This window comes from Pteropus medius, unplaced genomic scaffold, assembly GCF_902729225.1.
Source record: "Pteropus medius unplaced genomic scaffold, Ma_sr-lr_union100, whole genome shotgun sequence".
Lineage (NCBI taxonomy): Eukaryota > Metazoa > Chordata > Mammalia > Chiroptera > Pteropodidae > Pteropus > Pteropus medius.
This window is the reverse complement of record NW_024340701.1, coordinates 6,052,508-6,121,670: the sequence shown is the minus strand read 5'-3', so window position 1 is coordinate 6,121,670 and position 69,163 is coordinate 6,052,508. Positions and strand designations below refer to the sequence as shown.

The 69,163-nt window shown below is 37.7% G+C and overlaps 1 protein-coding gene, 2 long non-coding RNA genes, 1 other non-coding gene and 1 pseudogene across 10 annotated transcripts in view; all 5 read left to right on the top strand.

Annotated features, from left to right (window-relative positions):
* Positions 1 to 10,828: 10,828 nt before the first annotated feature.
* On the top strand, positions 10,829 to 31,945 carry LOC120620933 (uncharacterized). Of its 5 annotated transcripts, none has more exons than XR_005658035.1 (6): positions 10,829 to 11,190; positions 13,406 to 13,613; positions 14,169 to 14,280; positions 15,089 to 15,232; positions 19,380 to 19,459; positions 22,911 to 23,844. It is a non-coding gene; the product is annotated as an uncharacterized LOC120620933 (long non-coding RNA). The 5 variants fall into 5 exon arrangements; XR_005658038.1 differs by lacking the exons at positions 10,829 to 11,190; positions 22,911 to 23,844 and adding exons at positions 12,967 to 13,117; positions 31,870 to 31,945; XR_005658040.1 differs by lacking the exon at positions 10,829 to 11,190 and adding an exon at positions 12,967 to 13,117 and having other exon boundaries at positions 23,056 to 23,844.
* LOC120623002 (uncharacterized) lies at positions 27,447 to 27,565 on the top strand (annotated as a pseudogene).
* A 551-nt stretch (positions 31,946 to 32,496) lies between the features above and the next one.
* On the top strand, positions 32,497 to 32,601 carry LOC120581453 (U6 spliceosomal RNA). Its single transcript, XR_005647269.1, has one exon. It is a non-coding gene; the product is annotated as a U6 spliceosomal RNA (small nuclear RNA).
* Positions 32,602 to 47,436: 14,835 nt separating this feature from the next.
* The window catches only part of EPS15 (epidermal growth factor receptor pathway substrate 15), a 110,109-nt gene continuing 88,382 nt past the window's right edge, over positions 47,437 to 69,163 (top strand). For all 3 annotated transcript variants that reach the window (XM_039885818.1, XM_039885808.1, XM_039885827.1), the window contains exon 1: positions 47,437 to 47,649. In XM_039885818.1, the coding sequence (XP_039741752.1) occupies positions 47,452 to 47,649 (198 nt within the window). In that variant the 5' untranslated portion in view covers positions 47,437 to 47,451. The remainder of the gene's footprint in view (positions 47,650 to 69,163) is intronic.
* Positions 49,109 to 66,474, top strand: LOC120620877 (uncharacterized). The gene is made up of 2 exons (XR_005658019.1): positions 49,109 to 49,217; positions 57,926 to 66,474. It is a non-coding gene; the product is annotated as an uncharacterized LOC120620877 (long non-coding RNA).

Below are 69,163 nucleotides of genomic sequence, written 5' to 3'. Positions count from 1 at the left end.
GTGAATGTTAATTCTGTCAGCTCTCAGACTTGACCATGAAAACTTGGCTGCAGAGACATTCTGAAACAAAGGGCCTCTGTGCCCAGTTGGCTCAGACCCACTGAGGACAGCCCAGCAGGGCTGAGGAACAGCCTGCTGTTCAGGCCGCAGACTGATAAGTGATTGGGACCGTCTGTAGATCATGGATACTCGAACATGCTGAGCCTGGGGAATAATCACCCTGGGCAGATGCCCAAACCAAAGAGGCCCAATCCAGCTGGGCTTTCCAGGTCTCAAGTACAAACTGATGGCAAGAATCTCTCCAGAGGCTGCAGGGAAGTGGAGGCAAGAGCAGCGGCCGTTGTTAACATACAGGGGGAAAAAATGGCTGGAGGGAAATGTATCAAAATGTTGATAATGGTCCTCTCTGGGAAGTAGATTGTGGGTGTTTTCACTGCTTATTTACTTCCTCTGGGATTTCTACATTTTCTATAATAAATGATTTTACTTTTAAAAATCAAGAAACATAAAATAAGAAAAGCAGACACTATTTGCCAATCTCATTAGACTACGCTCCTTGGAGCTGTAGATATTTAAATTAATGACTTGTGGTCTCTTCAAATTCTAGCATATAGGCTCTTATTAGTGCCCACTTTTTAAACAAATGTGGCCATCTGCTTCCTTGGGTATAAATGATTAGACATGACAACCTACAAAATGAATGGAGGACCCACTAGAGGGAAGACTCACCCATTCAATGGCAATAACAATAATTATTTTTATCATCTTAATTAATTTGGTCCTCATGCCAGTCTATCATTCAACAAACATTGAGCACCAATTATGTGTACAATGTTTCTTTAAAGAGTTTAAATATAATCCTTATTTACAGATGAGAGCACAGAGGCAGAAAAGCGATTGGCTTGTCATATGCAGAAATAGGTGGGAAGGCTCAGAATCTTATCCAGAGCTGTTCACCACCCCACAAGGTCTTTTACCAGTTGATAAATATTTGAGTGACTACGGTCTATGTGACAGACATCAGATAGAATGACAGGCAGAAAAAAGTAAGCAGACAGGTAAACTGGCAGGCAGATAAGTAGGGATAAGATAGGTTCACTGTTCTCATGAGAGCTGGCTGGATTGCTAGAGGCAAGTCCACTGACCTCAGGGAGAAGTGAGTGCTTGCAACAGAATAAGGACAGTGAAGACAGAAAAAATGTAAAGCAAACCCACACCTCTGCTGTATATTACAGCCTAATACAGAGCTTGAGTCTTCAAGTAATTTAATTTTTGTTTAGGATTCTCTATATAAAAGGTCAGGCTATTTTATAACGTCTACAAAAATTTTCCATTGAAAATGGTAGACTAAATGTTGGCACCTGAAGAGATAAGCTTTAGTACCTAGTAAGTTCTCTTTTGCAGCATACAATCTGATGATGTCGAATAAATGCAGCAAATGTGAATTTCCATCTAAATATACAGGCATTTTCTAAAGGACCTATTCTATCTCAGGCTCAGGACTAGGTGCTGGGGAAGGCACAACTTTTACCTTCAAAGCTAAAAATATTTAGCACTCTTTATCTTTGATGTTATATATCTTTATATACATATACACATATATACAGATTCAGCTCCAAGTAGTATTAATTGAGCACTGATAACATGCCTGACACTTTGTTGCATGCTGTTTCATTTAATTCTCCATGAAACTGTAGGATTTAGATAACCCTTTTCTAAAAATGAAGAAACCAAGTCTCAGAGAGGTTACAGATACTGCTGAAGCTAGTGGCAGAAGTGAGTGTCTAGCCCAGTCTTTTGATTTGAGCTACATTATAAGGCAGACATACTGGGAGGTGCAATGTGGAGATAAATTCATTTAACAGAAGAATCATGGTTATGTGGACTCTGTTCTTCTATATCTCTACAGATTTGGATGTGATTATGTGCATTTATCAGCTAAATGTGCCAGCTCCCAAACACCTGTTCCTTTTTGTTGGATGGATCTCTGGAGACATACAATATTTGACCAATTTGAAGGGAAAGATTTAGCAGAGGGAAATAGACAGTAGCAACCAACCTTGATTAATACACTGCTCTCTTGCTCTCAGTAAGATCTCTCCTTGAAGTGGTCCCTGTCTACTCTACTTTCCTCTGCCCTGAAAAACCATACAGTACTGCTTGCATTTCCTTTGAAATACCGTGCTGTTTCATGCCTCTGGACCTTTGCATGTGCAGGTCGTTATATTTGGAACACCAGCTCCTCACCTTTTCTGCTTTTTCAACTCTTCCTTCTTTGGGCATGCCTTCTCCAAAGTCTATCCTGACTCTGTGGGCACAGTCAGTATTTTCCTGAATTTCCATGCCTTGTGCTTCCTTTTACTTCCCTTGCCCCACTATATTGTAATTGCTTACCTGTCTGTCTCTTCCACAAGATTCTGAGCTCTCTGAAGTTCGTAGGTCCCTGAGGAGACCTTGTCATATTCATATGTCTGCACCTGGTGTCTGCCACAAAGTGAATGATCAAGAAGTACTTGATAAATAAAAGTATAATGAGCCCAGAGCCAGGGTGAAGAAGAACTGGGTTCTTGTCCCAGCTCTGCAACTGACAACTGTCAGTGAGCAAATCACTTCCTTCTCTGGGCTTCACTTTCTCTATATGTAATATGAGGAGGTCAGATTAAATGACCACTAAGGGTCATTCTGGCTTGAGCCTTTTATGATGTTAAGATGTCATGATGTTAAGAGGAAAAGTATGAAACACTAAAGTGAGACTTTATTGTCCTGACAAGAAAGTCCCCTTATTTTGGGACATCTTAAATTGTGTCAGGTTTGATTTGTGTTAATACTGTTCACCCAGAAAAATAATTAGCTATAAGAAGTTCTGAGTTCTGTTCTAATCTTGCCTACTGTAAAGTTCAAGGTCAAAGTTGTAAAATCATTTCTACATGCTTATCAGGCTCAATTAACATTTGTCAAAAGTATTAATAAATTAATCCATTTGTAAGACTGAGAATCTAATGGTGTAGGCAAAAGGCATGATCATACATCTATTCAGTTATTTAACAAATGCTTTGGTTATTTACTCTGTGCTAGATACCAGAACACAGTAGTAGGTAAAATAGTTATGGGACTTACCAGTCTTGTGGGGAAGACAAAGGTTATAAATTATACACACATAACTTTATCAATTATAAACTGTAAAGTACAAACTATAAAGTACTGTGACTTACATTTGCTTCACACTTTTTGAGTTATAAAGGGCTTTTCACACACATGACCTATGGGAAGCCATATAGTATAGGGATTCAAAGTACAGATTTTGGTGTTACATAGGTCTGGGTCCAAGCCTGGCTTATCTACTTAGAAACAAACTGGACTCTTGGATAAGTTTCTGAGCTTCACTTTCCTCATCTTTTGAATGGGGAAAAAAAGACATTCATCACAGAGCTGTTAAGAGAATGTAATGAGATAATGCATGTGCCTGACATAGGGTGGCTAAACAGTAGCTATTATGATTGTACAATTTTTTGTTCTTCTTAGCATTATTATTATTATTATTATTATTATTATTATTATATATTTTTTTATTTCCCTCTTCTCCAGAGGAAAGGCAGTGTTTGAAATCAAACAGATTTGGATTCACATCTCAGGCCCACCACTTACTAGATGCAAAACAGAACTAATAATGCCTATCTCATAGCATTGTCCATGGAAGGAAATAAAGTGAGATTTTTAGGGAGCCACGTGAGAGCTTAACACATAATAATAAATGTTTCGACTTTGGCATCAGTCCTTATCCTTTGTTGGGTCAGCTATGGGCAGGGAAGCGGTATCCACTCTATTCAAACCACAGAAACTTTAGGTAGAAAAAACCTCCTGGGGCCCCTGCCTCAGGAAGGTGAGTGAGGTAGTCACTGAGACTTCCTGACCTATCTAACACTGAGATCTAGGGAGAGACAGGGGAAAACCACAGGAAGCAATCTTACCCGCTGGGCTTCATGAGTGAAGGTAGTTGAGTCATTAGATTTGAGTAACAGGAGATGACAGAGCCAGCTCAGGATGGTCTGGTTGGATGTGTGTTAATGTGGGTTTTTTTATAGGCAGTTAAGGCAATAGCCCTAGATATTGGATAGTGGAATTTGAGAAATAGACATTTAGCTGCATGGAGGAGATGAAATAAAGGCTACCTCCAGAGCCTCTTCCCTTTCAAGCTGTCAAATTGTCCTGTGACTCTGGGACCACGGTGGGCCCAGGAAGTTGGAGTCAGCAACTCTGAGGCATAAAATCAGAAAGGCACTGAACGTTTGGATGGACTGCCAGGTTCCAAACAGAATGCCTCTTTGTCTATATGCCATCTTTGCCAAAGCAAAACAAATTTATCAGCATCTCCTTGAAACTGCAAGTAAAAAGTTTGAGCAATAAAAAAAGGGTAAATGGAAATTGATTGTCCAATATCATCATTACTAATTCAAGAAGTATAAAATGCTATTGCTAATCTCTTTATTTGGTAAGCTGATTTTATTATTTTGTTATTTTGTATAAGAGCTTAGTCCCCCTAACCATATTTTTCTAGCTGCTTTTATGAGAATGCCTTATGACTTTCAATCATACATCCCCATGGTGGTTTTCAGAACTTAATTTTTATAGAGGAGGGTGCAATGGAGCATTAGTGTATTAGTGTATTACATTAATGTATTTGATAGTTAAGCCACTCCAAATGGCAGTACACAAGTGGTGAGATTCAGGCATCAGATAGGGAGGGGTATATCAGGAATATTGATGTTAGCTCCTGATATTCCCTTACTGTCCCCATAAATCTTGGTCAGCTTTAGCTGCATCTTATTGTCTCTAAGAAAACACAAATAATTCCTACATATTGCTTTTTTCTTCTTTACCCCATAGATAGATGGAAAAAACAATGGGTGGAATCTAAACATAGGCAAGATTATGGTAAATTTTGGCTCACCACAGGAAAATTTTATAGAGACAAAGAAAAAGATAAAGGTAAATACTGGAATTCAGGAATGTACTAACTGACTGGAAAAATTCTGACTTTTGTACAATTGTTTTATCCATGATCACCAATTCATCTCTATTTCTTAGAATTTTAAAAAAAAAAAGTAGTAAATGGAGAATGAACTGCATAAAAATAATAATGTCCATTTGTTGATACAGGTATTTAAAGCTAAGCCCTTAGATGCATTATCCCCATTAATCTTCTTAACAACTTCATGAGATGGGTACTGTTATGTTCTTAGTTTCGCAGAGTGGCCTCAGAAAGGCTATATACACAGCTGTCAAGAGGCATAGCTGAGATCTGATTCTAGGTTTGACTCCAGGACTACATTCATTACCATTGGACTATTTTGCTTTCCTCGACCCTAGGATTTTTTATATAACACTGCACTTGAAGCTGGAAGAAGCACTTTTATAATATCCAAATGTTGCTCTCCCCTAGAGCAGCTTGTTACAATAGAGAGTGGAGGAGACAGACCTAGGGCTAACTCCCATGACTCGCTGGCTACATCATTTGGGCAAGTCTTTTTACTTCTCTGAGCCTTGATATTAGATGGAGCTAATAATCATCACCTGCCATGCTCATTTGACAGGTCTGCTTGTATTATATTATGAAGGAAAGGGGAGCTCCGAGGACAAGGTCTACAAGTAAGGGTTTTTTTGTCAGAGGAAGCTTTTGTCCTATAAATAGAATTCATTGATTGTCCCCTGGAGTGATTTCCCATCTTCTCTCTCCTGGCTACCATTATGAATCTCATTTTCATGTTTATTAAAGGGGAGAATTACAAACGGGCTTGAGCATTTCAAATCTCATTTAAATCCACTCTGGAAATTTGTTTCCAGAGGAGAGAAAATTGGAGACTGAGTGATCCATGGGACGCGGGCTTCTTCGTGGCTCTGAAGGTAATCTGCACAGCCACCCATCTCCTCTCAGTGTGATTTCTTGGTTGTTGCTCCTTGGATCTCACTCAGGTTCATTAGGTTCCCCCTGGTTGTCTAGAAGGGCTCTTGGGAACAAATGAGGCTCAGAGAGAAGGAGGATTGTTTTGGGTTACAGAGCATCGTTAGTAGAGCAGTGATTCAAAGCTTGGCCTTCTGCCTATGCGTTCAGTGCTCTTCCCTTGTGCCCATTCCCTCTTCCATAGAAGTCTTTTCTGGCTACTCTAGCCTTGTTAGAAGTGTTTAGGGGAAGTAAGCATACACTTTAAAACACAAACAGCTCCTAACTCAGTATCAGATGTGAAAGTGCTTAGCCAGAGTCTGGTGTGCAATAAATGCTCGAGACATCTGAATCAGGACTTGTGACCCTTCTTGTGCAATTTAACACATATTTTTTGAGCATTTCTTTTAAGCCTGGCCTTGTCTTAGACACTGAAAATATAAAGATGCCCCTGCTCTCAGGAGCTTAAAACTTATTCAAAGAAACAGAAACAAACCTAGTTGCAACCTAGTGTGACTTAAGCAAGTACAGAGAGCTATGGGACCATGAAGGTAGGACCCTCACCAAGCATAAATAATGACAGCCCCTTGCATTTTATGACAGTTTACAAAGTGCTTCTCATATATCTTACCCATTTGACTTCCACAGGAAATCTGTGAGATAGAAACAATTATTCACATTTTGCTGATGAGGAAAAGGAGGCTCTGAGAGTTAGAATGACAGTCATAGTCATAACCAGATAGCTGGGCAGCAGCATGGAATAATGAAAAGACCACTGGCCTGGAAGACTTGGCTTTTACATTTGTCATCTGTGATTATATGATTTTAGATAAGTAATTTTCCCTCTCTGGAGCTTGGTTTCTTCATCTGTAAAGTAATGTAGTTAGACTAGAAAGGTCCTGAGATCCCTTACAGCTCTGATGTTCTCTGGAGGAAGAGGTAAAGGCTTATCATAGAGGCTCTGGAATTAGATAAACTGGTCGTATGATCCTGGACAAGCGAAATAGCCTCAATAACTTCATCATAGAGTGGTGATATTATTAGAGTCCATCTCATGGGGTTATTATGAGGATGAAGTGCAGCAATATGTGTAAATGAAACATATTGCTTATAAAGAGGAAATGTTCACTAAATGTTAGCAATGGTTATTATTTGTTCTAAGAGGCAGTGCTGGGCCTCTTTTTACCACAGCATTTGAGCACGGCAGAGCCTGATTCTGGCTACCTGGGGGGCCTCAGAAGAAACGGGGCCTTGTTTTGTAAAGCTGCAAACCATATTCAAGTATCTTTTGAAAATATGAGGCAGTGTGCTATAGGGGAAAGAAAGAATCAGACAAACATGGCTTAAAATCCCAGTTGCTTACTAGCTATGTGGCCCTAGGTAGGCACTTCACTTCCCCATGACTCAGACTCCTAATTTGTAAAGTGGAGATAACATCCATTTTGCAGGGTTGCTCTGAGGCTTGAATAAGATGTGTGTAAACTATCCAACACAACACTTGGCACACTGTAAGTATGTAAGAAAATACCAGAGATTGGTGAGACTAAGTGCTTTGTCTCTCTGTTTCTGATATATAAGCCTAAAGATTCTGTGCTGTCTGCTTCCAGGTCTCCGGACCAGCAATGATGCCAAATTTTATGCCCTCTCAACCAGGTTTAAGCCATTTAGCAATGAGAACGAGACCTTGGTGGTTCAGTTTTCAGTAAAGCATGAGCAAGGCATCGATTGTGGTAGTGGGTACGTGAAACTCTTTCCTGCCACCCTGAACCAGGAGGATATGCATTCGGAATCTGAGTATTACATCATGTTCAGTAAGCCTTCTGATAGCAGTCATCAGCCCTGTGAGGTCTTAATGAGAACCACTGCAGATGGCAAAAAGGCTCATGCTGACCTGGAACGGGAAATTCCTAATGCGATAGCACCATCCTCCTATGTTGTAGGGCACTTCAAAGACCTGAAAAAAAGCAGCCCTAAACCTAAACGTTAATATAAATAGACCAAAGACATAGAGAGACACATGGTATTAACAAGGTTATAGTACAGAGAGACATTCTCCTGCTTTCAGAAAAGGAGAAAGGGGTCATAAACTGTGTAGACACTTTCGAATGTATCTGTTACAACAAGGCTTTGTGCTTTGAAAGAGGTTTCTGCCCTCAGTGAGAGAAAAGCACAGGAGGGCAGGGTTCACCTTTATTGAGCACCTGGGGGTTGCATCTGTAACCTCCATATGTCACTAGGCTTCCTTGGGGGCAGTCCAACTCTTATTTAACTCTAGTTTTAATGTGGTTGCTATTAAAAACCTGACAAACAATAACTAATCCAACTCCCAAAGCACTGATGAAGAATGTGGATCTTATTGAATGTTTTTGTACAAAGTCAGAGGAAAGGGTATAGTACACGTCATACAGCAAAATTTCCTTAAAATTCTCTCTAAACATTTCTTTTCCCAGGGAGCTTCAGATCTTTCTCTTCAAACCCTTGACAAATTCCTTCTCTTCAATCTCTTTGCCCTTTGCCTGCCTGCGTCTCTACTCTTTCTTTTTTATCTTTCAATCTCTTTCATACAAGGAGGAATACAGCACTCCGGGTGTCTAAAATGTGTGTCTTTGCCCATCTTTGTTTTTTCGGAATCCATGCATCTAACAAGGAGTTTACACAGATGTACACTGTAATTGTAGTAGGGAAATTGAAGTAATTTTTAAATGTGATTTTCTTTCTTTTCATGTAAATATTATTTATTCAATGCTCAAACAACCCAACAAATTTGGGCTCTTGTCATGTCCATTTTACAGATGAAGAAACAGAGGCAAGAGATTTGCCAAAGCTAAGTAAGTGGGAAGCCAGAATTTGAACCCAGTTTTTCTGACTATAAAGCCTGTGCTTTTTCTACTCCACCCTCTCACGTTCTGTTTGGTGGGGGCACAGGCATGTGAATAGTTTTCTAAAAAGGCAGGATGAAAGACATACTTTTTAAAAAGCTTTGGCGAAATGCTATGAGATCATAAAAGATGGCATGACTCAGTCCAGTTGGGGGACTTTGAGAGGAGGTATTAATTGTTCTTTGAAGAATGAATTAGATTGTAATAAACAGAGAAGGAGATGAAGGAAACATAATGAGGGCCGAGGAAACAGTGCGTGCAAAAGCTCAGAGGCATGAAATTCAAAGGCAAGCAGGAAAATGGTGAGACCAGTATGTTTAGAGCACATCGTGTGTGTGTGTGTGTGTGTGTGTGTGTGTGTATTTAGGATAGTCAAAGAGCAATCACATGGGAAGTGAGGTTGAAAAACTAGGTTAAAACCTATTCTTAGATCGCTGTCAGGTTAAGCTCTCTAGGCTGAGAGCCACAGATCAACCGTTTCCTCTAAAGTTTTCACAAAGCGGAAAGAGCCCAGGAGTTTTTCTAGGTAAGCTTGAGTTTAAATCACAGCAATGCTCCTTATTAGCTGTTTGACCTTGGGCAAGTTGCTTATCTTTTCTGAGCCACAATTTTCCCAGTTAAAAGTGAAAAGTAGTAACACCTACTATCTTGATAAATAGTCCCTTTATTAAATTCTTCCCAAATAATCCTAAACTTGAGCATGTGATTTCCTATTGGTATCCTGATTAATACACAGACTATGTCTATCTTAGGAAAACTGCCTAACAGTAATGTAAAATAATGCACTGGGGTTTAATTTCCAGGCCCTGACATCTGTGGCTTTGGCAACAACGAAGTACAGGTCATCCTTCATTACCAAGAGAAATACCATGAGAACAACAAGACCATCAAATCCAGGGTGAGTGTGTGGGCTGGTCCTCAGCCTAGAGGGAAGAATAATCATTTAAATGTATGTTATCTCATTTAATCCTCACAAAACCCCTGTAAATTAAGCAATATCATCTCTATTTTACAGATTAGAAAATAGACCTAGAAAAATGCTGTAAGTTAGAGGAGTTCACATAGGAACAGTTGATCCAAAAGTCTAGGAAAGACATATAAGGTCCTCTCCTGAAACAACATTTGGCATGGCCCAGTTCCCACTGCTAAATATTGAAAGTGATAGGACAGGTGGGGAGTGTTCGGCTTAAAAATGGGGGTGTGGATTTATCTTAGTAACATCAGGATAGAGAGACAGGTCGGCTGGAGAATAATAGCTGGATTTCATCAGTGACTCAATAGGCATTCACCAAATGCCAACTCTGTGCTGGGCCTTGAGCTGGGAATCGAGTGAGCTACACATGGTCCCTGACTTCACAGAACTCACAGTCCAGTGAAGGTAAGAGCCAAGCCAAGGAGAGTGACCTCTTATGATCAGGGTCTGTAGGAACACAGAGGAGGCCCCGTCCACAATCCAGAGACTTAGAAAATGCTTCCTAGAGATGTCTTTCTTGTGCTGAGGTTTGAAAGATGAACATGAATTAGTTTTGTGAAGGAGCGTGACAATTTTAGGTAGGATTGAATTCCTGGAAGAGGTAATCACATGAGAAAAGTCAAGAAGACTTGAGAAAGGGTGGCATTGCAAGGAGTTTGGTATAAGCAGAGTGCCGGGGAGAGGTAGGAACTAAGTCTAGAGAAGCCTATAGGGCCTGGGTCATTGGAGGTCTTGTGCGCAGGAGCAAGGCCTTCCCTATTAGGACTGCACAGGGGCTGTATATAGCTCCTCTTCTCTCCTCTTTCTGTAGAGTCTCTCTAAGATCTTCCTCTAGGCTAGGCCTTATGCTAGAAGCTGCAGACACAACAGATGAATCAGATATGGCCATTGAGAAGCTCACAATCTAGTGGAACAGAGAAAAAATAGCCAAGATCAGAGAATGACCAGAGCTATGATGTAGAGAAGGATGGGAACTAGAGGAGACCAAAGGAGTGTGAACTTAGGAGTATGAGACCCAGAGTCTCTATTGGGTTAACCAGAGAAATAGGATGAGGGATGTGGTGAAGTGTGTCTGTGATTATGTAAGGGGCAGCATTCAGGAACTGAGAGTCTGTTTTAGGCAGTGCATTTAATGCTTAATATCTAAAGATTTCCAACATGGAACTCAAATATTCTCCATTCCCTTTCTAGATCAATAAAGACACTCACCTATATACTCTGATCATTCACCCCAATGCTACTTGTGAGGTCAAAATTGACAACAAGCTAGTAGCAGCTGGGGATCTCGAAGATGATTGGAACTTCTTGCCTTTCAGGAAGATAAAAACTCCCATGCCCAGAAACCAAGCAAATGGGATGAATGTGGGCAAAGAGAGGATCCTGAAGATACAAAACCTGAGGTCAGAGGGTGTTTGGCTGGGAAGCAGGTGTGGGGATGGGAGAAGGAGGCTGGGAACAATGGAGTAGAGACTGGGGGTATCAATCGCTCAAAGAGGTGTCCAGCTAAATACTGGTACCCAAAGAGGCACAGAGAGAAGAGGGAAGCAACTCAAATTTGCTGAGGATCTATTGATTCTTCTGGCAGCCTCTATGAGCAGTGTGTGATGATCTCTATTTTATGGATAAGGAAAGACGCTTAGAAAACAAAGCGACTTGCCCAAGCATACATGCATCAGAACCAAGATTTGAGCCTGGATCTCTTTTTGACAACAAAGTATTGCTAGAGTGTATGGATTATATTCATTGATTCATTATCATTTACTGGAAAGCTGTACTGGGTATAGCTATGAGTAGGATAATCCAGTGACTGAGAATCCTCCTGGGATTCAGAATCTAGTGGGGGATGCAGACAAGTACATTAAGTGAAGTTCACACTGTGTAATTTGTGCTGGGAGCACAAAAGAGGCTCCTAACCCAGCCTGAGCTAGGGTGCAAACAGTGGTCTGAGAAGGATGGAGGCAATCCTTAAGTGATTGGGTTAACCTTGGGGTTGGAAACAGACTCTGGAGTCAGACAGATACGAGTTTGAATCTGAGCTCCACCATTTATTAAATGTGAGACCTGAACCTACTAAAAGACCTTGGGCAAGGAACATAACTCCTATGAAAGTCAATTTCACAAACAGGGATTATTATAGTACCTATGCAAAGGCTGCTGTGAAGATTAAATGAGCTATTTATACATAATATATTTCCTGGTATACAGTGAGTCCTTAATACATAGCATTTCAATGTTAATAATGTACTGAATTTCAAACAGTGAATTCATTAGAGCAAAAGAAGTGGGAAATTAGGATGGAGGGAGACATTATAGACTCAGAGAATAACAGGAACAAAGGCTCTACAGTTAGGTGGAAAGTAACATGGTTGTGTGAAGAACTGGAATCAGCGGTTTAGTATTTTGGGAGCATAAAGTTCAAGTAAGGAGTAGTGAGAGATGAGGTTGCAATGTCTATTGTCTAGGTCAAGAGTCCCAACCCCCAGGCCACTGACTAGTACCGGGTCAGTGGCCTGTTAGGAACTGGGCCGCACAGCGGGAGGCGAGTGAATGAAGCTTCATCTGTATTTGCAGTTGCTCCCCAGCACCAGTATCACCACCTCAGCTCCACCTCAGATCATCAGGCATTAGATTCTCATAGGCGCACTGGTCCCTGGTGCCAGAAAGGTTGGAGACCACTGGGCTAAGTCATGAAGGGCCTCACCTGCTATGTTGCTACTCCACAGGTCAGAGTAGAGTCAGCCTCATGCAGAGGAGATGCTCAGGGCTCAGCAAGGGGCAGCATGGGACCCAGAAGCTGGAATCCAGTCCCAAAGGAGAAGCCTTCAGAGAGGCGGCAGTGGCCCACCCATGTGTAAAGGGCTCCGATCCCAAGGGGAGGGAGGTGTAGTCAGGGTATTAAGGTGTGGTGTCTGGGCCTTTAACACCATGGAAGAATTAAAGGCTAGGTTTTTTCCAGGCCTGGCAGGCTTGAGGCACAAGACTTACCTCCTACTGAGGACCATGTATCTGATATAGTCAGGGTTGCCTGAAGGCTGGGAGGGAAAAGGAGAGGCTGCAAGACACTATGTTTTCTGGAGGAGATGTAAACTAATTAGATAGGCATGGTTCTATCAAGACAATAGCCTCCAGGATAGGCTGCAGACTGTTAGGTTCAGAAATCACAAAGCAGCTGAGTCGCCCAGGAACCAGGGAACTTTCCCAGTGTTACCCAACTCAAGGAATTCATTTTGTCTGCACGTGTCAAAGCCAAAAGAGACATGGACAGGGGTTTGCAGCAGAGAAAGTAGAAGTTTATTTAAAGAAATGGCGCCATGCCTGGAGACACAGGTGACCTAGCACTCAAAGATGTGGCTCTCCGATGGCCTCTAGGGGATAGAGTACATGGGGGAAAACTCATTAGTCATGGTAGCTAAAGGAGTTGGGGTCGTGGGCTCTACTGAGTGGCAGGGGCTAGGGTAGGAGGCAGTTGATCATTGCATCAGGTCCTGATGTCAGTCATGGCGTAGTTCTGTCTGGTTTCAAGAGGATGCCAGTGCAGTCCTTCTGCCTTCATTGGTGTGGAGCTGCAAGATGTTATCTTTAGTTTGACCCAAACTCTGTTTCTGTGGTCAACAGGCCTGAGCCTTTGTTCCTAAGACTGTTCCATGCTGACCTAACGGCTTAACAATTAAGGGAGTGGTCATGCAGGTATGCAGAAGGATAAAAGAAAAGAAGCAAGTGAGAACAAGCCCAGTTTGAATCAAGGAGAAAGAGAAGAGAAAAAGTCATTTTAAAGAAATGAAGATTTGCACTGTTACACTAGATGCAATGCTGCTGAATGACTGTGAGTATAGTAGGTTGGGCATCAAAGCCTTCAATTTTGTCTAGGCAAATGGTCAGCACCAAGATGAACTGCCAGGTAGACAGCAAAACTTTGGAGGCTCCACAGCAGAAAAAATATAAAAGTTAGGTAGGCTGTTTGTGACTGTCTTGGGAAATAAAAGGGTCCTGAGGTATAATAGAGGACTGATCCAAGTCTGGGAGCATGCTGGGGTACAAGGCAGGTGACCAAGAGAGGCCTTCAGAAAGAGGGACCCAGGCTAAAAGACCTGTTCTGACAATAGGGGCACATGATTGGGAGTGAAAGAGGATCAGAAATAAATTTCCGCCTTATTTGAATTTAAATTACTCAAAGTCAGCGTGGTAGTAAACTTTAGGAAGAGCTGGAGTTGCTTAAAGGCTTTTTGTCTCTTGTATTGGGTTTGTTTGCAAAGTTCTGAACTGGGCTTTCATAGGGGTGAGGACAGGAGAGTGGCAAGAGTAGGGAATCAGGTCCAGCCTGACTACTCTGGACCCCAGTTTCACCCCAGCCTACCCATCTGTCCTCATTTTGTTTTAGGACTGGGAGGACTGAGTACATACCAAACCCAGATGCCAAGAAGCCAGATGACTGGAATGAGGTGATGGATGGGGAGTGGGAAAAGCCGTTGATACCAAACCTGAAGTATGAGGTGAGGGGGTCTCTCCTTCCAAGAGGTGTGAGAAATAAGACAAGAGATGTAACTTTTAACTTACAAATCAGAAGCCAAAATCCTGTGGTTATACCCCACCTCCTCCTTAAGACTGTAGCCTCATCTGGGTTGTGCCTACCTGGGGAGCGTGGGCTGGTAAAAGTCAACGCTGGGAGCAGAGGTCCAGACAGCCCTAGGCGATGAGTTTGTTAAAGGTGATAGAAAGCAGCCAAAGGAACATAGAATAGGAAATGGTCTGGGGTCAGAAACTGAAGCTTCAAGAATGGTCTTGAAAGGGAAAGCATAGCCTATGAATGAACCAAAGGTGTTGGGGTGGGGGGATAACTTCTTTTTAAGGTCTAACTCCTGACCTCATGTCAGAAGCTAGAGGGAAGTAAAGCAATCAGCTATCAAATGATCCAGAGATAAAACGGACTGAAGCAGCATGATTTTATTGGGCCCCAGTTTCCTGTGCTACACACCAAGAAGAGAACATCCCCAGGAGCTGGAATCCTTAGATGATGTTCCCTGGGAAGCTACAGTTTCTTAACTTCATGAAAAAACTTATAAAGAGAGATGGGACCAGAATTGGTCTCTGCCACCTTGTTTGGCTCCCTCTGGATAGAAGGGGGAACTTGGAAGAATCTTGTGCATTAACTCAAAGGAAGGGAAAGAAGTTCCAGGAATCCTGCTCTGAATCCTTATGCCTGAATACACAACTGTCTTTATAAATTGATGAGTCTTTCTGATTGCATGAGAAGAATGGAAAAATACTAATGCCATGTTTACCCTTTGGTTCTTTGCTTAGGGACAGTAGAAACCTTGGATCACTGACAGTCCCAGTTACCAGGGGAAATGGATTCATCCAGAAATAGACAACCCTGAATATAAGCTCGACCTCACCATTTGTCACTACGATAACATCAGTGTTCTTGGCCTGGACCTTTGGCAGGTAAAGCTCTCTGAGTTCAGAGCCACTGATCAACAGTCCCTCTAAATTTTCTACAAAGTGGAAAGAGCTCCAGGCTGGAAATCAGAAGCCTTGAATGAGTCTCAATCTATCTAAGACTCAAACTGCTTATCTTTAAGATGGAGCTAATTATATTCATCTTAATAATTACAATAGCTAAAATTTATTGAGTCCCGATCATATATCAAGTACTATATTAGAGACTTTGCAAATGCCATTTAATTCTCACTATGAAATCTCCTGTTTCTAAATGTGAAAACTGAGATTCAGAAAAGTTCAATAATTTGCCTGAAGACATACCTGGTCAGCAGAAAAGCTGAGATCCAAGTGCAGGCCTCTGTGAGGCCAAATTCAAGGTTCCCGTGCTTAACACTGCTATGCTGGTCCTACGTGATTCTTGGGGGTGGTTCTGGGGATAGAAGGGAATCAGAGATGTCATAGAACTTGAAAATATTAAAATCCCAGAAAGATGTTGGGGGGTAATTGTCCCAGTCGTGATGACAAGTCTTAACCCAGCCTCCCTCTCTTTGCCAGTCATCTTTCCTGGCTCTGATCGGAAGGGAAAGAGGAAGGCTCAGACACCCAGGCCCTCCTAGAGTTGTTCCCTCTCTCTCTCTCTTCCCTGAGGCCTGTTAATTGAAAATGGGGAGGATTCTTTCCCTACTCAGGAGAAAAGAGAGTACTTCAAGCACCTGTCTCAGAATGAAGGCCTTAGCCCAGGAGGCCTCTTAGAAACTGTAATCTACATAGTCTTAGAATTCCCTTGGAGAAGGGGGGAATTCACTTTTGTTAAACACTGGCCTAGGATCAGTGCTTTACCTATTCATCCTTTGATTCCCACAGTTCTGCAAAGTAAGTATTATTATCCCTTATTAGTACCCCATTTTACATTTGAGAGAATTGAGGCTCAAATGTCAAGTAATGTTCCTAAGAACACACAGCTAGTGTGTGATAAAAATAGGATTCAATAGGATTCAGACAAAAGTCTGTCAACCTCTAAAGTCCATGCCTTATTGACTACACCCACTCACTATACAACAGTCTCTAGAAACCATAGCCACTTGTTCTTGGGTGTATCCTGGAAGGTCCCATGGCCAGGGAAATCTCTGTCTCTGACCAGTGATTTTTACAGATCGGGGCTGCCAAGGGTCTCTTGGACAGGCACTCCCTATTTGAACCTCTCTTGGTTTATTCATTTTCCACTTTATTTGTTTCTACTTTTTGGTTTCCTGGCTCAGTGAGACCAGCATAGGAATGCAAGGAGATGGTGTATGTAAATTACCACATGCACAATAGGGATTCAGGAGAGAAGAAAGAAGGGAAGGTGAGAAGAAAGGAAGGAAGGTGGGAAGGAAGGAAAGAAGGAGAAAGGAAGGAAGGAATGGAGGAAGGGAGGGACAGACTAGAGAGATACATTATATCTTACTTTTCTTCTTTTCTTATCTAAAGAATGTGGATATAGTTTGCACAAGTTTCCATTGTTATCTCTTTTCTTTTCAACTGTCCCTTAATAAATTATAGGAACTTTCTGCATCTTGTAAAAATATGTGGTCATATTAATATGCCTGATCTGATTGTTTCCTTAAGATGTATTGACTTTTTCACTGAAAACATTAAAGAACACACTTTAAACTGTATCTTTGTTCATCTATAAAATTTTAAAATTATTTGGCACTAATTGCTCTGAGTTCTATCAACCTCTCAGAGCAGGCATACCTTTCTATTAGAGAACTTAAATCATGCGGAAGGAATGCTTCTCAAATTTAAATGTGCGTGCATATTCAAATCACTTGGGATCCTATTAAAATGCAGATTTTGATCCAACAGGTCTGGGATGAAGCCTGAGAGACTACATTTCTAAAACTCCAGCGTTATCTCTTAATCTTTTTTTTTTTTTTCTGGTGACACGGATCTGCATAATGCTGACATCACCCTTGCAGGCATCCTTTTCTTCTAAGTTCTAACTGGGTCTGGCGCTTATAGGTCCTCCTCTGCCCTACTTACTCAGCCAACTAGCACATCCAGTTTACCACAGGGTCCCTGCACCTTGTTGAAAAAGCCTAGTGACTCTCAGCATGGAGATGTATGGGAATTCCCTTTACTGCCCTGCCCCAAATCTTGTTTCCAGCCATCAGATATTCTATAAACTCAGTTGCCCACATGGTCTGTCCTAGAAAGCTGGTTAACTTTCCTGCTTAGTCCTTGCCCCATCCTGCTGTCTGTTCTGAGATCTTCATACAACCCACTCCCCCACCCCCGCTTTTTTTTTTTTGGCTTAGCCAGAAATGATTACATTCTTTCGTCAGGACAGAGACTGGGAGGAGATGGCAGCAAAGAAAGAAAATTCTTTATCTTACTTTTGAGACTTTGATCTTTGAAGGAATAATGGCACGAAATACAATAAATATAGCCTAGCCATAATGCAAAGCACATTGACAACCCTTAAGTCATATGGTCTGTGTCACAGCCTCGTGAGGCTAGGAGAGTAGGACTTACCGTCTCTGTTTTACTGAGAGGAAGTCAAAGGCTCAAAAACGTGACTTGACTTGTCAAGAGCCCATAGTTAATAAGTGCCTAAACCTAAATTCTTTCTGTTTTATGATCCAAGTGGGATAACACAGGAAAACAGGTAACTTTCAGTCAATAAACTTTTTAGGCTTTACAGTCTAACAAAGCTCTTTCTCACATGTTCTTTTCTTCTGAGAACTGTATGAAGAAAGCAGGGAAGGTATATTTTCTTACATTTTCCAGATGGAAACATAGAGGCACAGAGATGTGAGTAGACCAAGGTCACTCCCCTAGTAAGTTTTAGGAAGCAAGACTGGCCCTCATGTCCTGATTCTTAGTTGAAGGCAAAGCCATGTGTTTATTGTAAGGGAGATGGGGGTAAGGGGCACCGAAGACAACAAGGGAGATTAGGAACGTTTCTCATGGGAGCAGGAAAAATGGAAGAGCCAAAAAATGAGCAGTTCTCTAACCAAGACTGCTGATGACTCAAAAGAGAAAAAAAACCCAAACGTAAAAAATCTTTAAATTGTACAAAGAATTACTAAAATTGATTTTAAAATGGCTACGAGCAAAACAACAATCTCTTCAAAGTGGCTATTTTGTTGTTTATTTTTCTGTTGGAGACAGGGTTGCTGGGATGATGTAAGCCAAATAAAACCCTTATTTTAAAAAAACAAAACGAAACTTTTTTCAAACTCTGGAGGAAGGTTATATGATAACTCATACTGCAAACTACCTTTTGGCCACACAATTGCTCCCACACAATTAATTTGCTGATTTATTTAATATACTGCTAACATAAAAACAAACCAAAAACCACAGAATGACCATCCCTTTGCTCCTTTGAAACATATCCAGATACTGAAAAATTATGATAACTATTACTGTTTATTGAGTATTATCTGTTAGAGACTATGCTTTAGATACTTTGCTTCTAATTCTCATGACAACATTGCAAAAAAGTTATTTTCAATACTGTTCTTATGAGAGAATAGGCTCAGAGGAGTTGAGAAACTTGCCCAAAGTCACACAGTTAGTATGTGGTTGAGCTAGTCTGTCTGCCTCCATGACTTGTGATCTTTCTCTTCTGTTCCCTTGTCATTAAATCAACAAACACTGAAATTATTATATACCATGTATATTCACTTTTTCTTTTAATTGTAAATGCTGGATTTTTTTTTTAAAAAAAAAATACAGAAATAAGGTGGAGAATCTAAATTCTGCTCACTTCTTGTCAAACCTTTCATTTTCTCTATGTTCTTTTGTTTTCCTGATTGTATTAGGTATTGTCAATGTAAGCTGAAGCAAGAGCCCCTGGGCAGCAATTTGGAGTCTAGCAGATTGACAAAAATTTATTCACAACCCTCTAAAATGGTGGTCATAGGCTTGAGGAGCACAGAACCTCAGGAAACAGTAAATTAACTTCTTTTGAGAATGGATCAGCCAAAGTAGTACAGTATTCCAAACCCTCATATTATTAATCACCTTTTATTTCCTCACTCCACCTTCATTATTGATTAAAAGTGCCCGTGGCCTGGGATTCTGCATTTAGCGAGGCCCCAGGTGATATTTTAAACCTTATGACCTAGTTCTAATAATCCCATTGTTTTCATTTCAACAGGTATTTTTGATAATTTCCTTCTTACAAATGATGAAGAGTTTGCTGAAGAGGTTGGAAATAAGACCTGAGGAATAAGAAAAGTAAGATATTCCCCCCCACTCTGAATTCCGGATGTCTGATTCCTCATTTGTACACTGTTCTTTGCATTAAAAATCAGCCTCACAGTCATTGTCTCATTTGCTGGTCACATGGCCCTGTGAGGGCAGGGAAGGGGGAAGAACTCACATTCACTGGACATATATAACTTTGTACTTGACTCTGTGAGCACTTGCCAAAAATTATCCCACTTAGCCCTTAAAACAACCCAGCAAGACAGATATTATTTCCATTTTTTAGATATAGGAACTGAGATTCAGAGAGTATATATAAACTGCCTAAGGTTACACACAGCCTTTAACTTGTCGAGTCAGAACTCACACTCCTTCTGTGTCACTCTCCCTGTTCACAGTGTGGTAATCTAGAACAGAGGTCCCCAACCCCCGGGCTGTGGACCAGTACCAGTCCATGATCTGTTAGGAACTCGGCTGCATACCAGGAAGTAAGCAATGGACCAATGAATGAAGCTTCATCTGTATTTGCAGCCTCTGCCTAGAGCTAGCATCACTGCCTCAGGTCCATCTCACATCATCAGGCATTAGATTCTCACAGGAGCATTGGTACCTGATGCCAAAAAGATTGAAGACCATTAAATTCTAGAAGGGAGCTACTGAATCCACTTCTGCTGGATGACTTAGTCAAAAGAGGAAGGTGTTAGTGCTGTTTATCAGGTTTGAGTTCTCCTAGAACTATTTACGGGCAGAGTGATATTTGGGACAGTGGCTTTATGATGGTAACACCCTCTCATCCAGACTTCCTGGTTCTGCAGGAAGGTCCATTCAAGCAGGTTTGAGGCTAGTGCTGGATTACCCAAGGCAGACTAAGCTCATGATTAGAGTGCCAAGAAAACACAGGCACCAAAACTAAAATTATTTTCGAGAGAACTGATACTTAATATTTCTGAAGAAGCATTGAAGAGATCATCGTGAAAAAAATTATCAGTCTTTTTTACACTTTTCAGTCTGGTTTTGTTTTGCTTTTACTTTGGGGTTATCTAATATTGTTTAGTTGAGGCAATATTATATATTGGTTAAGAGCATGAGTTTTAGAGCTAGATTGCTTAGGTTCAAATCCAGGCTTCATCATTTACTGGCTGCAAAGTTATTTAACCTCTCTGATTTTCAGTTTCCTCATCTATAAATTGGGAATGACAATAGCAACTATCTTATAAGTTCCCAGCATGTAGCAAGCACTCAATATACAGTACCTATTATTATTAAATCATACATTCACTTGACAAATATTTATTGAGTGCCTGTTCAAAGCACTGTTATAGTTGCTGGGGACATATCAGTGAAATAAAACAGATATTTCTGCCTCCATAGAGTTACATTAAGTTAAGGGGGACCAGAAGGAAACATATAAAGAAGTAAATATATATGAGTGAGATGGTGAGATAAATGATTAAGAACAATAAAGCAATAGAGAGGGCTGTGATAATGGGGGTTTTGTGCTTTTATATGGGGATAGTCAGGAGAGACTTCATGAGTAAGTAACATTTAAGAGATTTGGAGGAAGTAAGGAGGAAGCTATGCAGATATCTGGGAAGAAAAGCCTTTTGGGTAGCAAGAACAGCAAATGCAAAGTCCCTGATGTAGGAGCATAACTTGAAGAAACATTAAGAAGACCAGTGTGACTAGAATTGAATGAGTGAGAATGAGAGTAGTTGGGGCCATATCCCGGAGTAAAATGCCATCAGAGCCATTATTAGTAAAGTGATATGCACTGGCTCACAGTTTAAGATATTACTCTGGTTGCTGTGTTGCAAAAGACTATAAGGACTAAAAAAAGACTCTAGTGGAATAAGAGAGAAGCAGGTGATAGTGGTGAAGGTAAAGAGAAATGGTCAGGTTCTAGATCCATTTTGAAGGCAAAACTCACAGGAGCAATTAGATATGAAAGATGGAATTTAGGATTAAATATGGAATATGAGTGAGAGTGAACAAGAATGGCTCCAAGGTTTTTGAGCCAAGTGACTAGAAGGATGGAGTTACTGAGATAAGGAATAAAAGGGGAGAAGCATATTTTGGGAGTGGGGCCAGAAATAAATAACATAATTGTTAAATGTTGAGTCAGATATGATTATTGTAAATTCAAATGTCAAGGAGGCAATTGAATACGAGTCTGAAAAAGAGATATACACTTTGCAAGTCATCAGCTTACCGGTAATATTTAAAGCCCCATATAGTGGGAAGATGTGTTGGGAAGTTTGAAGAGAAGGTGAGAAATAGTTATCAAAGGAGGAGAGTGAACCAACCACAGAAATATAGTAGGCTCACTGGCTAGCACTTGGGGGCTCACTTGAGCTTAGTAATAACGAATTTAAACTAAGAACAATCAGCTTAGTTTTTATTGTTTTCTCTATCCATATTCTCTGCTTAGGTGCAGGCCTCAAGAATTGGATTTAACCAGGGTTGAGAGTTTACCCAAATAATGGAGGGAAGGGAAGAGAATTGAGGATGTTTACAAGAGATCGATCACACAAAATTAAAAAGGAGAAAATTGAGGACATGAGTTGGTTGAGAGCTAATGATAAGGAGATTGGTTCAGTGGATTGTTGTAAGTCCAGGTGGAGCTGAGGAGCTGGTGGAGTTGGTGGTCTTTGGTTACCTTTGGCAGGGCCATTTGGAGGGTGGCAACAGATCAGTGAGTAGAGTACTGAGAGGGAAGTAAAGAAATACAGACTTTAATGGTAGTCAGTGCTTCCCAAGCATAAGAAAATGAAGCTCAATTGAAAGAGAGGTTTTCCTCCCCCTACAGAAGTGTCAAGCATTTGCTCCCAGCAGGATTCTAGCAGGCCCTAGCCAACTGGGTATGCAGATTCTCAATCTAACCTTGTCCTCCAAGACTGGGTAAAAGACCTTTTGGCCCAGGTGTTATAGGTGAGGATTGAAGCCCCAGAGGAGTTTGTACTGTGCATCCTTTTTTAAAGGCCCCTTGGAATAGAAAAATCTATGAAGATGGTCCTAGGGATAAAATTCTGAGGCCTGGATGAACACATAGGAAAACTCACTGATCATGTGCTCATCTTTCATATCTAATTGCTCCTGTGAGGATTCTTTCTGAATTAATGAAAATATTTACTATCACAGTCCAAAAGCAAATTCGAAGAGTTTCTTAAAGATGGTATTACTGTGGCATAGTGGCATAGAAAGAAGGCCAGACTCAGAGCCAGAAAACTTGGTTTCTAATTCTAGTTCTACTACTCACAAGCTATATAGCTTGGACAAGTTATTTAGTCAGTCCGGACCTCAGTTCCCTCTTCTAAAAAGTGAGACAATGACATTTACTGTGAGGAATAGAAATAACGTTTGTAGATTGTCTTGCACCAAGCTTAGCAATGCTCTAGACATTCAGTGTTTATTGAATTAACCAATTTTATTTATGAACAAATTACACACACACTCACATATACACACATTTTCTACCACACAGATGCCGAAAATTTGTATGTAAATAAACATCATCCCAGAAATCTATAAGAATGTGGGAAGATATCAGACATTTCTAAAGTGGGTTAACTGTTCATACTGTCTGTAAATTATTTTGAAATTCCACATTCTAAATGGGATGTAAAAAGGTAATGGAGAGAACTGTATGCAGAACTGGAGAAAAGAAAACAGGAAGAAGAAGCCAAGAAGAAAAGGGAAAAGGAGGAGGAAAGGGAAGATAACATCTGGGGAACTGAAGAAAAGGGAAGTGAAGAGGATTTTGCTGAGAAACCAAAAAATGACAAACAGATGAAGGAAGATGATGCTGAAAGAGCGTTTCTGGGTAAAAAGGAAGAAGTCCATGTTGATAGGAAGGATGAACTGTAACTGGGTAAAAATAGTTACATCAGAGGCAAATAATGTTGCTTAGAAGGAGAAATGTTTGTGAGGTTGGCAAAATCTAGGAAGCAAAATTACTTGCTCTTTTTGAATGAACTTTGGATTTGTATTTCTCCCCCACCTCCTTTGCTCTTTGTGACCTTGGGAAAGTCACATAACCACTTGCAGCTTCTATTTCCTTGTCAGTGAAAAAGGAGTGATAATTCCTATTTCATGAGGTTGTTGTCGGGATTAAATGAATTATGTGTGTTAAGCGCTTGATATAAATATATTTAGCAACAAGTAGTAGCTATTACCACTATTGTTCTCATGGTGTTTATGAAGTTAATTGTTGGTAAATGAGCTTCTGTATGAACCTGATCCTCACTTTCAATTTATTTGGTATATCCAGGAATTTTATTTTGTTTAAATATCTGTATTTCTTAATATTTACTGAGAAATTCTTGGGGATGTACTTGGGGTTGATGATGTTTTCTTCTTGCAGATGTACCAAGCACTTAAAAACAGACTTCTTAGCATAAAGATACTTTATAAAAGTCTTTTTGCTTCTTTGCTGATTTGTGCCCTAATTTTTAATTATTACTTGTTTGCAGGTTTGCTGGTCTTACCTTTATCTTTTCTGTACCACCTGCTCACAACATTATTATCATACGTATTCAGGTAGCTCTTTACAGACTACTAAAGCACTTTCCCCTAAATTTGAGGAGCTCCTACATTGTGCTCACTTAACCCTCATTGCAGCCATTGAACAGGACACCATTATTATCTTCCTTTCACAGACGCAGAAACTGCTCAGAGTGGGAAAGTAACCTAACTTTCCTGTGCCTCATTTTTTCACATTTGTGAAATGGGGTTAATAATGAGACCCACTGCAAACTCAGCTGTGAAGATTAAATGCTGACTCCTTCCTTCTTTTGTTTTACCAGAAGTACACCAAGGACTAATTCCAGTCTAGCTGGTAAGTCAGGCCCAGACATAGCTGTCATATGATAGCACAAGGCTGCAAATAGTAGGTGCTCAATAAATGTTGAAAGAACGAACATAACTCTGAGTGGTGGTTTCAGGGAAGATGTCATGCAGGAAGTGACCTTTAAGCCAGATTTTGTAGAATAAATAAGAGTCTGTCTGATGGAGAAGGGGGTGTGTGGACCAAATTTCAGAGTCAAAGAGTAGGGCACCCAGATGACAAGAGGTGATTGTTGAGGTCAGGGAGGAGCTGTGAAACTCTTTCTTTTTTCCTGAAGGTTGACGCCTAGCATAGTTTCTGGGCCTTATAATCTTTGGAATGTTCTGGTTTGGGAAATTTGCCTTTGCGGGAGAGGCAAAACTTTACCCTCTTGGGGTCATTGGCTGGGCCTGAGAATCTAAATTGATTAACAGGAGAAAAGCACACAAATTTATTTAATAAAGTTTTGTGTGTCACAGGAGCCCTCATAAGGAAATAAAGACTCGAAGAAGTGGCAAAACCTAAATGCTTTTAATACTACGTTGAACAAAGAACTAAAATATACAGGAAGGCTAAAGGAAGATAAGAATTATTTAACAAGGTCTGTTTGTGCAGAATTCTCTGTCTCAACTTTCCATCCTTGATGATAAGAATGTTTCTTTCCTGGTATATGGAGGGAAGCTCTCACATGGGAGTTTTCAGGCAGAAAAGGTGATATCAGAGTGCTCCTTTTTTATGTTTTTTTTTTTTTCCAAGTGCTTTTAGCTGAAAATAATCCTTATGCCAAAGTGGCATTTTTGGGGGTGGCGTATTTTGGCATCCTTCACCTTCATACCGGCTTCTATAACACAAGAATCTTCCCACTGTAAAAAAGAGCAAGGCTTCAGGTGCTGACTCAACATTGTCTTGGAGCTGGAGGGCTGGCGTGTAGGGTGATCTATACTTTAGGGATGCCAGACTGATATGGGCATTGTTTACTACTAATGACTGCTCTGATTGGTCAGGCATATGTTCTACCAATTGTTGCATATTTTCAAATATCACCAGATAAAGATACTGAATTCGTGCAGAATAAGGATCCATTTGAATTTTTTAAGCTGCTGCTTTTATCTTTGTTAAATTCTCTTTGTTAAATTCTATTTTGATAGATTGTACCAACATTACTTCAGAAATTAAGGTAATTTTAACAAGAAAAAAATTCATGAATAGTTCCACCCATTCTACACCCGAACTGAAATTTTTTTGTGTTTCCTGACAGGACTTTTGAACACCACCATTCTGCCACTGATACTCCTCTAGATGAGTTTTTCTTTTTTTAATTCTGATTATATGTTTAATATTCAAAAATAACAGGTGTTCAATGTAAAAAATTTGGAGTCTATAAATATACTAAGAAGAAAGTAAACAGTTCTCATTATCCCCAAATCCAGAGACAACTGTGCAATATTTACTGTCTTTCCTTCCAGTTTTGTGTTCATTCATGGCTAGTTGGTTTGACTTTGGGTTGAGAGGATTTAATCATACTCCACAATACATGGCACTTTATCAGCTTTGGTGGGTGATTACCATTTTTAAATCTTATTATTTATTTCTTCTCTTTCAGTTCCTTTTCCTTCCCCACACAGGCAACTAAATTATATTTGATGTGTATCTTTTTGTCTGTGTTCTTACAAAACGTGAATTTTTGTTTTGCATGAATGTATTTTTAACTTATGTAAATGGTATAATATTTAAGTCTCATTTTGTTTCTTCACATTTTTCATTGAGCATTGTTTTTTAAATGCATTTATGTTGCTATGTATATATCTGATTCATTGTCCTGATTGTTGCATGATATTTCATGATATAACATTTACCATAATTTAGCTATCTGCTCTCCTAGTGATAGACAGCCAGGTTGATTCTGAGTCTCTATCATCATAACTAATATGGCAATGAATATTTTAATGCACAACCTTTTATGTGCCTGCATAAGAATTTCTTTGGGATATTTATCCCAGGAGTAGAACTGCAGAGACATAAAATATGAGTTCTTAATTTGCATAATTTATGTCCGATTGCTTTCCACAATGGCTATACCACTTCATACTCCCATCACCATGCATAAGGATTCTAGCATCCCCTCAACTCCACCAGAGATCATTATCAAATTTTTATAGTTTAATAGATGTAAAAAGATATTAAAGCATTTCTGTTTTAATTAACATTTCTCTGATATCTTTGAGCATCTCTTTATATGGCTTTTGATTTTAGGATTTCCTTTTTCATATTCTTTGCTTATTTTCTTCTTGAGATTGAGGCCCTTTTATTTATTTGTAAAAGTTTTGTGTATTAAGTATTTTAAATATCTTCTCTCATTGAGTTACTTTGTCCACAGTGTCTTTTGTTGAATAGAAATCCTTATTATTCATCAATATTATTATTTTATAGTTTGTGCTTTTGAAGCTTTGCCTTGCCCTTCTCCTCGGTCACAGAATATAATAGTCTCCTATATATTTCTTTCATAATTTTATTTTTCACATTTATTGTCTTTAATCCTCCTAGAGTTCAACCTGTATAAGGTATAAAATTATTGAAATATGGTAATTATATTTCAAACCTTCATGTATCAGTTTCCGAGAGAAAGATATTAAAATCTTCAGCCACAATTGTTTCTATTTCTCCTTGCAGTTCTGCATGTTTTATGACTGCAAATAGGTGCATCTATGTGTTTTGCCTGTTACATTTATGTAACAATTTGCCTATTGTTTCTTTTATAAATATATAATGGCTTTTATCACTTGTTATTTTTTGAGACTAAAATTCCTTTTTTGCTAGATAGTGAGATCACAACCTAGTTCATGTATTCCTGGTGAATCTTTTTTCGTCTTTTTATTTTTAATCTTTTTATCTCTTTATGTTTTAAGTGTGCATCTTATAGCCAATTTATCATTGGTTATGATTTTTTAAATTTAATAATTTTTTATTTTTTAGTTACACTCAACATGCAATATTATATTAGTTTCAGGTATATAACAGTGATAAAATATTTAAATAACTTACAAAGTGATCACCCTGATAAATCTAGTACTCATCCGACACCATACATAGTTACTACAATATTATTGACTATATTCCTTATGCTATACTTTACATTCCTATGACTATTTTATAACTACCGATTCATACTTCTTCATTTAAAAAAATCCAATTGGCGTCTACAACCATACTACCCTGAACAAGCCAGATCCCATCTGACCTCAGAAGCTAAGCAGAGTCGGACCTGGTTAGTACTTGGATGGGAGACCACCTAGGAAGACCAAGTGCTGTAGGCATAAAATACATACATACATACATACATACATACATACATACATAAGGGATTGTAATCTGACAAGGTTCTTGCAATCTGCGAGGTCGATCAAGGATTACCTCACCTAAAAAAAAAAATCCAATTGGTGAGATTAACTTATTTGCATTTAATGTAACTATTATATGTTAGGATTTAGTTCTACCATCTATTTATTATACATTCTTTTTATTTTTAATCTTCTTTTCTGCTTTCCATTGGCTAAGATGAATTCTCTTCTGTGGGTTTAAAATTTATACATAATATTTTCTTTTTGTGATGGCAGCCATTAACTTCAGATTTATACTTATGGGTTTAAGAGAATTCTTCCATCTCAAAAGTTTGAACAAAAGCCCCCCAAAATTTCTAAGCTTGAAGCCCCAAGATCTGATGTATCATATCTGTGCACATATTGATCCAATCATTTGCTGAGGTGGGAGGTCTTTGATCTCCAAAGGAAACACAGGGTACAGTTACCAAAAGAAGGGGGAATGGAGTCTGGGAGACTACATAACAATATATGTCCACTCCTTCATATTAAATAAACTTCTTTGAGCCTCAGTTTCTTCTTCTGTGAAATGGCAATTATACCTACCCAAAGGGGTGATATGAAGAACAAATTGGGTAATAGATATTAACATTTCTTATGAATTATAAAGTGCTGCACAAAGATTATTATTCTTGCCTTTGCATTCTTCACATGACACTACCATCATTTGTTTAGGTGTTGGTATTTATCTGGACTGCTACCTGGGGTTGTACCATCCTAGCCAGCATTTCCCCCATTGTGCCGATGCCTATAGATTTGATTTTCCTTTCCCAGGAATAATGAATGGGCATGATGTCAGGATCATGAAAAGATCATGTTTGACTTGAGAGTTAGTTTCCATCCAAAGAATCCTAAAGCTGCAGGGCAGGGTAACTTGCTAGTAGACTCGCCAGACTGCAAACAACTGAAAGCTTAGGGCAATGGTACCAAACTGGGCTCCTCTTCCTTCTCTACCTCAAATTAGATGTGTGACCTTAGCTAAGTCACTTAAACTCTCTGAGCCTGAAAAATGGAGGTCATCAAAAGATCTACATTTTAAAGTTGTGATAGGATTAAATATTATATGTAAAATGCCCTGGCCTTTAAGAAAGTCTTAAACTTGTCAGACACAGATTCGAATCTCTTTGTTGATTACTTTCTGGTTTCTATTCTGCTACATTACAGCTAGGTAGAGTGCAGATTCTTTCTCATCTCTAAAGTTCATTGAATTTCTCTGTTTCCTTAGAGAATAACTGTTGTCCCTTCAAGGCCTGATGTCTTCAGAATTTGGACGAGGAATACTTGTCAGCAGGATAGTTTTATAAGAGAGATCCTGTTCTTCATAGGAAACTGGAGTTGATAATTCTGGTTCTTTTCACATATGAAGGATTTAGAGTCAGACTAAACTGCAAGACTGTGTGTACCTGCTATGTTTACTGGAATAGATTCTTCTACATGATTGTTCGTAAACTTATAATAATCTCAGGAATTAGATAATAATATCCCCATTTTACTGATAAGGAAACAGAAGACCACATAAATTAAGTAACAATCAAGGTAACGCAGTTGATAAGAAGAAAGGAGATGTAATGTAAGGATGATGGATTTTGGAGTCAGATCTAAATTAGGATCTCAGCATTGCCATTTACTAGATCTCGAACTTTGGTCCAGGGACCTAATCTCTTGAATCTCAGTTACAGTTCTTCATCTGCAAAGTGGGGATTGTGATAATATCTACCTCATTGAAATGTTGTACGGTTGAATTGTGAGAGTATATGCAAAGCAGAGTGCCTGGCATGTGGTAAGTGCTCCATAAATACTTAGATACTTGATAAGTGTACTGGGAGCCCAGAGCCCACATATAGTGCTGCCTTATAGGATTCTTCAATCATCATCAAGCTCCTCCTAGAACATTTCACAGGACATTCAAATGGTTTTACAAATTCCTTAAGCTGTGATTCAAGATGACAGTCTCAGAAAGGAAATGAGGCAGCAAGATATAGTGAAAGGAGCCCAGGCAGGGGAGTCTAGAGACCTAGGGTTTAGTGCTAGCTCTTCTTTAGTGAGTGTGGGACCTTGGGCAAGGCACGTTACCTCCCTGAGCCTCAGTTTCCTTATTTGTAAAATGGAGACAGTATTCTTTGCCTCTCAGTGTTGCTGGAGGTACAAATCCAGATGGATGCAAACACTGAAATGCTGTGTAAATACAAGGGTTTTCAATTTGTGTTTACTATTCTCCTCAAAGGGAGAGTAAACAGGACTCAAGATAACCTGAGACCTGTCTCCTAGAACAGTGGTCCCCAGCCTTTTTGGCACCAGGGACTGGTGCTCCTATGAGAATCTAATGCCTGATGATCTGAGGTGGAGCTGAGATGGAGCTGAGGTGGTGATGCTAGCGCTGGGGAGAGGCTGCAAATAAATACAGATGAAGCTTCACCCGCTCACCAGCCGTTCACCTCCTGCTGTGTGGCCTGGTTCCTAACAGGCCAGGGACCAATACAGATCCGTAGCCTGGGGGTTTGAGACCCTTGTCCTAGAGAGTAACTATTGGGAAACCCAGCCCTTAAGTGAGGTCCAATTAACTATTTGCTGCTGCTACAGCTGCAACTTGTACTCAAATATAAATCCTCAGCCCTGTGGAAAGGCAGCACTGTACAGACCATCGCTACTCACACCCTGTCCCCCACAGCTATTTGAACCAGAACTGGGAATCTGACCCCAAAGCAAACAACCCATGAGTTTGCCAGCAACCTACAAATGTGGTCTGGCTCCCAAAATATGAGTTAAACAAATCAATATTTCTCTCTGAGGAATTCAAGTTAGGAAACATGAGATAATTGAGACAATCAGTAGCTATACGAACAATGACTAAAAGGATATAAAGAGAAAGGCCATGAGGTTAAATGGAGAAATATATGGGAGGGGATACGATCTGGGTTGTAAGAAAGCAAAGAGATGAGGAAGCAGACATCGTGAGTAAACAGAAGCTATGAAGTAGGAAAAGAAAATATATATTTACTCAACAAATATTTCTAGAGTTCCTTTTATGAATCAGGCACTGTATTAGGCTCTGAATATACAAAAGTGACTGATAGACAACCTCTGCCTTTATAACAATCTTATAGAAGAGACAAAACAAGTAAACAATAAATAATTACAAACTATCTTAAGGGCTAAAAAAAAAAAAACAAATACGGGGCTGAGATAGAACATACCAGGAAGGGAGCTACTTTAAGAAATAGCATGCTGAAGCAAGTTCCCTCAGAACAGATAATCAAGTTAGACATGGAAAATGAGAAGGAGCCAGGGAGAAGAGTATTTAAGGTAAAGGATGTGTAATGCCTGCCAACAGGAAAGGGCTTATCATGTTCAAGGAAGTTGAAAAACAAACAAACAAAAAAACAAGCCATGTGGCTCGAGAAAGGGAAGCAGCAGGAAAAAAGTATAGAGAGGTAAGCAGGAGGTACTTCACAGAACCCAGCAGGTTTGGTATGAAATTGGGGACTTAGTCCCAGTATAGTGAGAAGCCATGAAAGCATTTGAGTATGGGTAGTAACATGATCCAGTATAACGTGGTAGATAAGCTTGAAGGCTAAAGAGTCAGTCTGGGTCCAACCTAAGTTCTACCACTTACCAGCTGTGTGACATTTTGGTAAATTACGTACTCTCTCGGTGCCCCAGTTTTCTTTTCTGTAAAACTGAGGTAGAATTGCATTTTACCCCATGGAGATGTTGTGAAGATTAAATATATATATATATTTATATATATATATATATAAATATATATATAAATATATATATGTGGTATATATATATAAATATATATATAAAATATATATGGTATATATATTTATATGGTATATATATTTATATACATATATATGGTATATATATATTTATATACCATATATATATTTATATATAAATATATATACCATATATATTTAATAAATATATATAAATATATATATACTATATATATGGTGTGTATATATATATATATATATATATATATGGTGTGTATCGCAGTTCCTGACACATAATAAACACCCAATCAATATAAGTTTGTATTATTAATTGGTTTTTTAAAAAGTCATTATAGCTACTGTATAGAAAATGAATGTGTGGGGGATACAGGGGAGGCCAATTATGAAGCTGATGAGTGATCTGGATGAGAGACAACGAGTGAAGTAGTGGTAGTGGAGACAGAGAGAAATGGATGAATTTGACATTCTCAGAGGTAAAATTTTCGTATTTCGCAGATGCATTGGGCATCATGGTTGAGAAAAACAGAGGAATCAAGAATGACTCTTAAGTTTCTGGCTGCAGCAACCGTGTGGAAGGAGGTAACATTTCCTGAGACGGAGGAGCCTGGGAAAAGCAGACTTGACAGGAAAATTAGATCTATTTTAGACATGTTAAACTTAAGATGTCAGTGAGATATCCAGGTAGATGTTAGTTAGGCAGCTGGTTAAAAGTTTGGAGACCAGATGAGAGATCTAAGATGAAGATATGAATTTAGAAGTAACTAGCATAATCGGCATTTGAAGATACAGAAATAGTTGAGATCATCTAAGAAGGGATTATACAGAGAGAAGTGAAGGGAAACAAGAAGAGTCCTGAGGGGCAACAAATTTTAGGATGGTTGAAGAGACAAGGAGAATGAGGATAGGCCTATGAAGAGAGAGTAAAACCAGAAGAGTATGGAATCAAAAACCAAGAAAGGAGAGTGTTTCAAGAAAATTGGAGAGGTCAGCAGTATGTAGAAAGGTCAAATAAGATAAGGACAGAAAAATATTGCTAATTGATGACCTTGACAAGAGCAGTCTGAGTGAACTAGGGTGACTAAGAAAATATCAAGTAGGTTGAAGAATGAATTGGAGGTGATCTTGCTTTGAAAGCACATGTACTAAAACTAGAACAATACAGAGAAAATTGGCATGACTCCTAGACATATAGATGACACATGAATTTATAAAGCATTCCACATGTTTTGTGTATGGATTTGACTTTTAGACAATGCTAGCTTTTACATATTCAAAAAGAAAATTGAATCAAGAAGAATGAAAGGGATCATAAAACTGAATATAAACAGAAACAAACCTAACTAAATTTAAATAAATAGTATAACCACTCTGAAGATTTTTAAAAAATCTAAAAAATTTTTAAACACAGTACTTTAAATATATACTCTTAGTCTAAAAACAGAACAAAACTGCAAACAAATCTTGAACTCTAGTAGATTGTACTCAGTAGTGAAATAAATGTAGCAATTCTGAAATTATTTTGTGTGTATTATAACATCGAGCAAATGAAAAAAGACACTGATGTTGTTGAGAGCCAGAGTTCTCACTGTGGGAAAAGGGACATGCAAATAAGGAACGAGAGAAAGAACCCTGTGGTGTTGAATTGGAATTAGAGGGACCAGTAGGGAATTCATGATTAAAAATAGTTGAACTAGATAAAGTTGCTATTTTCCCCCCTTGGCTCTGTTTACTCAAAGAGCCCGGAAGCAATTATACTTCAGTGGCAATGAGAAATCTGGAGCCCAGATCTCAGTTCCTAAATCCTATTCTCCACTAAGTGGCGAGCTCTTTGGAGAAATAGATGATTTCCAAGGGTAAGCAGAGACAGTACAAGATGAACTTGGAACATCGTATTTTACCAAAAAGCGAGAAAGTGCTAAAAAATAAATAAAAATAATAGGCATGTTCAAAAGAACACCAGAGTTAGCTTGATAGGGCTCTCACTAGCCAAATCTGAAACAAGTTGAACATTAAAATGAATAATGACATAAATGATAATGATTATAAGTTATTAGGTAAAATAAGAATCCATGAGTCTATACTGATGATGAGAAGTAAATACACAAATGAATAAGAGAGAAGAGAAAGATCTTGCCTACGGAAGAATGTCATCTAAGAAATGTAGACCGAATAACAAGGTTACAAAATTACCATTTTGCAACCATCGTAGTAGTTGATTCAAGCAAGAATTATCAATGAATATTGAAACCTTTGGGCAAAAATTATTAAGAGGAACAGGATATTTACATTGTTTCAATGTACCTCTCCACAGATTACTCATTATTTACATAGAAAAAAATGCTAATTTTACAGTGAAGAAACCTAGGCAGATACCACTGTAACCAGCTGATCAAAGTGAACACCATCAATGATAGGATTAAGTGATACCACGTTTCTCCTCATGTGAGGTACTGAGGACAGAATATCCCATAGGTAGTATTCATGCCCCCGTCAAAAAAAAAAAAAAAAAAAAAAAAGAAAAGTAATCTTGGTCATAAGAAAACATGAAACAAAACCAAACAGAAAGAAATTTTATAAACTACTGGCCTGTACTTTTTCAAAAATCTCAGTATTGTAAATAACAATGAAAGTCTAGAGAACTGTTCTAGATTAAGGAAAGTCATGATAGTTAAATGTAATGTCTGAGTAGGAATTAGGCGCTGAATTAGACCCTGTATGGGAGGGAAAACTGCTAAATGGGACATTATCAGGCCAATTAGTGAACTTCGAATACGAACTATATATAAATATCATATCAATGTTAAATTACCTGAATTGTATCATCACACTTGTTGGGCGGAGAGTGTGTATGTAGGTATGTCCTTGTTCTTAGAAAATACATAATGAAGTATTTAAAGTATTAATGAAAAATACTAAATTCAAAGGGTTCAGAAAAAAACACACTTCCATATATAATCGTATATGTGCACACATACACATCCACATACAGAAATAAAGAGATTGGGGCAAAATATTAACTTCTGGTACATCTAGGTGAAGAGTATATGGGAATTCTTTGTAGTGTTCTTGCAACTCTTCTGAAAGTTTGAAATTATTTTCAAACAAAAGGTTTAAAAATAAATTGGAGATGAGAAAGTAGAAATAATACATAGATAACTTTGGAGAAATTTGACTATGAAGAGGAGGAGAGAAATAGGACTGAAGAGAGTCATGGTTATAAAATACTAGCTCTTTAAAAGTAGGAGAAATTAGAGTAAGTTTGCACACTGGAGATGCCAACGATGACAGCCTCAGGCCCTCTAAGACTCTCCTACCTTTAGACACCTGTGAACTCTTCTCAAAAGACATTTTATTCCTTAAACTGCAATCAGGAAAAAGACTTTTGGGCTACCACTTGAGGGCAGTACAAAATGCTGCATGTCATTCTGGTGGTTTTATTGTTTCGGTTGCTGGAACAAAACAAAGCCCTTTCCATGATTTTCTTTCAAATGTATTATGTGAAATAAACCTTCTAACACAGCACTTTTTTCAAATATTTTAAACAAGAAAAGTCCAACATAATTCAAAACAGGAGTTTGGAGAAAGGAGAGAAGGGGTGAGTTGGAGGGTCTTGTGTTTGGAAAAATGCCTGGCACATGTTATGAGTTTAGTAAAGAATAAATGATAACAGAAAAAAGCAGAGTATGCCAGAGTTGGAAGGGACACTAGAGAAGGATGAATCCAGCACTCTCATTTTATAGATAGGTCCTTAGGTCCAGAGGATGAAAGGAGCTTAGCCAAAGCCACAATGACATGGTAGAGAAGGTAATGGTATCAACACTCATCTGGTTAGTCTGTGAGGACAGAGGTTCTGATATTTTCAAACATCATAAACATAGCTTGCAAAGAGATCGATCCCATCATTGGTATTGATACTGAGTTCTTAGAAAAATTGTGATACTTCAATTGTGAGACTGTACTCCTCATGTCTTCTTCTACTCTGGGAGGATTTAGCTATTCACCTTCAACTCATCCACTTCAACTGGTCCTAATGCTTTGGACAGCACGGTTATGATCATATTCAACCTATTTCCTATTCCTTCTCGGCAGGACCTTAAGAGGTCACATGTTAGACTTTCCTACCAACATTGGGGAATAGAGTTGAAGGCCATTGGAAAGAAAGTGAATGGGCATGTGGCAGTATATTTTTTGAAACAACAACAACAACGACAACAACAACAACAACAATATCAGTGCACTAGAGTGGAAGTGATCTTAAAAGAACAAATCAGAAAAGAACAATCAAAAACTCTAAATATGACTTAAATACATAATAGGGAAGAAAGTAACCTTAGACTATTCAAAATATAAAAACCAATATGACTTCATATCATGCTAATAAGTGGGTTCAATAATGAGGTGTCCCTAACCTCATTATTACCTATAGAAAAATGCTCAGGCATTAGTCTGGTATTTCAAAGATCTTCTAACCTGGCTTCAGCCCACTCATGTCCTGCCATAGCTCCCATTCCATGCTCCAACCACTGCTTTCTGAACACTCGCTGCAATGGTTTAACTGCTATATCAGACTAAGCTCTGCACTTGCTCCATTTCGAGGTTCATCTAAAATGCTATGTTCTCTGAATGTTTCCTTGATCTGATCCTCACATTTACCTGAAAGTTCCTTTTGGCTCCCTCAGACATTGCATGTACTTATCTTTAGTATTCATTTCTGCCTTTTCTTCCCCATTACATAGTGAGCACTTTGAGAGGATGGACTGGGCCTTAATACTACTATTATTTTAGGGATTGTTTCCATTTATTAAGAATCTAGCAACAATCTGTCATATCTTTCTACCTCTCATATGTTTCCAGCTCACTCATTCCGACACCTCAACTCTAACAGTTCTCTGATACCCGCCCATGAGTCCTACAAGCCAGTGATTCCAACATCTCTTCACCATTCCTCACTCTTATGTCCTCACTTCTCCTCTTACCCACTTAAATTCCAAGGTTCAATATTATAATCATCTCCTTGACATGTCTTCTTCTCTCTTGCCTTCTCTTGCTTTGTTATTTTTCTCACAAAACCCCTACCCTGGACAATCTAACTTTCCACCTTAGGGAAAGTGGATGAAGAAAAACCCATAACAATGTCAACTAGACTCTTCAAATTCATCACCAGTAACTTCAAGTGGGCCTTTAGTGCTATCTGCTAATCGTTTTATTTTAAAAGTCCTTACACTTTCCCTAAATGTTTATTTTATACCTTTACCCCGCTCAAACTTCTAACACCTCCTTTCTTTCCCTCTTAGCAAATAACCAACCACCTGTGTCCATATCGGCATACTCGGTCCTCTCTTTTGTACTCTAAGAGCCAATCCTTTTCCCTATGCTCCAGGAATTCTCTCTCTTGCCTACATCAACAGTATTTCCTTTTCTCCACCCCACTACCACCCTAATGCTAACATCCTGCCCCAAGCCTTATCGTATGTGGATTATTGCAAAAATCTCATATTTGATTTACTGATTTTTGCCCCTGTTTACCTATGATCGATTTTTCCCCAAAATAGTCAAAATAATCTTTTTTTAAACCTAAGATATACCATGTACTTCCTCTGCTCAAAACTCTCCCAGTAACTTTGCATCTCATTCAGAGTAAAAGGCAGTCTTTAAAATGGCCTGCAAGACCGCACTTGATATACTATACTATAACTTCTTGGACTTCTTTTCTTAATTATTTACACTTTCCTTCACTCTGCTCCAGCCACATTGACTTCCTTGATGTTTCTCAAACCCACTAAGGACATCTTTACCTTGCATCTGCTCTTCCTTTTGCCTTGATTGCTCCCCACCCTATATATACTCTTATTTACTTGAAGTCTTTTCTCAAATATTTCCTTATCCATGGGGATTTTTCTGACCACCCTTAAAATCTCAATCCCTCTTCTTTCTCATATGCTGTTTTACTTATTTTTCTTCCTTCTCTGGTATATTTTTATTATAATCTTGTGAATTAAAAGGAGAATTTTTATAATTTATAATATATAAATATTATATATATATTACTTTTATATATAATTTATATAATTGTCACTCTTTATCATTGGAATATGAGATACATCAAGGCAGCATTTTGCCTGTTTTGTTTACTACTGTGTCTTCAGTACCTAGAACAGTGTATAGTGCATAGTGGGCACCGAATAACTATTTTTTAAATTGATGAACAAATCCTTGCGATAACTCTAAGAGGTGGATTCTATTTTTATCACCTCCATTTCATAGATGAGGGAACTGAGGTTCGGGTAGTCTAAGAAACTTACCTCAAATTATACAACTAGGTAAGTAGCAGAGCTGAGGTTGGAATCAAGATGTGTTTTCCTTTAAAACCCACTTTAACCACTGTGGTATATTCTGCCTTCTCTATATCCCTATAATCAGTCTTCTTAAGTCTATCACCACTGCCTCTGCTATAGTTTTGGCCCCCAACACTCTTACCTGTACCTTTCTAAAGGCTCCTTGGCTTCACTGCTCCATCCTTTACATGGTGACTTTTCTTTTGTTGACCCCGATAAGGAATGTACCTGCCAAAAAGGACTCCTTGTAGTTAACTCGGCCTAAAATTCATAATCAGAGTCTAGCAGCCGTTGCTTATAGAGGTCTCTCCCACTACATATCAAGGAAAAGCCACAGACTGAACTGCCAAGCCTCCTGCACAGTGTTCCTGCCATTTGAGCCTAATCTTATAAAAGAGTTTCTGGAATAATATTTTGACCAATAAGCTGACACCTGCTCCATCCAATCGAAGCTGCACAGCTATATCCTCATCTGCATTTTTACTGACCAATCAGAGCAGCTCCATAACAACCAGTCAGAATGCATGATACCAACCAATCAGAACAGTACTGTTGGGACTAATCAAACTGCAAAATTAGATTCCTCATTTGCATAAAAATGGACCAATCAGAAACCAGGGTGGGCACTTTATATATGTGGTGCTCCCTTTGTCTTGGAGAGAGGGGGATGGAGGGTGGGGTGAGTGGTGGGGTGAGTGGTGGGGTAGCACACATTTGGTTCCCTCAGGAGGCTGTGTTCCCCTGTTTGGCAAACTGTTTTACCTGAATAAATGTTCTCTCTTTAGAGTACCTCAGACTGGGGACTCCTGTTGGCATTGGACTGATGGCAGCAATCGTTTGTTGACACTTTTTTAAAAGTGTACAATTAAGTGGTTTTTAGTGTATTCACGGAGTTGCACAATCATCATTATTATCTAATTGCAGAACATTTTCGTCACTCCAAAAAGAAAAAAGCAAATCTTGTATCTTTCACAGTCACTCCCTACCCACCATTTCCCCAGATTCTGGCAACAGCTAATTTATTTTTGTCTCCATGGATTTGCCTATTCTAAACATTTCACGTAAGTGGAAGCATACAATATGGGTCTTTTATGTCTGGCTTCTATCGCTTAGCATAATGTTTTCAAGGTTTGTCCATGTGGTAGCATGTGCTTTATTCCTTTTTATTGCTAAATAATATTCTATTGTATGGGTATGCCACACATATTTATCTATTCATCAGTCATGGACATTTAGGTTTTCACTTTTGGCTATTATGAATAATGCTACTAAGAATTTTTATATACAAGTGTTTATATGGACACATGTTTTTAATTCTTTTGGCTATATACCTAGAAATACAATTATTGGGGCATATGGTAACTCTATGTTTAACTCTTTGAGGAACTGCCAAATTGTTTTCCAAAGCAGCTGTACCATTTTATATTTCCACTATCACTGTGTGAGGGGTCCAATTTATCCACATCCTTGCTAACGATGGATATTGCAACAATTGCAATAACTTTATTTTTTGGTGTGTGGATATGCAGTTATTGTCCATTTAACAAATTACAGCCATTTTAGTGAGCGTGAAACAGTATTTTATTGTGGTTTTGATTTGTATTTCCTAGTGATTAATGATGTTGAGCATCTTTTTGTGCACATTTTGAGCATTTGTATATATTCTTTGGAGAAATATCTATTCAAATTATTTATCCATTTTTAATTGGGTTATTTGTCTTTTTAGAGTTGAGTTGTAAAAGTTCTTTATATATTCTGTAAAATTTGCTTATTAGATATATGATTTGCAAATATTTCCTCCCCTTCCTTGGATTGTCTTCACTTTCTCGATGGTATCCTTTGAAGCACATGGTTTTTAATTTTGATGAAGTACAATTTCTCTATTTTTTCTTTTGTTGCTCATGCTGTGGGTGTTATATCTAAGAAATCATTGCCTAATCCAAGGTCATGAATATTTACATCTCTTAGAGTTTTATAATTAAGAAACTTCTGTCTTCTAAGAGTTGTATAGTCTTGCACTTACATCAATGATCTATTTCAAGTTGGTTTTTGTATATGGTATGAAGTAGGGGCCCAATTTCATTCTTTGGAATGTGGATAGCTAGTTGTCCTAGAAAAGAGTACTGGAAAGAGTATTCTTTCCCCCATTGAATTGTTTTGGCACTCTTGTTGAAAATCAATTGACCATAAATATATGGGCTTATTTTTGAAGTCTCAATTCTATTTATTGATTTATATGTCTCTCCTTATGCAATACCACACTGTCCTGGTTACTGTACCTTGGTGGTAAGTTTGAAATTAAGAAATGTAAGTCTTTCAACTTTGTTCTTTGTTTTCAAGATTGGCTATTTCGAGTTTCTTGCAATTCCACATGAATTTTGGAATCAGCTTGTGAATTTCTATGGAGAAATTCTGATAAGGATTGCACTGAATCTATGGATCAATTTGAGGAGTTTTGCCTTTCAACCTTAGTTTTGTAATCCATGAACATGAGAAATCTCCATTTATTTAGGTCTTTAATTTCTTTCAATGATGCTTTGTGGTTTTTAGTTACAAGTCTTATACTTCTTCTATTAAATTTATTCTTAATATTTTTTATTTTGGATGCTCTTGTAAATAGAATTGTTTTCTTAATTTCATTTTCAGATTATTCATTGCTAGTATATATCATATCAACAGTACCATGTTGCATACTCAGCATGGTACTAAGAACTTTACTTAAATAATCATTTGATCCTTACAGCTAATCAAGGAGGTAGGATTATCACCCCCATTTCACACGTGAGTGGTTAAATAACTAGTCCAAGTTCCCAGTGGGCAGAGTCAGGATTTGAACCTAAGCCTTTTTTTAAACACTAAATCTATGCTTTTAACCATTTACTTCCATTATTTTACCTACTTATAATGTATAATTTTGCAAAAAGAATGGTTATCTCTTACTTGACGTTAAGCTTGACAGTCAGAGTCTTGAAGTTATTTAGTATAATATGCAGAATATTGAGTTTGAGTCAGCTCAACAAAGCCAATTCATTTCTTCAGCCTTAGGTCAAATCCTGGCTTCTTTAGTTGAGCATCAGCTGAAATCCTTGACTTGCATATGGAGACAATATTGGAAGTAACAACAAAAAACCATTTCTTTAAACACTGAGTGCTGAGGGTGCATAAAATTACACTCATATGCAATTAAATGCAAACATGATGCTACTCTTCTATTTACACTTTGATTTTCTGGACTGGGGGTAGAGTGAATGGTGCCTCCAGTGCAAGGATGTATACTTTTTTTTTTTTTTTTAATCTTTCAGGGTCAAATGTTGCTGCGAATCAGAACAGTCTCCTCAGACTTTTAAAATTTAAGAGATTTACTGTAGGTCTTTGTTAGGGATGAGACACAGACAGTGTTTATTAGTAAAGCTAATGAACAGGGGGCAGTTATAAAGATAACCAAATCCTTATTCATTGTCATAACCACAATGGGATAGTCTCCATTTGTTGAGCAATTGTTCCCATGTTCCAGACATTGTGCAAAGTGCTTATAAGAATTGTCTATTTAATTTTCTTTATCGCTATGGTATAGTTTGCATAAAGCTGAGGCTTAAAGACTTTTCATAAGTTGTCCAAGTGTTATACTTATAAATGGAGGACTTGATTCAATCTAAAATTTGTCTAATTTCAAAGCCCATCTTCCTAACCACTGTGCTGGTGTGAGGGTTCCTGGCCTATAAACCTGGCTTCCTTTGAAAGGGTAAAATAGATTCCTTTTTAAAAATCAGGCCACTAGATTTGAAAACACCGTCAACACAAAATAATAATGGTCTCCTTTGCTTCCAGCAGTGATTTTGCTTCTCTGAGAATTTCCAGATACCTTTCTCTAAGCCTCTTCTGGCCCATCCATGAGTCCTTCTGTGTGTTTTCTAACACCTTCCCCATCCTTCTCTTCTGGTTCTTCCCTCTCCCATCCCTACCTTGCTCCATTTCATCAAACATCTCAGCGTGCGCAGAACATACTCACACTTTTGTACTTTGCTGACACATACTTTACCTGAAAAGAACTGGCCTCGTTGTAGGCAATGGTCAGGAGTCTGATGAGAAAGTCCTAGAGAGTTTTAAACAGGAAAATGACAAGATCTAATTTATATTTTAAAATGATCACTCTATCTATGATAAGGAGAATGGATGTAGGTACAAACATGGAATTGGGGTTAGTCAAAGAGATTTAGCAGTGGTCCAGGAGAGAGGCAATAGTAGTAGTGAAGATAATGAGAAATGGTCAGATCTGGTTCAAAACTGAAATTTCGAACATATATTGGAAGTTGAGCCAACAAAACTTGCTGATAGGTTGGTCTTGAGCTATGAAAGAAAGCACAGAATCAAGGAAGAAAAGCAATGAAGGCCTGAACAAGGCATCCTCTATTTGTGTTATGAGATGTTCAAGACACAGCCATCATTTTAAACTGAGATGCAACAGTGATTATGGCTTCCAAAGTCTTTAACTGAAAGAGCTGTATATTTGTCATTTTGTGTTTATGCGAGTTGTCTTAGTTTTCTCCAACTATGTGAAACTGCTACGTGCAAGGCACTGTGCTAGGTTCTCTCACAAAAGTTTTATCATTTAACTTTTCCCAAACTCTTAGAAAAATCAATATCCACATTTTACAGAAAAGGAAAGTAAGATGTAATTTATAATTTGACTGAAGTTATGCAGTCAGAAGGGGCAGAGCTGAGATTTGAAATCAAATTTGACTCTAAAGCCTATGCTCTTGTCACTATAATGATTCAAAGATACAAGATCGGAATTCCCCAAACTTTTCTCCTCACACTTGAAGACTCTGTTGACTCTCAAGTGCCCTATTTTAGAGCCCAAGGCTGGCAAACAGGACAGCTTTGTTCTGTCTGTAGCTCATCCAGTGACTCGCCTTGTGATTTAGGGCAAGCTTCTTAATTTGATGGTGTCTCAGCATTCCCACATGTTAAGCAGGGCTAGTAATTAGTGATGGAGACAATGCTTTGAAATCTGTAGATGAAAGGACCTGCAGCATTAAGTGAACATATTTTCTTTCTCATGATGTTCTTCTGGTTTCTTATAGCTTCCAGGACCATCCATAAGGAAAAAAAAGAAAGAAAGAAAAGAAAAGAAAAGAAAAGAAAAGAAAAGAAAAGAAAAGAAAAGAAAAATGAAGTAAATAGGACAAGTGTAAAGCTACATTTGCTTGTTCACTAGAAGCCAATGGAACTTTTCGGACACGAAGGTAATAACCTCCCTTACTTTATAGTATTCAATAAATATTACTAATGGATAAATAAATTTTATCCAAAAAAATCATTAAGGGAGGCTTTGGAAAACCACTGAAGATTTTAAAAAATGATTTCTATTTTATTTTTAGCTTCTTAAACCCTAAAGATTCTCTAGGAGGAAGATAAAAGAGCTAAAGTTTATCTAGTTTCTGTTGTGTTCCAGGTATCTGGCTAACTGCTTTCACATGAAACCTCAGTTAATCATCCTAATAGCTTTATCAGGCAGGTGCTGTTGTTACCTTCTGTTTACAGGAGAGAAAGCCATGTCTTGGTATATATAGTTCATTGACTTGTCCAAAGTTACAAAACTAGGAAGTTGCAGAGCCAACACTAGACCAAGCTGGGCCTTCCCAGTTCTAAGTTCAGGCTCTTCCCGGGACACCCTAGTACCCTGAAAAATTAGCAGTGATGACAATATTGAACTGTCCTATCACACCCTGGGTGTGTGTGGCATTTTAAAATCTCTTACTGCTTGTTCTTTTCCGTCCTTGGCACAAGGACAGTTATTTGTGTAGCACAATTGTTATTATTGTGCAGCCTCACATATTCTTTCTGCCCTGGGCAAACATGAACAATAATGGGCTATATTTATGAAACCAGCAGCTTGGAAGCATGAACTGCAGATTACCATTACAATTGTAGTATAATTTTGTAGGGGGGGCGGTGCGTGGGAGGGTGGGAGTAGCTTAGCACCATTTATATGGAAGGCCTTTCTCAAAGTCTCACTCAAATAAATTGGTTCTTTGTATATTCAGAGAGCTCCTCACAGTTGTTTTTTTTCATAGTTTTAATCAATCATCTTGCATTTCTAGATGCTGACATTACAGATGTGCAGTGTTCATGAAGATCCAATATGACAATCATCTCCAAAAGTCAGAAAATAAAGAAATAAAAATATCTGTGGTTTCCCTTAAGGGTGGATTGAGGAGTGGGAGTGGGAGTTCAAGTAGGATGGAAAGATGGAGTGAAACACTGATGACAAAACTGTTCGTGATCTAAGATCTCCTTGTCAGGATCATTTTAGGTTTAGGGTTAGGTTATTATAAATCTAGAGCCTCGTCTTCAGCTTTTTATGGTCAGAAGCACCATTTCATCAAGTCTCTTGGGGGTGATCAGTGTCTGCAGGACAGCAGCAACATGCCCAAGTAAAAAGTACATTTGAATCAGAAGAACTGTGTATAATTCACTATGAATTTGGACAAATTCCTCTTCTATAAAATAAAATTAATAATAATCCTTATAGGGTTGTTGTGAGAATTAAATGAAACAATGTATATGAAAGCAGCAATTGTTGGTCATCAGTATCCAGATTTAAGTCATCAGACACAGCTTTATTTACCTAGCGACTATCTACCTTTCTAATGACAGGCATATGTGTGTCAGCTGTTCAAGGCACTTCTTTCTTACAGCCAATGTATCTGCAGAACTGACCTAGTAATTGGAGGATTGTCTGAGGAGTAGAGAGTTAAATAGTGACGTGATCTTAAAGAATAGTATCCTTCTAGCTACCATTTATTGGACATCTTTCCAGGCCAGGCTCTCTGATAAGACATTTATGCATGATTTCTAATCCTAACCCCACTACTACAAGGTAGATATTATTATCGCCAATGTACACATGAAGAATATGAGATTTAGAGACCCAGAGACATTAATTGGCCCTAGAAAAAACAATATAAGACCTTTTTATCTGCTCCATGAAGCTCACTCTTGTTACAGTGAATTAGATCATAACACGTCTTCCATCGGCTACATTTTACTCTCCTAAAATAGATGCGGGATATGACCCAGTGCTTTGATGAGATCTGGGACACGCATTTGCAAACTGTCATTGGTGTGTCATTTAAAAAAATGCAGTCCCAGAAGTTCTAATTCTTTGGGGGAGTTTGGACCCTCACTCCCATCTCCCACTACATGTCAAGTTTTTAAGCCAGAACCAACGAGCAAAGAAGAAAGCCAGTACAAATTATTGGTGGTCTGGAAGAGGATCTGGGGCAACTCCCATGATTGTTAGCTAACATTCCTTTGCTGAAGGGTCTAATTATCATTATTTTAACCGAGGCCCAAACCTGATTTAAGTGATCCTTACTTAAACAAGTTATTTACAAATTATGTGTTCCTTGGTGTTCTTATCTCTGAAATGGGAGTAAAATGAGGATCCAAATGATAATTACACATGAAACTCTGCATTCAGTTCAGTTTAACAAACTTTTATCATGTGCCTATTCGACTCCAGGAGTTGTGTTAGATTCTGTATGTAAAAACACTTATAAACTGTGAAAAGCAATACTGTATAAATAAGTGTTGTTTTTGACTTAATTACACGATAGTTATAACAATAATTCCTTATATTTCCTCAACATTTTCCACATTGATTTGATTCGCCCTGGAGTAATATCTTGTATCTCGTATGATTTGGAGGAGTCTTTTTGCATAGCAAGTGAATTTTTACTCCTGATAGTAATTCATTCCACAACTTTGAGATTTCTTAACTAAATTCGTGTATCTACGTCTTTAGGTATTTTCATATATATTGTTTTATTCATCCTCATAACAACCTTAAGATTGTACAGCTAGAAAGTGATAGAGCTAGCACTAGAACCTGGACGTTTCTGATGTTCCAAATCTGTTCATTCCACTGTGCTATACTGCTTTGGTTATGAGCTGTGTAACATTGGGCACATCACTTACCCTCTAGGATCTTCAGTTACCTCATCTGCAGAGTGAGAATGGTGATTACTACCTTTCAGAGTTGTGAGGCTCAGATATGATAATGTAAAATAGAAAATTCAAGTAGAAACATCGGTCGTGGTTATAACTGATAGAGGCACCACGGTGGAGTAATTCAAAACAGTACCCTCCTTCTCCTTTGAGTTAAACAGAACAACAGCAAAACAAGGTTAAAGGAGACTCTCCTGAGTAAGCAGGTGTTCACCAGACTTGCATGGCTCATCCTTCATGGCTGCACCTTGTAAAAAGGGATCTGAACAGAGTCAGGTGTTTCTGGGAGCATTTCTGGGATGGCTTGCCTGTGGTGACAAAAGTCTAAAAACGTAGGTAGGGCTAACAGTCCTGGGTCTTGTTCGATTAGCCCTCCTCGTGGGTCAAATGGGGACTGCTATGATAATGGGCACAGGAGTGTGGGCCTGATAGAGTTGTGGTTTATTGTGGGAAGCCACCACGACTGAGAAAGGAAGACCAATTCTGGGTAAAAACATTTATTGGGGCTTACTCTGTGCTAGTCTAAACTGTGAGGGGAATGTAGCTGTGACTCGGAACCCTGTCCTCAAGTATTGTACAGTCCAGTTGGGTACAGAAAAGCATGCAGTTAACTTTGTAAAACAAGGCAGAATATAAGGAACATATGAGAGCAGCTAAGAGGTGGAGCGAGAGTTCCTAGAAGGCTTCTTGAAGTAGGTAGCATATAAACCAAGCCTTTAAAGACGAGGGCTTCAGGGAACTGGTTGGTTATTATAATTGAAGATGGCAACATGAGAAAGTATAGGATATGTTATGTTTAATACATGCTGGAACTAAGGCCTTTATTGAGTACATACTCTATGCTAGGGTTTAGGATATAGAAGTATATTAGTAACAGTACTTGTCATTGAGGAGCTCTCAGTCTACAGAGGTAGACGAGATGTAAACAGTCACTAGGGTGATGATGACTTCATAAGGTAGAGAAAAACCGTTAAAAAGAATAGGAACGTGTGTAACTCAGGGAGGCCAGGAAATGCTTTGCAAAGGAAGTGATACTTGAGTTGTCCTGAGAAAGTAGGAGGAGTTTGCCAGGTGGGTTATGGGCGGTGTTAGGAGTGCTGCAGGCTGTTGAGCAGGTCCCAACGCTCTTTTATTGAACAATCTAAGTGTGGCAGGCAGCCAGCAGTCAAGGAAAGTATTTCTCTCCCTTCCCTCCTAGATTTTGGCTCCTGGAAGGAAAGATTTAAGTGTTCTTTTTCATTATCACACCCTAACAGCAGATGGTTAAATCAGAGGTTTTAGAATCAGACCTGCATCCTATTCTAGCTATCTCATCAGCTGTATGACCTTAGGTATGACACTTATTGGTGTTTCAGTTTACTCATTTGTATAACTTATTTAAATATCTCAGTTCCTTTATTTGTACAATTCGAAAATAAAGTGTCTAGCACAGAGTCTGGCATATATAAAGCATTGTTATCATTTCCTATCATTATCTCAGATAGTCCTGACAAGCGACCTGGATTTTGGGTATCATTTCTCCCCATTTTTCAGAAGCACAAGCTTAGTGACCTGCCTAAAGTTCATGGGAAAATCTGGAGTTGCTGCTTCCTCCATAGCCAGTCCGCCTTAATTTCACTTCCAGGCCGGTTTTTTTCAGGCCGCCCCGGGTTTAGGCTCCGGTCCGCAGGTTCCAAATCCTGCGCCAGGATTTGGGTGCCGCCACAGTCTGCGCGGGGCGGGCGGGGCCATGCGGGGCGGGGCGGGCGAGAGGAGGGAAGTTGTTGAAGTTAGGGGAGACGCCCGGCCGCCCGCCCTCCCGGGCCTCGCCTCTGGCCGCTCCCTCCGCCTCCTCCCCGCCCCGAGCCCCCATCCGCCCGTCCTTCCTTCCCCTCCCGTGCATGATGGAAACACCATGGCTGCGGCGGCCCAGCTCTCCCTGACACAGGTAACGCCGCTCGCCCATCCGCCGGGCTCGGTCGGCTGGTGTCCCCGGCCGGCCCCCTCCCCCACCGCCCTGCGGTCACCGACCCGGGCAGTTTCTCTCGGCCCCGGACGGGGCGGTCGATAGTGAGAGTTAGAGCCAGTGCGTGTGTGCCGGAGCGGGGGGCGCCATCCCGAGCCCGCAGCTCCGCCTTGGCAGCCGCGACCCCAGCCGGGATCGGTGGGCGCCCCCCTCGCCGCCCCCACGCCCCAGTCTCCCTAACCCTCCACGCCCCAGCTGTGTGTCCGGTACCCCGCGCCCGGCTCAGTCTGTGCCTGGCCCCTCTCCCTCCATTCAGCTTTCACCCACCCAGGAAGTTTCCTCATTCCAGGCCAGACTGTCCCAGGTGAGCTTGTGAGCTCGCGCGGATCAGCCTCACCCCCGGGTCAGTCCTCGGCCCGCACGAGGCTCACGCTCTGGGCTGGGCAGCGCGCTTCCCCTAGTTAGAGTCACCTTCCCGAACCAGGCGCTCAAGGCGTCTTTGCACTCTAAACGGGCCTTTTCCCACCTGGAGTCCAATGAAAGCCTTCCATTCCTGCAGTCGATCTCGCTTCCAAATAAGTCTCATCCTACCCAAGTACTTACCCTGCTATCGCCTTCCCGAATTCAGCGTCTTCCCCTCCTGATCAGGTTTCCTCCTGGGTCAGATCCCACAATGGTCTTTTCCTACTCAAATCTTGCATTCTAACCCGGTGGATTTGCACTTAATCGCTGTCCAAGCTGTTAATAGGGAAACATCTTTTAACAGGTGTGATGGTCCCACCAGTCTTGATGCTGGGAACGACCATAGAGATCACTCGTCCCGGAGGAATTTTCTCCAAAACCGATTCTCAGGGGCTTTCCTCTTCTTGTTTTTCTGCTCTCCTCAGAGCTCAGTCCTTGTGCTTCCCAGAAAACCTCTCAACATCACTCACTCTGGAAGCTTCGTTCCTCCCACCTTGTAAAGAAAGTCAGTTATCTTTCCATGATGTCCAGGATGGTGAGGTGACATGCACCTGTCTATCCTTTTCTGGCCCTCTGACCAAAACTTACCCCAGTCTCACCTTCTCAACTGGTTGTCACTAGAACTGGTGACCAGGTACATCCCCCTTGGGGCCCACCCCAGCCTTCCTGCCTGACTTGTAGTATCTCCCTGCCACCTTGTAGTCTCCTTGGCCTGGATTTGTCAGTGCTTATAAGGCGTTAACACTGGAGTAGAATATGCATTTGGATTGGAGAGTTTTCTGTGTTGGGATCAAGAGGATTTGAGGTGTTTCACCTAGCACTCTAGGATAGACCGAGTGAAAAATGTTCTCCCAGGAACCACATATAAACACATGCCTCAGGTAAAATAACTAACTTCAGCTTGTAGGAATTATCACTCCTATGTGAAGGCTGCTTTATTTTCCAATTCGTTTGGTGTTGCTTATCCTATTTTGACATGCACATAATGGGGAAGAACTCCTTGGAATGTGGTGGTTTCGTCTTGGTGATGCATGCTTTGAAAGTGGCCTCCTGACACTCAAATTTGAGGAATGGCAACACTGACTTTTGTGAGTCTAGTTAGTGACTTGCATTGTAAGACCCTTTTAGCAAGCTGTTGCTCTCTGTCTCTGTTAGCCAGTTCCGGCAGAAAATTTTCTCCTCTTGAAGATTTTGTTCTCTTGGAGACCTCTATAGGTTCACTTCTTAGCTGTGTGCCTACTTTATTCTCTCCCTGGGTAATACTGTGATATTAGTTTTTTATTTACTAGCACTCATCTCTAGCTTTTCTTCAGGCTCTGTCATTTTTATAGACAGTTAAATAATTTAAATATATATTGTGGTTATATATTTAAATAGTAACATACACAGAGTAAATACTGAATCAAGAGTATTAGCCTTCACTGTCTCACATATGAAAGGACATAACATTGATAGTTCATTTATATTGACAATTCAAATAAGTCAATTTAGAATATTTTGACTTTAATACATTAAGAGGCAGTGAGAAACATTGTAAAGGCACAGGAAAAAGAACCTTCCCAAGTGTTAATATACCCCAGTGTGCCTCCTTGTTATTTCAAAACTTTGCTGATTTGTGATTTTTAAATTTTTTAACTACTCAAGGCAATAAACAAATAACAATGTGACCTGGTTTCACATACATTATTGACCTGCCCCCACCCCTCCCCACCACTCACTAACTCAGACGCCGGCATACTCAAGAGAGATCTTCCAGGGCAGGGACATCTTTTAATTCATCTCTCCTCCTTCAGCGCCCATCTGGAAGAAAGTGATTAATAACTATCTTATGAAAGACTGAAAATTCTAAAGGGTTCTATGACAGTTACAAAGATTAAACAGATGGGAAGTTAGTTTCTGGTCATGAGATAATAATGGTCATGAGATATTGTGTGCTAGGCACTGTGCTGGGATTGTCTTGTTTATAATTTTTTTGCCTTTATCAATTAAGCAAAACTGACAGTTGGGGGAAAAATGTGAAAAATGTTTTGATCTACACCTTCCTTCCTCCTAACCAACCCTCCAACTCCTCAACCATCAAAATAAGTTATCTAAATTATCATATTCTAGTTTAGACAGGAGATAGAATACTAGAGTAATGAAATATTAGTTCCAGTCCCAGCTATGCCAGGAGCTCAATTTTCTTTACTGTTTATTCAACAGATATTTATTGAGCATTCACTGTAAGCTGGGAATTAATCTAGGTACTGAGGATATAGAAATGAACAAAATAGATAACAATTCTTGGAGCTTGAACACATAACGTGGAGCTTACATTCTGGTATGAGAGAGTTGCGAGTCTAAGGACCTTTCAAACTAACATTCTTTTTTTAGGTCATATTCTTTGATTTGTAGATCTAGTGGTGACTTTCTCAAGTACTTTAGTTCTGTGTAGCCTTAGTGTTTTCAAATACCAGTTTTCACTAGATGGTCTATTTTTTTTTTCTTGTCAATAGAAAGTAAAACTTGAGAAAGATCTTGTGATTTTTGCTTATAGTGATAGATTACAAAAATATATTAACAATTCTCTTTAAAAATTTTTCCAGTTGTGCATTTCTTCCTCAAGCCTGTATCCCTAATAATAATAATAATACTATTCACTTCCTTTTAGATGTTACTATATTGCTAGGAATTTTACTTCACTTAATCTAACACTCCATTGTACAAATGAAGGAAGTAATTTACGTAAGCTCATTAGTGGTAGATGGAAGATTTTGATCTAAAATCTATAGGCCTTCAAAATCTGTTTTAGTATACTTCTCTATGAATTAGATGCTTGGCATATCCAGTGCTCCCTTGTATTTTTTATTTTCTTTTTCAGTATATGCCCTGTTGTTCTAATTAGTTTAGTAAAATTCTTGAGGATGGAAGCCATGTCTTTTGCCTTTGAATCTCCAGTGCCTTTCATAGTATCTTGACAGTACAGTTGTGGATGTATAAGTAGTGTTCTTGATGATGATAAACATTTTATTGAACTATGGCATGATATGAGTATTTTAAATAATATTCCAGCAGTTCAGTTTTATGCTGACATTTTCTTGCTTTAATTTATCAAGGATTATTTTTTTTTTAGATAATAAGAAAGTCCTTAGAATGGGACTTAATTAAAATAATCTTAGGATATAGTCTAAAACAATAAATGCTATAAAAATACTTTTCCTTCTAATGCTTTTTTTTTTTTAATTGCAAGAGTAATATAACTGCATTATAGAAAATTGGGAAATTAGAGGGAAAAATCTATAATTTCAGTTTCTGGTATTTTCAGTTTCATTTTTAAAAAGCTATACGGTGTGTGTTAATAAACATGTCACCTTAGTGGTCTGAATTAACAATTATGACAGTAAATACAGGGCAGAGTATGAAAATTACAGCATGCTTGCAGAAGCAGAAAAGGAGTATTTATTCAACATGACATATTTGAGTTTCTACTATGAGAAAGGCACAATAATGAGGTGTATATATATATATTTTTTTGCCTGCAATTACAGTCCAGTATACTCAGGAATTCTGTGCTTCCTTGAGCAATATCTAACCATTCTCAAAAATGGTTTGGAATGTTCTGCATTTGGGAGGAGTTGTCATAGTTAAAATTAATTAGGAACAGCTAGGTTTGCCCAATAGTGAGTCTCCCAGGAATAACCTAAGAGTATATTTCTTTTTTTTTTCACTCTGTTTGCAGACAGAATGATGATAGCAGACTAACATGTAGTAGAAAAAGATTGCATATCTTTAGCAACAAAATCATCGTTCTAATTACTTCTCTTACTAATAGTCTGATTTAGGGCTCAATCTAAGGTGTTTTACTTGCTCTTCAAAGAATTATAAACACACTTTATCCACTTGTTTTGTGAGTTTGGACATAGTAAAATTGGAACTCAGGAAACGAAAAGCAGGAAAATGGCTTGAGAGAAGGAGGGAGGGGTGTGTTTGTTGTGGGTGGAGGGAAGAGATAGAGAGGGAGGGAAAGAGAGAATGAGAATCTGGTTAGTTTGAGAATTGGTAGAAATAAATGAAAAATTAATCCAGGCAGAGTTCATTAGGCAAACCTATACAATGGAATTTCATTTTAAAATGCCTGAACTCTCATCAAGAAGATAAAATATTGTGGGCTTTCATTAAAATCTGTGTGTAATAATTATGTGTAATCTGAGGAATGTTGTAATTTGAATGCTATATTACAGAAAGTGGAAATGTTTTATTTAGACAAATACTCTAACCCAGTTAAGCATGCATAGGAAAAAGACTGGAAGAAAAAACCCCAAGGTTTTATAATAGCATGGTGATAGTCTTTGCTTACCATCATTTCAATAGTGAGCATATATTCTTTCTATAATCAGCTGATTTAGTATTTCTATGATGTTTTTGAAAATCTACTCATTTAAATTGAAATCAATAACTAAGTAAAGTAAAAATCTGTGTTCTAAAATCGCATCTGCATTCACATTTCGTCTTAAACTTGGCTTTAGAGAAATTTAGAGAAAGTGGTCAGAGGAATGATAATGATTATTATAATAATGGTTTGGAGAATTCCTTTAGAGTACTAATTTATAATTTTGTCTGCTTCTTTATAATTTACAAAGCATTTTATCCTTTTTCATTGGACCTCATAATAACCAATGAATTAGGCCATTATTGTCATTTCAAATTTGAGAATACTGAGGTTCAGAATTCGTGACTTAAATTTTACAGTCAGTAAATAAAAGAGCCTGCATTAACTCGTGTTAAAAAAATTTCAAACAATACCAGTGAAAGTCTCCTTCTTGCTCTGGGCCCTCAGTCCCCTTCCTAGAGGCAGCTATCCTTCCCAGTTTCTTGTGTTTATTTCCAGAAATAGTCTGTGATGTGTATGTATGTAGATATAAATATATATATACTTATATGTATGTACATACATATAAGTATATAGACATGTATATACATATGTGTACTGTATATTATTTTTCTTTTGAGTAAGCTGCATGTCGTGCATGGCTCATTATTATTACTACTTTAAGGTTAATTGATCTATATTGTTCTATGCTGGCACATTTAGATTTCTCTTATTATTTTCAAAATTTCAGCATTTTCCTTTATATAAATATACTATGATTTATTTAACTAGCCTTCTAATGATGCACTTTGATATCGTTTCCAATTTTATTACCAACAGTGCTGCAATGAATATTCTTTTTAGCATCTTTTTGCATATGTGTCAGTACGTGCATTAGTTTTTAGTGGGTATAACTTTTGGACCAAAGAATATTTTTAAGTTGGATAGATATTGCTAATTTGCATTCAGAAAGGTTGTACCAGCAAGTGTTTGAATGTGCCTTTTTCTCCCATAGCTTCATCAACATAGTATTTTACCAAACTTTTGATCATTGCCCACCTGATACATAAAAATGATATTTGTTAAAAGTTGGCCCCATGTACTGCGCTTTCGTATCACATAAATGTGAACTTTTTAAAGTACAAAAGTAAGATCGAAGTGTGGGATAAGAAACTTATCTTTGTGATATAAATAATGCTTACATGAATTTGAGGTGCAATTAAAAAATAAAGGTTGGAGCTATTTTAAAAACTTGTTTTTATGTGGTACAAATATACAGAGAAAAGTAAGCCTCATTTCCTTCTTCTTTAGATTGGATTTTGTAAAAGGAATTTGATGGTACCAGGAGTTTCCCATCTGAAATAATCAAGCTGATTATTTCTTGTTATGTTTTTAATAAAAATAGAGAATTTGGACAAGAACACTGGGCTAGCACATACATTTTTGAGGAAAGCTTTTGTATAACTATACACCTGTCTCTTGATTTATGCGGATTGTCCATTCCGCTTTTCTTTTTAACGTGGAAGAAAACTGTGTAAAAAGAGTCTACAAGTATGAAAAAAATACTAACGAAATAGGCTGATTTAAGTCATAAAAATCGTTTAATAAACTATATAGTGTCTAACCAATATGTACTGTATACTCGAAACTAATAATAAAATTTAAAAACTGTATTTCACACATTTTCACAAAAAATGCTAATGAAAAATCAGAAAAAAAAATAAATTTTATTTGCTGTCTATACTGTAATGTATAGCAACCACCCTTCTCTTTTTAGATTGGCTCAAAGTCACTTTCTTCATTGCTCAAAATATTTGGAAGTATACTTCAGTTTCATTATTTATTTTGAATCTTTTTCCAGCCCCATCTTTTGCTCAGTTTTCATAAATTCTTCGATATTCACTTTGATACTTAAAAGTCTTTTCGAAATTTTGAGACTCGTTGGATGTTTGGATCAATATCTAGAATTGGCAGTTTCCAGTTTTGTGGCCAATTGAAGAGCTTTGTAAATACATTTTCTGCAGTAAATGAAACTAGTTCAAGATCACTGCCATATTCATCGGCAGGATGGTCTTCAGATATTGTGAATTAATTCATCATCAGTTAATTTGTGATTAATCAATAATTCATTAATATCTCTATTCAAATTGTCAGAGCCTCTTGAAATTTATTTAACAAATTAATAATGCCTGATAATCCCTCTTCAGTTGTTGGAGCCATACTTCCTGGTACAACCACTTCTGGCTATGTTGCTTTCCAGCAAGCATTTAAAGTTGTGGGCTTTATATCACTCAAAGTGAAAGCAACATTCTTGATACAACTTAAAATCGTGTATTTATTCTAGGCTTCTGTAACTGTAAATGAATCATTATCTTCAAGTTTATTAAAAATATTTAAACTGTTTAATTAATCTTTTTTTAAATATAATTAATCTTAAAGGTGGAAATAATGCCTTAATCTAAAGGTTGGATCGAGGAAGTTGTATTTGGTGGCAAATATACAACTTTTATATTTGGGTGTCCTAAATTGTGTGGATGACCAGGTGCATTATCTAAAAGTGAAAGTATTTTAAAAGGAAGACATTTTTCCCTCATATAATTTTCAGCTTCTACAGCAAAATATTTGCAAAACCAATCCCAAAACACATCAGTAGTCATCCATGCTTTTTTATTTGCCTTCCAGTGAACGGGAAGATCATTAATAATTGCATGTTAGTATTGTTTTTTTGTATACTGCTGAATTAAGCTTTTGCTTTTTAGAAAGAATAATCGCCAGTAATGGAAATGAAAAAGAACCGCATAAAATGAGACTGTGTAAATGGAAACCATGTATAAAACGTTCGTGTAAACAGAGAGAGAGAGAGGTTTACTGTGTATAAAAAAACTCGAGTAAGAAAAATACCGCATAAATCGAGGGACGGGTTTACTTTTTTTTTTTTAGGTTATGGTTTCTCAGCCCTGGCACTATTGACATTTTGGGCCAGATCATTATTTGGTGTGAGGGCCTGTCCTGTGCATTGTAAGATGTTTTGCAATATTCTTATCCATGAGATGCCAGTAGTACTCTCCCCTGTTGGGACAATCAAAAATATTTCCAGACATTGCCAAATGTTGACTGAGGGACAAAATTGCCTCTCATTGAGAATTACTGGTTTAAATATGTCCTTTTTAGACTTAGTGATTCACTAAGGCATGAGATACAGAGATATGTGCTTTCTTGGGATAGCGACAGGGGGACTAGTTTATCTTCATATTTTTATTCCTAAACCTGCCATGAGCCGTGAATGAGTCATTGTGCATAGATATTGAGCTTAAACAAATGGTGAGACAACTGGAAATTGTGAACTTAATTTTGTGTGATTTTTCTGTCTTAATGTGGTCTTATTTTAGTTGTGGAACAATTCTGTCTGGTGGGCTAAATATTAATGCAGAAATCCTAGAAGGAGAACATTTTTATGTTACTGTTGAGAAGGAGGAGGGCCGATATTTCTTAAATTCTTGATAAGCAGTAGGTACTTTTAGATGATTTACATATATTATTTCACTTAACCTTCACAGCCTTTCTTCAAGTAGGAGTTAATCTTCTATATTACTCAGGGTTGTGTTCTAAGTGGAAGATTTGAGATTTGAACCCCGGCATATCTGTTCTCAAGCACATTTTCTATGCTGCTTCTTGTAAATAGTCATTGACAATATTTCAGGGATGAAATTGAACATTATTCAGAGTAGGTCTGTGTGTGGGGCAGCAGGGAGGGAGGGAGGAGGATAGAGAGGTCGGTATTTGGATAACAATGACGATAATTAATACTTATTGAGCACTCTGATGTGTCAGGCACTGTTTTCAATAATCCTTACAACCTGATAATTGGATCATCCTTATCCTTATTAACTGGATCATCCTTATTATCCTTGTTTTACAAAAAGAGAAGACTTAGGCACAGGTGAAATAATTTGTTCAAAGTCAAGTTGCTGCTAAGTAGTAGAATCAGGATTATAACCCAGGTAGTGAAGCAACTCATAAATTGAATGAATCTGTTTGTATTTTTAAGGGTAAAATAGCTCTGGTAGAACATATTACCATTCCTTGGTAATAATTGAATATATATTCTAGGCTACAACATCTTATTATATGAAAATCAACTTATTGCATAGACCACATCCCCAAAAAATTGTTGTACCAAGTTAAAGTGGAGCATTTTTTAAGACATGATAAAAAGTAGTTTTATGTTTTGCAGTTTCTTGGAATTTATTACTCATGAAAACCTAAGCCTATCTAGGTTAGTGTACATCATGCCAGTATTTACTTTCAAACTGATACTCTTTTGGACATTGTAGCTTGTACTTGGAGTTCCTTCAGTATTTTATTGCTGAAGGTGATACCATGTATCAGAGAAAAATTCTGTAAGAAACAAACTATTTTATTAAATAAAATCTGGAACCACTAGGTCTAAGGATTACTGATGCCCCAGATATGAACATTGTTGAGAGGGTGATATAATTAATGGGAGATCTTGGGCTTTGCAGTCAGAATGTCTTACGTTTAATTTCTTTATTTGATTGTTTAACAAGTTTCTTAGCCTCTGTTTTTTTTTTTTTAATCTGTAAAACGGGTAATAAACCTGTAGGATTTGTTGTGAAGATTATGTGAAATAATAGATATAAATGGGATCAGTTTAAATGGTAGCAGCTATTAATGATAATAATAACTACCACCATTAGCCAAACATTTGTTATTGGTGGATTTTAGTTATTTACAGGGCTGTTAATTTTTATGAAATGTTGCACTTATGTTAGAATTTTCATAGATCACTGATACCAAGGAGTAATTGTAATTTCATTCCATCTTTTATTCTATAGGTATAACACAGGTATACTTAAGCATATACTTAAAAATATGAAACATATGCATTTAAGGTGCTTCCATTATGGCTGTTTGATCCTCTTTTATTTTAAGAAACTTTTACTGAATGCCTCCTGTGTTAGGCTTTGGACATACAAAGAGAGTAAGACCTAGACTCATGCATTGAAGAACTTCTTTGTTTTTTAGGGAGATTAACACTGACTCTGGAGTGATAAGTACTATGATAAAGGGTGGCGAAAGTAAGGCATAGGAGTGCTGTGGCATATCCTGTGATTGTGGTGGAATTTTTGTAGTAATTTTTTATTTTTTCATCATTTACAGTATCCAGGATTAATACTGCAGATGACATTTTAAATTGTACTTAAAAGGACAACATAAAACCATAGGAACATTATATTTTGGTGCACTGGGAGATATACTATCCATTTTCTTATATTTAGTCTCTGTTTTTTCTTTGTAGTAAAGCAAGAATTTTTAGCCTAGAGCATAGGACATTAGAAAGGGGTTTCAAGGATAGACTTTAAAGGATCTGTGACCTACTCTGAAACAGTATATATGATATTCATAGTATCAATATTTCTATCCCAGGAATACTGAGAGAAGTTTTATCTACTTGGAAGAACACTGGACTTAGTAAAAGACAAATCTGGATTTGAATTCTCCCTCTGACACTTACACTGTCTCTGGGTGACCATGGCAAGTTTCTTCAACTCTTTGAACTTTCTTTTCCTTATGTATGTTGTATATACATTGTTGGAATATAGGAGACAGTAAGTAGAAGTGCTGTTATTAGTGTTAATACTTTATATGTATAACTCATTTAAATATTAAACAATTTTTCATTTCTAAAATTCTTTACTTACTAAAGAAAACTCAAACATGTAGAAAAACAGCAAGAAAAAGCATGGATCAGCAACTACCCCATTCTTTATATTTTAGTTTTTTTACTTCTTGTTTTTTTCCTTTACATGTTTTCTCTCTCACATGTGTATGATTTTGCATTCTGTTTTCTTTAACCTAGTAAGTGTTTTCTTATGTGGTTTTCATAGCATTTTAAAAATGTCTTTAGAATATATTCATTGAATGGATGTTTTATACTTAATCAAGCCATTATACATACAGATAATTTATATATATCATAATTAATGCGGTTGCAAATAACCTTTTATGTACCATTTGCCAAATTCTTTTTTGTAGTTATAGATGGTACTTACTACATAATTGAATTATTTTTCTGTGATACCTTTGAGTTTTTAAATCAAACTTCAGTGATTTTTATTTATAGTTATAAGATCTTGATTGGCAAAGGAGACAGGAGTAATTTACTCAGAAGCAATAATGTCTAAAATACTGTTGTGAAGGAATTGAGTGTACTTAATTTGGCTACATAGGACATTTATAGTTTGTAAAGTTCCTAGCACAGGAAATTGGCATTAAAAGTTGTGAGTTTGAAGAAGATTGGGTGAGTTCAGTTTGCTTACAGTTTTCATCTTTTGCTGGCTGGGATGCTTTCATTCTTAGTCTGTTCTTACATTCTGTTCTGTGTTTTTCGTTTTGTTTTTTTCTTTGTTTTATTTTATTTTTTTTCTGGCACATTTTATGCAGAGCCTTGTAAGATTTGGGGGGTGGATTCTGGACCATCTGGCACTTTAAAACAATTCAAAAACTTAACTCTATTGACTGTACTTTGAGCCAGGCTTGCTTGAAACGTCCTGGTTTGTCTTTGTGCTTGGCAGATATTTTTCTTTTATACTCTCACAGCTTTTTACAATTAATTTCTTCTTTATTTTAGTACAGGAATTTTACTAGTACCAGCATTCATAGTTTAAGGTGGACAAGACTTATTTTCTTATAACCTCACCAAAAAACTTTGCAAAACATTCTATTTTAAAAAATAAGTGTATAATTACACAACTTTTATACTTATTCATGTTTAAAAATATTTAAAATATTTAAAAAGTGAATATTTTTTAGGTACTAATAGTTTCATCATGAGGCTAGGTGGAGGGAAAATCATATTCTGCAAATTATAAATTTCCTGAGTTAATTTCTAGTACTAATTTAAAAATATGCTGTTTCAAAATTAATGATAATTTTTTGAATTATATCTGTGTTTTGAAATATGACCAATCAAGTAATTTTAATAAGTACTAGAAGGTACTGAATTTATGAAATGTTTAAAAATTATTTAGGTGTTAAGGTACTTTCTTTGAGTTTCCATACAATTTACCCTTTTTAATTCAGTGGTTTTTAGTCTGTTCATAGATGTGTGCAGCCGTCACCACAGTCAATTGTAGAGCATTTTTATCATCTCAAAAAGAAACCTTTTACTCACTGATATAGCTTTAATTTTGTTCAACAATGTCTTATAGCTTTTAGAGTATAAGTTTTATAATTCTTTTGTTAAATTTATTCTTAAGGTTTAAAAAATTTTATTAAGCTATTAGAAGGTAATTGATTTCATTTCATTTTGTATTGTTCCTTATGTTCATAAGTGTATAACACTACAATTAATTTTTGTATATTGACCTTGTATCCTGCAATTTTGCTGAACTCATTTATTAGTTTTAATAGTTTTTTAGTGGATTTCTTAGCATTTTCTACATATAAGATCACATCATCTGTGAACAGTGATTGTTTTACCTCCTCCTTTGCAATCTGGATGCCTTTTGTTTCTTGTTCTTGTCTAATTTCCCTGGCTAGAACCTCCAGTACAATGTTGAATAGAAGTGTCTGGAGCAGACGCTTGTTCCTGATCTTTGAGAGGAAGCATGTATCTGTATTTTCAGTACCTTAAAGGTTCCTAGTTCAGCCATTGATTGTTCAGAAACCCACTGTTATTTGAAAGAGGTCTAGTTCACATTTAGATTATGTAGCAAGGAGTTCTGGAAAGTGGTCTTGAATTATCACCATCACCTGAGAACTTATTAGAAATGCAAATTATTGGACCTAACCCCAGTCCTACTCTGAATCAGAATTGGAAACCGCAGGTGGGGGATTTACTTAGCCTTTTGTTTGGTAAATGTGGTTCATATTTTTAAAAAAACCAATAATGCTACTAATGAGTAGCACATAAAAGGTTTTAACTATATGAAGCATGTAATATGCACAAAGACTGTGATAGTAGGTCTCTTCTCTTTTCTTTTTTTTCTTTCAGTATATGTGGAAACAACCCAGGAAGGTTGTCAGTTTTCTGTGCTTTTGGGTGGTGGTTAAAAGAATGAGCCCTGACATTGTACTGCGTGGCTTTTAATCTAGTTCTCTCATTTATTTACCAGCTATGTGAATTTGGGCATTGATTTAATCTGTGTTTCAGATTCTTCCTATGTAAAATGTAAGAGTACTTTATAGAGTTGCGAAGATTAGATGAGATAATCCAAGTTAAGTGCTGAGAATATCATAAGTAAGTTCTTAGTAAATATATTTGCTATTACAGTTGATATGGATCAAGAACTTCCAGCCATGGCTTCTTTCTCATACCTTTCTTCCGTATGTGTTTCTTGCTGTGCCTGAATTTCTCTTCCTCTTTTTTGCTTCATTCATTTGACAGATACCAACTACCTGCTATCTGCAAAGCACTGGTGGCCTTACTGTGACATACGCATTGAGCAAGACAAAGTCACTGGCTCTCTGGGTTAATATTTCTAGTGAAGGAGAGTGACAGAAACAAATAGATAATAAATATGTCAGATATTGATGAGAGCTAGGAATAATAATTAAGTAGGGTAAGGGAAGAGAACGTCATAAGGTACAGGTTTAGATATGGTGGTCAGAAAGGTTATATTTGACTAGAGATCTGTATGAAATAAGACTTGAGCCATATGAATATGGATATGTTCCAGGTAGAGGCAGCAGCAAGTGCAGGGGCCTTCAGATAGGAGTGCTCCTTGCAATTGTTTGACTGGTGTCTCTAACACTTGTAACTTCCTCAGCTTTTCGCATTGTAATTTGTTATGAAATAATTCAGACGTGACTTTTATTGACTTCTCTTCAGTGTCCCTTAGGTATCTCTGATCCCGTAGCAACTGTGTTTACTCCCTCTTGTTGTACTTATCACAATGGTTTGTTATTGTCTATTTTTCCCAGTACTCTTGAATTCTCAGTGTCAGAAACTATAATTTCTTACTTATATTAGTATTCCCAGTATATAGGTGTACAGATACACAGTAGTCTCCCCTTATCCAGATCTCCAGTGAGTACCTGAAACTGTGGATAGTGCTAAACTTTATATATAGTATGTTTTTTTTCCTATACACACATACCTATGATACAATTTAATGTACAAATTAGGCACAATAATATTAACAACAGTAACTAAAAATAGAACAGTTATAACAATATTTTGTAATAAGAGTTATGTGAATGTGGTGTCTCTCTATCAAAATATTGTATGTACAGTGCGGATAGGCTGGACAAAGGGATGATTCACATGCTAGGCAGGCTGGAGCTGGATGGCGTGAGATTTCATCACACTCAAAATGGTGCACATTTTAAAACTTATGAATGTTTATTTTTGGAATTTTGGTTCACTTTTGATTACTGAAACTGCAGAAAGCAAAACTGTGGATAAATAGGGGACTACTGTACAACAGATGTCTAAATGAATGAGTAATGAATGAACACACAAGTTTTGCAACTTTAAATTTCCTCAGTGTATTTCTCTTTGTACTTTGTTTCTGCCTGGTAGTAATAGTAGTAAGTAGAATTTAATTGAATACTTATTTGTCTGGAAATCAGCTAAGTGCACCAAATACATTTTGTATTTAGCCGTTGTGTTATAATTTCTCTCTTTTTTCTGTCTTAAGATTGAGTTCCAGGAGTGCAAAGAAGTTATCCTATTTGTTCACCTCTATATCAGGAGTGCCTAGCAGAATAACTCATTGTGGATCAGCAATTGTTTTAATAAATGAGTGATATGTTAGTAGGTTAATATACTGAATCTTCTACTGAATCTTAAAGACTATATATTATAATGAATATTCATATAATATTCCAATAGACCCTGAACTACAAGCTTTTTGCAAAGTAGCTCATTTTAAATATTATTAACCCTACTGGCTGCTTTCCCTCAGCAGCACCTTATCAGGTATATAATGTTCATGTAAGTGCTCCAGCCAGAGTTATTGTATTTTCTTAACTAGATATCAGAACACATGGTCCAGTAATTATACAGAACACTTGAAATTCAGACCAGGTAAATAATATTTCTGTACCCATGCACTTAAATTATCCATCTCGTCCTCCAATGCCATAGTAGAAATTCTTGTTCCTAGTACCTTCTAGATAGAGGTTAAGCAATCACAATTTCTCGTCTAGACAATTCTCTGCAGAGTCTGCATGAGTGATAGTAGACAACCCCCAGAGCACCGTTTGCATTTTAAAAGAGGAATAGTCAAAATGACAAAGTGGTGGAGTGTGTATGGCTGAAAGTGACACACTGCTAGTATTTTCTAAACTGGGGATTAAAAAGTAACAGATATTTTCACATTACATTATAGGTAAGCGGATAGTATTTTTCTAGCCAAAGGTTCTGTCATTTGGCTGAAAAAGGATGACTTTTATTTTCTAGCTTTTGGTTTATTTCCAGGAAAAGGCAATGAAACACTTGCAAAAATGAAAGTCAGTCAGTGTAATATACTACATTATGGGTCAAAGGAAAACAACACACATGATCATCTCAATTAATATAGAAAAAGCACTTGAGAAACTTCAACATCCTTTTATGATGAAAATATTCCAAACTAGCTATAGAAAGGAACTTCCTCAACATGATAAAGGCTGTATATAAAAAACTCACAGCTAGCATCATGCTAAATGGTGAAAGACTGAAAACTTTTTCAATTTTCAGTCTGATCAAGAGCAAGACGAGGATGCCTGCTTTCCTGACATCTATTCAACATAGTACTGGAAGTTCTAGCATGAGCAGTTAAGCAAGAAAAAGAAATAAAAGGCACCCAAATTGGAAAGGAAGAAGTAAAGTTATTTCTTTGTAGTTGACATGATTAAAAAAAAAAAAGTCATTGTAAATAACACATATCGTAAGATCTTCCCCCTTAATGAATCTTGAAGTGTATAGTACAGAATTGTTAACTGAAAGCACAATGCTGTACAGTAGACCTCTGGTGTTACTGAAATTCCATATCTATTGAATAGCAACTCTCCATTCTCCTCTCCCTCCCTAACACCTGCAACCACCAATCTGCTTTTTGCTTCTATGACCTTGACAGCTTTAGATATCTCATATAAGTGGAATCATGCAGTATTCATCCTTCTATGACTGGCTTATTTCACTTAGAAAAATATCTTCAAGATTCATCCATGTCGCAGCATATGACAGGATTTCCTTCTTTTTTTTTATGACTTGCACAATATTCTGTTGAATGTATCGACTACCTTTTCTTTATCCATTCATCTGTTGGTAGACAGGTTGTCTCTTCTTTTTGATAATTGTGAAAATAATACTTCAGTGAATATGGGAGTGCAAATATCTCTTTGAGAACCTGATTTCAATTATATTCAGATAAACACTGAGAAGTGGCAGTGATGGATCATGTGGTTCTATTTTTAACTTTTTGAGGAGCCTCCATACCTTCGTAACATGATTTTTTCATACACAGAAAACCCTGAAGATTCCACAGAAACACCTATAGAGCTAAGAAATTAATTTAGCAAAGTTGCAGGATGCAAAATCAACACACAAAAATCAGTTGCATTTTTATACACTAGCGATGAACAATTCACAAAGGAAATTAAGAAAACAATTTCATTTACAGTAGCATCAAAAAGAGTAAAATAGGAATTAAGGGGGGATGAAAGAATGAAAACTACAAAACATCACTTTAACTTAACATTTGATTGTGTTACTAGAGAAAAAATGGTAGATAAATGTGTACAATCGTGGATTAGTAATGAAAAAAATTGTTATTTTAAATTATCTCTCTATTTTGATATTGTGTTAAATACAAAGTAGCCCTTACAACTTAAGGTGTCTTAGAATTGGAAAATACCTCTCTGACTGTTGATGAAGGTTCAAATGATACAATGCATATGAAAGATGCTAATAAGATAATGGTGAAGAAAACACTGGTGAGAGAGGAAACCTAACCATTCAGTCTGAAAGTCTTGCAGTCAGACTTCTAAGATTTGAATACTGCTGCCCACACTTAAATTGAGTCAGTTACTCAATTTATTAATGTCTAATTTTCCTCATCTGTAAAATGGATATAATAGTATGTGCCTCATCAAGTTAAATGAGCTTAATTTGTAAATCGCTGAAGACTAGTACTTGGTGTATAGGAAATGCCCAATAAGGATTCAACATACGTTACCGATTATGAAGCTGTAAAATACTATGTATATCTATGTATGATTTTAAAATGTAGAATATTTAAATTTATACTTTATTTAACTTATCTTTTTAAAAAGCAACGTTTCATTGCTGATCCTTTTTGAGTCTCTGGATAATTACAAATGTAATTAGTTAAGATGAGGTCATACTGGAGTAACTTGGGCTGCTTATCCAATATGACTGGTGTCTTCATCAAAAGGAGAGATTTGGACACACACACGCACACACACAGAATGCCATGTGAAGATTGGAGTTACACTGCCACAAGCCAAGGAACTACCAGAAGTAGGAGAGAGGCCTGGAACAGTTCCTTTCTTGGTGCCTTAGGAGGGAGCGTGGCCCTGCCAACACTTTGCTTTTGGACTTCTGGCCTCCAGACTGTGAAACAATAAATCTCTGTTGTTCTAAGCCACCAAGTTTGTGGTACTTTTTTAATGGCATCCCTAGCAAATTAATATAGCAATCATGAATTTAGAGTACTACCAGTCTTTTCTCTTGAGTGACTTTGGGTGCAGCCTCAAAGAAAAGAGGATAGTTGAGTTCGTTCAGGTTTGGGAATTTACTATATTGTGTGACCAAAAGACAAGAGGAACATGGGAATTTAGGTTATTGGCAAGGGATTATTGAAATGATGCATCATAGAACCTAAACTGAATAAGGAGGAAAGTAAAGCAAAGAGAGGCTCTGATGGATCAGAGTCAAAATGAAAGGGTCCATGTAGAGGTCAAAGAATGATAACTTAGAAGAGGTTATGGTTGGAGAACAAGATGTTTGAAATAGTGATTTAGGAAGTAGAGGAGTTTGGGGTAAAGATAGAAGGGCCAGGAAGGACCTTACCATGGGAGGAAGAGGACCATAACATATGTTCACACTGGCAGTGTACTGTGTGACTGTTTCGGAGAGACCTTTGGAGTTGAGGAGGTCAAGGAAGTGAGAATCCAGGCTGTTAGATTGGTTGTCCTAGTCTGTGGCGAAGTCATCTAGTTTGACAGAGGTATAAGGTGGAGAGGAAGACAATCAGCTTAGTCCCAAAGCCTTAGGTGAATGAGGTAGAACCAGGAGGTTAAAAGTTAACAGTGGTAAGGAAGAGGAGAGGGTAATGTTGAAAGATAAGAGCTTCAAAAGAGTAGAGATTTATTTTGTCTTTGTTTTTCAAAACAAGAATTTGAATAGTATAATGTGGACAGGCTTCACAGGTGAGCAAAGAGAATGTTAATCCCATTTCTAGAACCCAAAATAGGAAGATTGTTAAAACTGCCCAGCTATCATTTGCTAGGGCTACAAGGGAGGTGAAAGATTGCATTTCATTTGAAGCAAGGAGTTGAAGTGAATTTTCTGAGAAAAGATTGTGTCAGACTTTCTCTTCAGGAGAGGAACAGGTGTTATTTCAGATAGGGAGGTGGGAGGAACATTCTCAGAAAAGGTTGAGGAGAAAGGACTTGCCTACCTTTTTATTTCTCTCTGTACTAGACCAATAAACTCCGTGAGAGCAGGGACTGCCTAGCTCAATCTTCGGCAGATAGTAGGTTGTATAAATGTTGAATAAATGAATTTCTACTCGGAATTTTTGAGAATTCACTACAAGAAAGAATTTCACTAATTATCACTCATTCAACTAATATTTACTGAGGCGTTCCTTGTGTAGTTACTGTGGTAGGTATTGAGGATATGATGGTGAACAAGATAGATCCGGGTTTCCGCTTTCATGGAGCGCATAGTGAGGGCGACGAAAAAAAAAAAAAGCACATAGACAAAATAAAAACAAGTTGTAGTAAGGTCTCCGAGGAAACAAGCAGAGCTGAGGTAGAAAATAGAAGAGGAACTACTTTACAATGATCCAAAAAAGTCTCTGGATGGGTAACATTTAAGCTGAGTTGTAAGGAAAATGAAAACATCAGCTGTGCTTTTCAGGAAGAGAAAACACATGCAAAGGCTATGGGTTGGGACAGTTTGTTTTTTCAGAAGAGCTGAAATATCAGTGAAGTTAGTTGTCCTAGGTGAGGCTGGAAAGGCAAGAGGAGGCTGGATCATGCCATGGCAAAGAGTTTGGATTTTATTTTTTGTTAAATGAGAAGCCCCATTGAGAGGTTTAAACAAGGGAATGTTATGTCCTGATTTACATGTTTAAATGACAGGGAAGAATAAAAGCGGGATGGATAAAAGGTGGTTGTAATAGTCAAGACAAAATATGGACTAAGATATGGAGAGAGATGGTTGAGTTCAACATGTTTAGAATTAGAGTTTATAGGACTTGCCAATGGATTGAAAGTTGAGAGTGAGGGACAAGCTGACTCTTAGGTATTTGGCTTGTGTACCTTGGTGGTTGGTGGTGGGAGAGGAATAGATTTTTGGAGGAAAAAAATATAAGGTTTTTAGATGTTTGAGAGACGTCCAAGTAGAGATGTAAAGTAGATGGTTAATATATAAGTTTGGAGTTCAGAGAAGAGGTCTGAACTAAAGCTATCAATTTGTTATTCATCAGCATAAGTGGTATTTGAACCATGGGAATAGATGTGATCATTTGGGTTCCTGTAGAAAAAGGACATGAGAGATGAAGTTGTGAATGACCTTCGTAAAAGGTAAAGTGCTGTACAAATGCAGGAGATAGTTATTTTGTTTTATTTGTTCCTATGTGAGTTTTTATAAATCCATAAATTAGTTATTCACGCTTATAGATAATGCTTCTCCCAGTGATTTGTTTGTTTTGGGCTGGCAAGAACAAACAGTTATATGTAGGACTCACTGTATTCTGATGAGAGACCAAAGCTACTCTTCATATTCTTTCTTTGTCATTCTGCCACCTGGATTTTTGATCAGGTTCAATTGGATTTAACAAAAGCCAGTCCATTATTAGTTCGAGTTGCTGGTATGGTCTATTTACACTTATTGTTTTTCATTAGTATATAGCTATATCATCTTTTAAAATTTTTGTTTTGCAATTACCATTGACATTTAATATTTTATATTAGTTTCAGGTGTACAGCATAGCGGTTTGACATTCATATATTATGAAGTGATCCCCCCATAGGTCTAGTACCCACCTGGCATCATACATAGTTATTACAATATTATTGACTATATTTCCCGTGCCGTACTTTACATTGCCATGACTATTTTGAAATTCTTTTGTCTACTTAAAGTCTCTTTTATCTTTTGTGGTAATCTCCAAGGCAAATGTATTAGATCCAGATTTTGAAAGCTTTTTTTAAAAAAACACTGTACTTAGAGTATTCCTAGGTCTTTGCCTGCTAACTTTGTTACCAATTTATAATGGTTTATTACCAACACACATGAGATGTTACCATGTTTGCAGAATGGAGCATTGTAACTTTTACTAGAATGTAATCTGTTTTGAGGGCAGAAGCCTTGTATGATTTTTGTAACCCCAGACACCTAAAACTATTGTTCTGTTCCTAGAAGGCATTCAGTACATGTTTATTAAATTGTTAAATGAGTTGTAAATAACAGAGCTGAGGGTTAACACTGTGCATTCTCTAAGAGAATTCTTTAAGCTCAGTTGGCTGCTTGTTTCCTTGAGCACCTCCCAGCCATCTCTAACTGTGAGGACTGCTCAGATGACTTGCTTTTCCCCACCCTCTCTGCCCAGCTTCAGCTTGTTTTCCTTTCTAAAGTTTCTTTATTACTGACTTTCTCTTGACTCTCCAGACAGCTTCTGATTGCTTTTACCAAAGTTTGGATGGCCTACTATTGCTCCTTTTTTAAATTCTTGTCTTTTGTTTACTATTAGTTTTCGCCTTGTTTTCTCCTTTGTTTTGTGAAATACTCAAGTCTTCTTTTAGATATCACAAGCCTATCAGAAGGTTTTAGTCTCACCTACCCTGCAAGCCATTCACATTGTTTAAACATATGTGTATAAAAGCATAGGCTCTTCTGGTCGTATTCATTTGGTACTTTGACCTTAGGAATTGCTGTTATACCACCGAAGGGCTAGTGGTGGTGGGTGTGATGGAGGAATTCAAAGGATGTAGGGGCTAGTTCCCCTTCCGATTGCTCAGCTCTCTTGAAAAATAGAGTATTTGAAGGCTGAATTCTAAAAAGCTAAAAGTTTGTGTGTTAATTTGTCAAAAATACTTATATGGAAAATTACCCAGAAATTTGTGTGCATTATAACACTTATTTTTTATGTTCAGTAGTATTCGGTTGTTACTCATTTAAAAAAATTTTTAGAACAAAACTAAAAAGATTTCGAGTGGTTTATTTGAAAGAATGAAATCTATTCTCTTATCTCTTTTTCACTACCTAGACTATATCTGTTGGTCGATTTACACACAGTGCTCTTTCTGTCTGGATTGCCACCTTCTCTCTACTTCACAGTTATCTTCAACACCGCCTTTTATGGGAAGTAGCAAAACATAGTACAGAGGTTCCATACACCCTTCACCCAGTTGTCCCTAATTATTACACCTGCTATGACGGTAGTGCAATAGCAAAACCAAGAAATTGACATTGGCACAATT